The following is a 66,204-nucleotide window of genomic DNA, read 5'->3' as shown; positions in this document are numbered from 1 at the left end:
CGGTAACCTATGGCTCAGAGGGGAGGGGCTACGGTAACCTATGGCTCAGAGGGGAGGGGCTACGGTAACCTATGGCTCAGAGGGGAGGGGCTACGGTAACCTATGGCTCAGAGGGGAGGGGCTACGGTAACCTATGGCTCAGAGGGGAGGGGCTACGGTAACCTATGGCTCAGAGGGGAGGGGCTACGGTAACCTATGGCTCAGAGGGGAGGGGCTACGGTAACCTATGGCTCAGAGGGGAGGGGCTACGGTAACCTATGGCTCAGAGGGGAGGGGCTACGGTAACCTATGGCTCAGAGGGGAGGGGCTACGGTAACCTATGGGTCAGAGGGGAGGGGCTACGGTAACCTATGGCTCAGAGGGGAGGGGCTACGGTAACCTATGGCTCAGAGGGGAGGGGCTACGGTAACCTATGGGTCAGAGGGGAGGGGCTACGGTAACCTATGGGTCAGAGGGGAGGGGCTACGGTAACCTATGGGTCAGAGGGGAGGGGCTACGGTAACCTATGGGTCAGAGGGGAGGGGCTACGGTAACCTGAAAAATAAAAACCTAACAAAAGCATAACTGTATCTGCAGTAAGGTAAAACGGCAGCTCCAGAAGAAACCGCCGAAGAGGAGCACTATCTGTACCACGCCTCAATTTGTACTGAAGAAGGGAAGAGGAGGAGAGAAGACGGGAGGAGGAGTGGAAGGACCGAAGAGGAGCACTATCCGTACCACGCCTCAATTTGTACTGAAGAAGGGAAGAGGAGGAGAGAAGACGGGAGGAGGAGTGGAGGGAGGACTGGGAGGACCAAAGAAAGGAGCTGACGGACAGACGAAGGGAGATAAAGGACAGAAGTCGTCTGTTGGAGTCCAGTCTAAGGTCCAGGGGACGAGGTAGGAGCTCTGATCATGTAGAGGAAACAAAGGATCTTTGACAATTCATCTATTCCTCGCCACCGCCTCAACGCCATTGGAGGAGGAGAGTCGAGGTCCTTCGCCTCTTGACTTTCTTTTCCAGTCTGTTTTGAGGAGGAAAAGATGAATTGAGAAATATCCATCTGGGTTAATGTGCACTAACTGTCTTCTTTTGATGATGTCATCAGACATATTTGTGTTTAGTGTACTGTGAGGTTGACACTGACTTCCGACCCTTAGACTCTCTTGCCTCTTTCAATTCAAAGGGCATTATTGTCATGGGAAACATATGTTTACATTGCCAAAGCAAGTGAAATAGATAATAAACAAAGAATGAACCGTAAATATTACACTCAGCGTAGTTTCAGAGGAGTAGAGACATGTCATATTATGGCAGAACAATCCAAACTCATCTCCCGGCATGCCCAGCCCACTCATTATTTCAGCCAATCATGGCTTGCGTGAAGATTGCTGACTTTTTCTGTGGCAAAAATCAACTAGGCTCGTAGTTTTAACAGTTTTATTTGGTTTCTACATGTTTGTTTTTGAGGCACATGAAAGTTCACATAATTCAGCATTTCTGCCAAAAAACGTATTTTGATAAATAATTTATGTTCAAATGCCTCTCCTGTGAAGTAGTGATGCCAAAATAAGGCACTCGCTGGCTCCGTGCGCGCTCCCGCTGGCTCGGCTCCGTGCGCGCTCCCGCTGGCTCGGCTGTTGTATTGTGGAATCTTCGGTCAATACATTTAATTAAGACGATAAAGAAAGAGAATGTAAATACTACAGGGAATTAATCTTTTGGCTGAGATCCCGCCAATGGGATCGATATGACAACAGCCAGTGAAAGTGCAGGGCGCCAAATTTAAAACAACAGAAATCTCATAATTAAAATTCCTCAGGCATACATGTATTTCACACCATTTTAAAGATACACTTCTTGTTAATCCCACCACAGTGTCCGATTTCAAATAGGCTTTTACAGCGAAAGCACCACAAACGGTTATGTTAGGTCAGAGCCAAGTCACAGAAAAACAGCCATTTTCCCAGCCAAAGAGAGGAGTCACAAAAAGCACAAATAGAGATAAAATGAATCACTAACCTCTGATGATCTTCATCAGATGACACTCATAGGACTTCATGTTACACAATACATGTATGTTTTGTTTGATATAGTTCATATTTATATAAAAAAATCTGTTTACATTGGCGCGTTACGTTCAGTAGTTCCAAAAACATGCTGTGATTTTGCAGAGAGCCACATCAATTTACAGAAGTACTCATTATAAATGTTGATGGAAAATACAAGTGTTATGCATGGAACTTTAGATACACTTCTCCTTCTCCTGGCAGCCGCTGTGTCAGATTTCAAAAAAGCTTTACGGAAAAAGCAAACCATGCAATAATCTGAGTACGGCGCTCAGAGACCAAAACAGCCAAAAAGATATCTGCCATGTTGTGCAGTCAACAGTCAGAAATAACATTATAAATATTCACTTACCTTTGATGATCTTCATCAGAATGCACTCCCAGGAATCCCAGTTCCAAAATAAACATTTGTTTTGTTCGATAATGTCCATAATTTATGTCCAAATAGCTTATTTTGTTAGCGCGTTTGGTAAACAAATCAAAACTCACGAAGCGCGTTCACTAGTTGCAGACAAAATGTCAAAAAGTTCCTTTACAGTCCGTAGAAACACGTCAAACGATGTATAGAATCAATCTTTAGAATGTTTTTATCATAAATATTCAATAATGTCCCAACCGGAGAATTACTTTGTCTGTAGAAAAGCAATAGAACGCGAGGTCGCTCACGTGAACGAGCGCCCCGAGCGTGTGGCTCTCTGCCAGACACCTGACTCATTCCCCTGTCACTCAGCCCCCCTTCACAGTAGAAGCCTGAAACAACGTTCTAAAGACTGTTGACATCTAGTGGAAGCCTTAGGAGATGCAACATGACCGGTATCTTCAATAGGGGCTGAGTTGAAAAACGATCAACCTCAGATTTCCCACCCGGGTTGGATTTTTTCTCAAGTTTTTGCCTGCCATATGAGTTCTGTTATACTCACAGACATCATTCAAACAGTTTTAGAAACTTCAGAGGGTTTATATACAAAATATACTAATAATATGCATATATTAGCAACTGGGACTGAGTAGCAGGCAGTTTACTCTGGGCACCTTATTCATCCAAGCTACTCAATACTGCCCCAGCCATAAGAAGTTAATGGGACGTTCCTCAGCTATGGAAATCATATATCTGGTTAATTCTTGGATTCTTTTTTTAATGCTCGCTTTATGTGATTAGTAAATGCACAGAAGTTGGGGATTGATTGAGATTTTCTTATTTGGGAGTATTTCTCACAGTAGAGGAGGCAGTGCATCTCTGTCTCTACCTCCCCTGTAGTGCAGTGACCAGATAGACACTCCTCTTTGGGCGGCCATGTTTTTTCGCGTCTCCCTTTTATAGCCAATTGGTGGTCGCTGAGGCTGTGTTTGGTCAGGATCTGTCTCTGTTTTGTATCTCTAGAGATATTTTGCCCGTTTCTTTTCTCTTTTTAAGCCAAATAGCAATCTAGTTAATTCTGTGTTTCATTTTCCCAATTTGCCAAATAGGTTTTCATTTCCATAACAATCTGGTTGATTTCCTTGTGTGTTTGGGTAATAGTGTTGTTTAGTGTTTTTAACAACAGCTGGCAGGGGACGGCGGGATTCTCGTACTCTTTTCTCTCAATTCAATTTGCTTTATTGGCATGATGTAATAACAATGTACATATTGCCAAAACATACTTTGGAGATTTAAAAAAATATTTTTTTGTAAATTAATCAAAATTGTCAATGGGACAATCATTCACAACAATAATCTCTGTTCCCAGGAAAAATAAGAAAGGAAAGAAGAACTGAGAAGACAGATGGGAAGACGGGCAGATGAGAGGAAGGAGAAGACCGATGGAGATGGGAAGACAGGCAGATGGGAGGAAGGAGAAGACAGGCAGATGAGAGGAAGGAGAAGACCAATGGAGATGGGAAGACAGGCAGATGAGAGGAAGGAGAAGACCAATGGAGATAGGAAGACAGGCAGATGAGAGGAAGGAGAAGACCGATGGAGATGGGAAGACAGGCAGATGAGAGGAAGGAGAAGACCGATGGAGATTGGAAGACGGGCAGATGAGAGGAAGGAGAAGACAGGCAGATGGGAGGAAGGAGAAGACAGGCAGATGAGAGGAAGGAGAAGACCGATGGAGGTGTATGATCTGTTCTGTTGCTTTCAGATACGTGTGATTTTGTATTTTTTGGACATTCTAATAAAAACTGTTGATTTAATGAAGTCAATTAAGAGCAAATTCTTAAAACCAGACATCACAAAATATATATAAGACACAGATAAACATAAAGATGTACAAGACGGATACATACAGCACCAGTCAAAAGTTTGGACACTTTTCATTGAAGGGTCTTTATTTTTACTATTTTCTAAATCTAGAATAATAGTGAAGACATCAAAACTATGAAATAACACATATGGAATCATGTAGTAACCAAAAACGTGTTAACAAATCTAAATATATTTGAGATTTTAGATTCTTCAAAGTAGCCAAGCTGATGACAGCTTGGCATGCTCTCAACCAGCTTCACCTGGAATGCTTTTATTTATATGCATTTTATTGCATGACATAAGTATTTGATCACCTACCAACCAGTAAGAATTCCGGCTCTCACAGACCTGTTCGTTTTTCTTTAAGAAGCCCTCCTGTTCTCCACTCACTACCTGTATTAACTGCACCTGTTTGAACCTGTATAAAAGACACCTGTCCACACACTCAATCAAACAGACTCAATGGCCAAGACCAGAGAGCTGTGTAAGGTCATTAGGGATAAAATTGTAGACCTGCACAAGGCTGGGATGGGCTACAGGACAATAGGCAAGCAGCTTGGTGAGAAGGCAACAACTGTAGGCGCAATTATTAGAAAATGAAGAAGTTCAAGATGACGGTCAATCACCCTCTGTCTTGGGGCTCCATGCAAGATCTCACCTCATGGGGCATCAATGATCATGAGGAAGGTGAGAGATCAGCCCAGAACTACACGGCAGGACCTGGTCAATGACCTGAAGAGAGCTGGGACCACAGTCTCAAAGAAAACCATTAGTAACACACTACGCCGTCATGGATTAAAATCCTGCAGCGCACGCAAGGTCCCCCTGCTCAAGTCCAGGCCCGTCTGAAGTTTGCTAATGACCATCTGGATGATCCAGAGGAATGGGAGAAGGTCATGTGGTCTGATGAGACAAATAGAGCTTTTGGTCTCAACTCCACTTGCCGTGTTTGGAGGAAGAATGATGAGGACAACCCCAAGAACACCATCCCAACCGTGAAGCATGGAGGTGGAAACATCATTCTTTGGGGATGCTTTTCTGCAAAGGGGACAGGACGACTGCACCGTATTGAGGGGAGGATGGATGGGGCCATGTATCGTGAGATCTTCCCTCAGTAAGAGCATTGAAGATGGGTCGTGGCTGGGTCTTCCAGCATGACAATGACCCGAAACACACAGCCAGGGCAACTAAGGAGTGGCCCCGTAAGAAGCATCTCAAGGTCCTGGAGTGGCCTAGCCAGTCTCCAGACCTGAACCCAATAGAAAATCTTTGGAGGGAGCTGAAAGTCCGTATTGCCCAGCGACAGCCCCGAAACCTGAAGGATCTGGAGAAGGTCTATATGGAGGAGTGGGCCAAAATCCCTGCTGCAGTGTGTGCAAACCTGGTCAAGAACTACAGGAAAAGTATGATCTCTGTAATTGCAAACACAGGTTTCTGTACCAAATATTAAGTTCTGCTTTTCTGATGGATCAAATACTTATGTCATGCAATAAAATGCAAATGAATTACTTAAAAATCATACAATGATTTTCTGGATTCCGTCTCTCACAGATTCCGTCTCTCACAGTTGAAGTGGACCTATGATAAAAATGACAGCCCCATGCTTTGTAAGTAGGAAAACCTGCAAAATCGTCAGTGTATCAAATACTTGTTCTCCCCAGTGTATATACACGTATATTATTCCCGACATCCCAGTTGTCTTGAACTCACTGAAGTCAAGTTTTCTCAGTTCCGAGTTGTTTTGAGCGTGGCACAAATCATGCTTCATTGACAGCATGGCCAATGTTGAACGTTTATCATTTTAAACATGGAAAAGAGACCCTTAATCCCAGATTTGGGACCACACAGCCACTCCACTGAGTTGCTTTGCAATGCTTGCAGTTAGCCACTGACACTGATTCCTTCCAAACCACTTTCCAACTTGTTGTGTAATGTTTGCACCGATACATTTTATCTCTTCTTTTGACAAAGATTAAAAAGGATTCGCCAGTATATTGTCAACTTGATGCATGATCACGGCTAGCTAAGATTTTGAAAGTAAGATGTTGACATGATCAGTCCAATCAAAGCTACTGTAGATATAACGTGATTTGACGTCATTTTATCTGTGGCCAATGACCTTGAGACTTTTCGGATGGGCGCTTTTATTGTAACTCTATGGCAGGACCCAAGGGGATAGAATTGGCTAGCTCTACCCTTAGACTTGTCGGTGACGTAGTGTCCCCATGAGTGACAGAACACTGAGCCAATAACGACGCAACGCTCTGTATTTGCTGCTGGCTTGCCCCACCACCACAGAAAGCACTGAGCTAGGCTGAAACACCTGCATTTTAGAGCCGCCTTACTCAAGAAAACAAAAAAAGAGACCATGTTTGTTTCCAGCTTTATTAACTCAATGATATATATTTGTCTACATTTTTTGCAAACTGATATGTGACACGTATTAATGCCAAAATAACATGCAAAACAGGCAAGCCCCACCTGCCCTGACTGACGGGTCGCCATTTGCTCTTTACATATTAGTGTTCATAGAATATTAGTGTAACATTTGGTAGTTGTCCGTCATTGTAAATAAGAATTTGTTATTAATCTATGTGCCTGGTGAAGCATTTTGGGAAGGTTTGTGTTATGGGTTTCGTTTGATGCTGTCTGTCGGTAAATGTGAATTACTGCAACACCAGTGTAACCCGGATGTATTGCAATGTGCTGTTACAAGACTGGTTACTCGCATCAGCGACTCTGTCTCGTCAGTTTAGTCCCTATGCCGACAGGAGACGCTCTGATCACTCCTGATATGTAGTTATTAAGAATATGCAACATTGATTCATAACATGTAGTTATCAAGAATATACATCATGGATTCCCAACATCTGAATAACATGTTATCATTAGTCCCCTGACGCCGAAGACGTCGATTAAGACAACCCTCCTCACCTCTCTGATTCAGAGGGGTTGGGGTTACATTTCGGAGGACACATTTCAGTTGTACAACTGTCTAGGTATCCCCCTTTCCCATTGGAATAACAGTGGCCCTAGACTCTGATTGAATGTCAGCTTTACCCAGGGGTGAAAGTAATGTATGTTCCGGTAGGGCGAACCTATTACAATTAATACAACATGCCCCCAAAAAACTACAGTCTATTACACCATTATGGAACAGTACTGCGTGTCAGCCGCAAGAACAATTAGAGGAATTGACTGGAAACCGGGTGGAATGTTCTCCAAACTGCGTTGTCGTTTGAGGAGTAAACTGACGTTTTGTCATGGCGGAGATGAGTGGCCGAGACCGAGGACAACAGTGGATAGATACATCAATTCAGACTACAAGTGTACTGCTCCTAATGACAATCACAGGACATCATTTCAATCTATACGGAGGTGTTTTGTAACACATGTATCTTTCCATTCATCAAATTGCGGATGCACAGTGCACTGTTGGGGTTTGGATGCTGAAATGAATTTGTAAGTGGATGAATGTGCGCGGGTAGCCCACAGGAGCGCCTTTAAGTGATTGTTTGACAACCGGATGAAAACACCATAACTGGTTGTGTTTATGCCACGTTTAAAAAAAGGCATAAACTAAGCTTTCCCTAAATTGAATTAAATTGGCAAAATTATATAGCCTAATTAGCTTCTCCTGTCTATACATAAATGAATAAAATCATTCAAAATAGGCTACTACACCGGAAAGCATGATTTGGCAAGAGGATCATTAGTTTATTTTATTAACGGGTGGATTGTTTTAAATCGCCTACAGTCGGAAGGGCCCGCAATGTGGGCAGCGGCTGCTGCAATACCAATAGATGACTGTTGCGTTGCGACTGTCAGCAATATTTAAAGATTACAATCCGGAAAAACTGTTTTGGAAGCACATGGATATTGCTGTAAAACATATTAGTCAGAAGACTCCAATCTGTATTTTAGCTTTCAAAATTCTTAACTTAAGGCTACTGTTCGTTCGATATCTTCCTGGCACCAGCAGAGAACATCGGCCATGTCCCCCCCCGGTGTGTGCATATTCAGTCTTTATCATTGGATCAGTGCCACTTTTGTTTGTATTTGGACAATAATGTCCCCCTCCATCGTATTTGTGCCTCCCGTTTTCGTAGGCCAATTATATGGATCAGACATCGGGTTTTGTTGATCTGTTCGTCAGTGTCAGCAGAGTAGGCTACTCTGTCATGGTCACAGTAAGAATGCGTGCGTGCTCTTGGCTGGCCGCTACCGATAAGAAATGCCATCTACTTTCACCCCCGGCTTTCCCTTAACATCCCATCACGTATAAAACAAACCTGTTACATTATAGAATCTATGAACATAGAAACGAATCCCATTCTGTTTAAGTATTCACCTTATGATGCCCGTGTCAACGAGGACAATCCAATTTGTGACCTTTTCCTTCTTGTGAATGGGCAAACAATCCTGTTTGATCAGGAACTGGGTCAAGTGGGAAGGGAATCATAAGGTGAATAGAATACACGAACATACTGTACAGAAACTGTCCCAGGCGGGTAGACCGTAACCGGTATGTACCAATACACGCGCATGTACTTTTCTTAGTCCCCCGTTTCTCAAATAAGTTCAAATTTGAGAAACGTTTAGTCACCACACCTTATTAGATCTTCAACATTGCAGAACCAATTTTATTTTTTGGTAAACTTTATTTTCTAAAATTACAAATTGTAAACTTAAAAGACAAATGTCATCGACAAAATTATTGGCACCTCAGAGCTAGTACTTGGTTGCACAGCCTATTGACCAAGATAACCGAAAACACTTCTTGAAGCAAAAAATATATATTCTTGACACACCTTTTCAACTGTCAATTTGGGGACTCTTAGCTGGGCACTCCGGAACCTCTGTTTAGGGGTCATTGTCCTGCTGGAAGACCCACAACCTTTAATGGAGACCCAGTTTTTGGATACTGGGTTGAACATTGGACTCCAGAAACCCAGAATCTGCTGATTTCATGTCTTGCACGTGTTCCAAGACCACTAGTACCAGAAGCAGCAAAGCAACCCAACAGCATTATCAAACCTCCACCATCTATGATTGTATGGAGGGTGTTATTTTATCTGAATGCTTTGTTTTGGTTGTTGGTGACCACCAGGAAGACCCCGCTGCTGAAGGAGACACCAGAAAGCCTGATTTGGACCCCCCCCCCCAACAAGACAAAATAATCAATAAGCAGATTATCAGGGCATTTTGGAGTGCAATGTCTCTCTGTTGAAGGTTGTGGGTCTTCTAGTAGGACAACAACCCTAAAAACACATAGAACCACCCTGGAATAGTTCAAGACGAAAACGCTGGACTGTTCTGGAGAGGCCAGTGAAGAGTCCAGAATTACATCCCTTACCTTGGGGGGAGAGCTCCAAACAGCAGTTGGTGGAGGGCATTGAATAACTAGATCCGCTAATTTTCCGAAGGTCAAATCGGCAGTAGAATAGTGCAGCAAGCTCATTGATGGAAGAAGAAACATTTGTCTTGAACAAAAAGCAAAAACAAGTACTAGCAACAAAATAAACATATGTGTTCTGCAATGTTGACGATCCAATAACCAAAAGGTGTGGAGACCAATTTCAAACGTTAACTTAAGAGAAGAAAAAGGGAATTATTTAAGAGAAGTGGCAAGGATGCCAATCTATTTGGCTGCAATTGTACATCTAGAATATGGAAAGATACATATTCCTCACACCAACACACTGTAACAGGAAGGTATGTGGGGTTCAGTGTGGCTTGAGGACTGCAAGGTGAACCAGGTCCCCCGTGATACAAGTCAGCATCCGACGTCCATCTATGTCTGAGGACGTCGGGAGCTGAGGGGGGGAAACCAGCCTGAACTTAACCCTAAATCTTACACATTTTGAGTTAAATGCCTAAACTCAATCTTTTAAAAAAACTTTGCATTTTGACGTTTGAGAAACATGGATCAACGTCTAATTCTGACGTGAGACTGAGCTGGTAGGAGGCGTTTGGCTCTGTGAAAGAGGAGCAGCCCAGCCTCCCGCTGGGGTCCAACCTCCTCACCCCTCCATAACGCTCTGCTGCACAGGACCTCTGGAGGGGGTGAGAGGGAAAAGAGAAGGAGAGGAGAGTTTGGTTGAGTCAGTGTGTCTGGTTGATAGCAGCAGTCTTTGTGTCAGTTAAACAATGTGAGCCATCCATTCATTCACTGTGTTTTTTGGGGGGGAAATTCACATCAGCGTCACATGCCTGTCCACTGGTCACAATGAGAGGCTCTTAGTTATCTGACGTAATGACACGACACTTCACTGCCCTCTGCCCTCTTGTGGCTGTGTTCCAGACAGACTCCTGACTTCTCCAGGGACAGGTTCTAATTCTCTACCCTTCTAGAAGTGTATACTTGTTCTTTCCTCAGGCATATGGAGGAACCTCCCTCCAGTAGGACCTTCTTAAAAATCGTTTACATCTTTTCCTGATTCCGTTTTAGTATTTTCTACATTTAGTTTTTCCAGGTTTCCACAGGTCTTTTCAGGTTTTCACTCTCAAAAGCACTATTTTTTTTAAAATAGAAAAACAACAAAACTGGATGTTGTAAGTCCACAACAATGATTAAAGCACATCAGGAGACCACTGTGAGGTCTTGGAAACCTCTGTGTTTCTGGGTGTAGTTAGTGTGCATGCACCAGCACGTTGTTTGGTTAGCAATGTTTCTGTGGTGCTCATCTGATTGCAGAGTTTTGTGAGGGATTTTTTCCCACCAGTTTTCAAAACAAAATGGCCACTGGATTAATGAAAATAATCCTATCAGCATTCTGCCAGATAGTCATAGGCTACTTTGTAGTTAACATTTCATTTAGTTTTATTTGGGGAAAGCCTTTCCATCTACCAGAAGACTTATCATCGCCGCTAGCAGCTAAGTGGACATTCCTGCGTCTCTTCAGGAAGTTGCAGGAATATAATTAACTTAGTAGACAATACATACAATTACTAAATTCAATGCAGTTAGTTGATTCCCTACTAAGTACAACAGTTTTTTAAAAATATTGTTGAATTCCGTTTTAAATGTCTGGATTCCGTGGTTCTGTCCTCGTTCTATTTTATAGGACCCTCCTTCTTGCACAAATCCAATGCTTTTAGAGTGGGTGTGAACAGTCATGCACTTCTGGAGAAGGAGAGAGAATCAGAACTCAAGCTTTGTCAAGATCATCTGGGTAGTTATTGTGTGTCTGAGTATCAGTCTGTTGTTGTTGTGTCTGAATGGAAGCCCACCGGTCTGAGTATCTTTTAGGCTTTTAGATGGACAGCACCATGCAATGTCATGCAGCCACGAGGTCAACTCTCCCATGCAGTCAAGTCAGTCAGTCAGCCAACCAATCAGCCACGAGGTCAACTCTCCCATGCAGTCAAGTCAGTCAGTCAGTCAGCCAACCAATCAGCCACGAGGTCAACTCTCCCATGCAGTCAAGTCAGTCATTCAGTCAGCCAACCAATCAGCCACGAGGTCAACTCTCCCATGCAGTCAAGTCAGTCAGTCAGTCAGCCAACCAATCAGCCACCAGGTTCAACTCTCCCATGCAGTCAAGTCAGTCAGCCAACCAATCAGCCATCAGGTTCAACTCAGCCATGCAGTCAAGTCAGTCAGTCAGCCAACCAATCAGCCACCAGGTTCAACTCTCCCATGCAGTCAAGTCAGTCAGTCAGCCAACCAATCAGCCATGAGGTCAACTCTGCCATATAGTCAAGTCAGTCAGTCAACTCTCCCATTCAGATGCAGATGGCCCAGTACCAGCAGTAGTTCAGTAAGAGAGTGTTAGGTGAGACAGTTAGCTAGTGTAAACGTGGTTACCTGCATATTCACTCTGCAATTAGAGAGTAGTTGAAGGTTCTGCTGTAGGATGAAAAACAACAGGGTTAACAACAGATAGGGATATACCTTTACAGTCCCAGCTGCTATACATTTACAGTCCCAGCTGCTATACCTTTACAGTCTCAGCTGCTATACCTTTACAGTCCCAGCTGCTATACCTTTACAGTCCCAGCTGCTATACCTTTACAGTCCCAGCTGCTATACCTTTACAGTCCCAGCTGCTATACCTTTACATCCCCGGCTGCTATACCTTTACAGTCCCAGCTGCTATACCTTTACAGGCCCAGCTGCTATACCTTTACAGTCCCAGCTGCTATACCTTTACAGTCCCAGCTGCTATACCTTTACAGTCCCAGCTGCTATACTTTTACAGTCCCAGCTGCTATACCTTTACAGTCCCAGCTGCTATACCTTTACAGTCCCGGCTGCTATACCTTTACAGTCCCGGCTGCTATACCTTTACAGTCCCGGCTGCTATACCTTTACAGTCCCGGCTGCTATACCTTTACAGTCCCGGCTGCTATACCTTTACAGTCCCGGCTGCTATACCTTTACAGTCCCAGCTGCTATACCTTTACAGTCCCAGCTGCTATACCTTTACAGTCCCAGCTGCTATACCTTTACAGTCCCAGCTGCTATACCTTTACAGCCCCGGCTGCTATACCTTTACAGTCCCAGCTGCTATACCTTTACAGGCCCAGCTGCTATACCTTTACAGTCCCAGCTGCTATACCTTTACAGTCCCAGCTGCTATACCTTTACAGTCCCAGCTGCTATACTTTTACAGTCCCAGCTGCTATACCTTTACAGTCCCAGCTGCTATACCTTTACAGTCCCAGCTGCTATACCTTTACAGTCCCGGCTGCTATACCTTTACAGTCCCGGCTGCTATACCTTTACAGTCCCGGCTGCTATACCTTTACAGTCCCGGCTGCTATACCTTTACAGTCCCGGCTGCTATACCTTTACAGCCCCAGCTGCTATACCTTTACAGACCCAGCTGCTATACCTTTACAGTCCCGGCTGCTATACCTTTACAGACCCAGCTGCTATACCTTTACAGTCCCAGCTGCCATACCTTTACAGTCCCAGCTGCTATACCTTTACAGCCACGGCTGCTATACCTTTACAGTCCCAGCTGCTATACCTTTACAGTCCCAGCTGCTATACCTTTACAGTCCCAGCTGCTATACCTTTACAGTCCCAGCTGCTATACCTTTACAGTCCCAGCTGCTATACCTTTACAGTCCCAGCTGCTATACCTTTACAGTCCCAGCTGCCATACCTTTACAGTCCCAGCTGCCCAGTTATCTGGACTTCAGCTATCGGATAGGATTAAAATACAAAGAAATATAACATGCAGAACGGGAGTCCCCATTCAAGTCAATGATACATGTTCTGTCCATTCTATTTCTATGCATTTAATCCTATCCGATAGGCGAAATCAAAAGAGATAACTGGGCCCTGGAAGCAGACAGACAGAGACACCCAGGTTTTCACTGATAAAGTCTGACTTAGTTGTTGGAGCTAATTTCATCGTTTGATCAAGTCTTAAAATCTGATAGAATTCATCAAAAAATGACTCTGATAAAGTTGTTTATTTTGAAAACGGTTTGGTGGGAGAACGAATCGATACACTAACATATTAATTTCCATTCTAAATTAAAGGTGCAATGCGTAGCATGTTAGTAACATGTAGCAACGTAGCATGTTAGTAGCATGTAGCAACGTAGCATGTTAGTAGCATGTAGCAACGTAATTTCAGAAAATATCCACCACGCATCTGCAGTAATAGTGGAATGATGGAGTTCAAATGATAAAATGGCCGACCGTGATTATTAGCCTTAATTAGTTGAGTGTCAACCTATGTGATTTGCTATGTTATTGTTACCTATGGAGATGTTGAAAATGGTGTTTTACTGGAGTAAAAGTCAGCTACCGTCGACCATTCATCTGGCTGTTGAAAACTACAACCGATTCTATTTGGATTGTTCAGGTTCACCATCAGCAATAGTTTTGGTAGTTTTGCTTTAAACAAGCAGCGTTGTATGTTTTTTTCCATTTTTAAATAGAGGGTAAAGTTCATTTCATAACGAGGACAGAAATCCCTTTTGCGGTGCGCACTGCATGGCCGAAACAGAGAAGACCACTCCATAAAAACATTTAAACTGTAAAAAAAATATATATATATTTTTGAGATGGGGGTGAAATCAAAAGTTATACTAGATATTAATTGGCTGTCATAGCGAATTCTTCAGCTCATTCTGTGAGCTCCTAGGCGTTTCCACTTCACAAATAACAGCACTTACAGTTGACCGGGGCAGGGCGGAAATTTGACTGGCCTGCGTAGTCTCACACACACACACACACACCCTCCTCCCCTAAGCATCACTCCTAAAACAAGTCCAACTATAGAGCTCTGACTCCCCCCTGTCCTCTCCAACTGCCCCCACATCACCCCCCTTCCAGTCCTCCCTCACTCATCCACATACCACAAGCCCAATTTGAATCTGAGCGGGCGGGAAGGAGAGAGCAGCTGAAGGGTTTTTAGGGCAGGCGACCGTTAGACAGGAGCCCCTCCTCAGGGCCCCAGAACAGGAAATGCATATCTGAGCCAGATTTGCTACCATCTCCCCGTCCTAACAAAACTAACCTCTCACTACATAGTCCTCTGTCCTGCTCCCTAGCCTAACCTCTCACTACATAGTCCTCTGTCCTGCTCCCCAGCCTAACCTCTCACTACATAGTCCTCTGTCCTGCTCCCCATCCTAACAAAACTAACCTCTCACTACATAGTCCTCTGTCCTGCTCTCCATCCTAACAAAACTAACCTCTCACTACATAGTCCTCTGTCCTCCTCCCCGTCCTAACCCCTCATTGCCCTATATAAATACTAGTGTAAATATAGTGAGTAAAACACTGTAACAGATATCTGTCTCTGTCCTGCTCCCCAGCCTAACCCCTCATTGCCATATATAAATACTAGTGTAAATATAGTGAGTAAAACACTGCAACAGACGGTATCTGTATGAATAAATGTTAGTGTTCTCTTCACCGGTCGTCTCTCCCTATGACATCATCAAAGGCGTGGGACAGACGTTTCAGCTTCCTGAGACCGCTGGACACACTCTCCAGGTCCCGGCCAAACTTCCTGTCAATCATACACAGGAACCAATCAGAGAGCAGGACACACCAGTCAATCACACGCACTCCATTCTGGGCATGGTCAATTCGGTATACATTGTTTGAGAGTGTGGATGTGTGTGTAGGGATGTACAGTACTCATTCAGGGGGTTCTCTTCATTTTTTACTATTGTCAACATTGTAGAATAATAGTGGAGACATCAAAACTATGAAATAACACATATGGAATCATGTAGTAACCAAAAAAAGTGTTAAACAAATCAAAATATAAGATTCTGCAAAGTAGCCACCCTTTGCCTTGATGACAGCTTTGCTCACTCTTGGCATTCTCTCAACCAGATTCATGAGGTAGTCACCTGGAATGCATTTCAATTAACAGGTGTGCCTTGTTAAGTTAATTTGTGGAATTTCTTTCCTTCTTTAATGCGTTTGAGCCCATTAGTTGTGTTGTGACAAGGTAGGACTGGAATACAGAAGAGGGTATACAGCCCTATTTGGTAAAAGACCAAGTCCATATTATGACAAGAACAGCTGAAATAAACAGAGAAAGAGTCCATCATTAGTCTCAAAAAACCATCCAGCTCCATGATGAAACTGGCTCTCATGAGGACCACTACAGGAAGGCCCAGAGTTACCTCTGCTGTGATGAAACTGGCTCTCATGAGGACCGCCACAGGAAGACCCAGAGTTACCTCTGCTGTGATGAAACTGGCTCTCAGGAGGACCACTACAGGAAGGCCCAGAGTTACCTCTGCTGTGATGAAACTGGCTCTCAGGAGGACCACTACAGGAAGGCCCAGAGTTACCTCTGCTGTGATGAAACTGGCTCTCAGGAGGACCACTACAGGAAGGCCCAGAGTTACCTCTGCTGTGATGAAACTGGCTCTCATGAGGACCACTACAGGAAGGCCCAGAGTTACCTCTGCTGTGATGAAACTGGCTCTCATGAGGACCACTACAGGAAGGCCCAGAGTTACCTCTGCTGTGATGAAACTGGCTCTCATGAGGACCACTACAGGAAGGGAAGGCCCAGAGTTACCTCTGCTGTGATGAAACTGGCTCTCATGAGGACCACTACAGGAAGGCCCAGAGTTACCTCTGCTGTGATGAAACTGGCTCTCATGAGGACCACTACAGGAAGGCCCAGAGTTACCTCTGCTGTGATGAAACTGGCTCTCATGAGGACCACTACAGGAAGGCCCAGAGTTACCTCTGCTGTGATGAAACTGGCTCTCATGAGGACCACTACAGGAAGGCCCAGAGTTACCTCTGCTGTGATGAAACTGGCTCTCATGAGGACCACTACAGGAAGGCCCAGAGTTACCTCTGCTGTGATGAAACTGGCTCTCAGGAGGACCACTACAGGAAGGCCCAGAGTTACCTCTGCTGTGATGAAACTGGCTCTCATGAGGACCACTACAGGAAGGCCCAGAGTTACCTCTGCTGTGATGAAACTGGCTCTCATGAGGACCACTACAGGAAGGCCCAGAGTTACCTCTGCTGTGATGAAACTGGCTCTCAGGAGGACCACTACAGGAAGGCCCAGAGTTACCTCTGCTGTGATGAAACTGGCTCTCATGAGGACCACTACAGGAAGGCCCAGAGTTACCTCTGCTGTGATGAAACTGGCTCTCAGGAGGACCACTACAGGAAGGCCCAGAGTTACCTCTGCTGTGATGAAACTGGCTCTCATGAGGACCACTACAGGAAGGCCCAGAGTTACCTCTGCTGTGATGAAACTGGCTCTCATGAGGACCACTACAGGAAGGCCCAGAGTTACCTCTGCTGTGATGAAACTGGCTCTCAGGAGGACCACTACAGGAAGGCCCAGAGTTACCTCTGCTGTGATGAAACTGGCTCTCATGAGGACCACTACAGGAAGGCCCAGAGTTACCTCTGCTGTGATGAAACTGGCTCTCATGAGGACCACTACAGGAAGGCCCAGAGTTACCTCTGCTGTGATGAAACTGGCTCTCAGGAGGACCACTACAGGAAGGCCCAGAGTTACCTCTGCTGTGATGAAACTGGCTCTCAGGAGGACCACTACAGGAAGGCCCAGAGTTACCTCTGCTGTGATGAAACTGGCTCTCATGAGGACCACTACAGGAAGGCCCAGAGTTACCTCTGCTGTGATGAAACTGGCTCTCATGAGGACCACTACAGGAAGGCCCAGAGTTACCTCTGCTGTGATGAAACTGGCTCTCATGAGGACCACTACAGGAAGGCCCAGAGTTACCTCTGCTGTGATGAAACTGGCTCTCAGGAGGACCACTACAGGAAGGCCCAGAGTTACCTCTGCTGTGATGAAACTGGCTCTCATGAGGACCGCTACAGGAAGGCCCAGAGTTACCTCTGCTGTGATGAAACTGGCTCTCATGAGGACCACTACAGGAAGGCCCAGAGTTACCTCTGCTGTGATGAAACTGGCTCTCAGGAGGACCACTACAGGAAGGCCCAGAGTTACCTCTGCTGTGATGAAACTGGCTCTCAGGAGGACCACTACAGGAAGGCCCAGAGTTACCTCTGCTGTGATGAAACTGGCTCTCAGGAGGACCACTACAGGAAGGCCCAGAGTTACCTCTGCTGTGATGAAACTGGCTCTCATGAGGACCACTACAGGAAGGCCCAGAGTTACCTCTGCTGTGATGAAACTGGCTCTCATGAGGACCACTACAGGAAGGCCCAGAGTTACCTCTGCTGTGATGAAACTGGCTCTCATGAGGACCACTACAGGAAGGCCCAGAGTTACCTCTGCTGTGATGAAACTGGCTCTCATGAGGACCACTACAGGAAGGCCCAGAGTTACCTCTGCTGTGATGAAACTGGCTCTCATGAGGACCACTACAGGAAGGCCCAGAGTTACCTCTGCTGTGATGAAACTGGCTCTCAGGAGGACCACTACAGGAAGGCCCAGAGTTACCTCTGCTGTGATGAAACTGGCTCTCATGAGGACCACTACAGGAAGGCCCAGAGTTACCTCTGCTGTGATGAAACTGGCTCTCATGAGGACCACTACAGGAAGGCCCAGAGTTACCTCTGCTGTGATGAAACTGGCTCTCAGGAGGACCACTACAGGAAGGCCCAGAGTTACCTCTGCTGTGATGAAACTGGCTCTCATGAGGACCACTACAGGAAGGCCCAGAGTTACCTCTGCTGTGATGAAACTGGCTCTCAGGAGGACCACTACAGGAAGGCCCAGAGTTACCTCTGCTGTGATGAAACTGGCTCTCATGAGGACCACTACAGGAAGGCCCAGAGTTACCTCTGCTGTGATGAAACTGGCTCTCATGAGGACCACTACAGGAAGGCCCAGAGTTACCTCTGCTGTGATGAAACTGGCTCTCAGGAGGACCACTACAGGAAGGCCCAGAGTTACCTCTGCTGTGATGAAACTGGCTCTCATGAGGACCACTACAGGAAGGCCCAGAGTTACCTCTGCTGTGATGAAACTGGCTCTCATGAGGACCACTACAGGAAGGCCCAGAGTTACCTCTGCTGTGATGAAACTGGCTCTCAGGAGGACCACTACAGGAAGGCCCAGAGTTACCTCTGCTGTGATGAAACTGGCTCTCAGGAGGACCACTACAGGAAGGCCCAGAGTTACCTCTGCTGTGATGAAACTGGCTCTCATGAGGACCACTACAGGAAGGCCCAGAGTTACCTCTGCTGTGATGAAACTGGCTCTCATGAGGACCACTACAGGAAGGCCCAGAGTTACCTCTGCTGTGATGAAACTGGCTCTCATGAGGACCACTACAGGAAGGCCCAGAGTTACCTCTGCTGTGATGAAACTGGCTCTCAGGAGGACCACTACAGGAAGGCCCAGAGTTACCTCTGCTGTGATGAAACTGGCTCTCATGAGGACCACTACAGGAAGGCCCAGAGTTACCTCTGCTGTGATGAAACTGGCTCTCATGAGGACCACTACAGGAAGGCCCAGAGTTACCTCTGCTGTGATGAAACTGGCTCTCATGAGGACCACTACAGGAAGGCCCAGAGTTACCTCTGCTGTGATGAAACTGGCTCTCATGAGGACCACTACAGGAAGGCCCAGAGTTACCTCTGCTGTGATGAAACTGGCTCTCATGAGGACCACTACAGGAAGGCCCAGAGTTACCTCTGCTGTGATGAAACTGGCTCTCAGGAGGACCACTACAGGAAGGCCCAGAGTTACCTCTGCTGTGATGAAACTGGCTCTCATGAGGACCACTACAGGAAGGCCCAGAGTTACCTCTGCTGTGATGAAACTGGCTCTCATGAGGACCACTACAGGAAGGCCCAGAGTTACCTCTGCTGTGATGAAACTGGCTCTCAGGAGGACCACTACAGGAAGGCCCAGAGTTACCTCTGCTGTGATGAAACTGGCTCTCATGAGGACCACTACAGGAAGGCCCAGAGTTACCTCTGCTGTGATGAAACTGGCTCTCAGGAGGACCGCTACAGGAAGGCCCAGAGTTACCTCTGCTGTGATGAAACTGGCTCTCATGAGGACCGCTACAGGAAGGCCCAGAGTTACCTCTGCTGTGATGAAACTGGCTCTCATGAGGACCACTACAGGAAGGCCCAGAGTTACCTCTGCTGTGATGAAACTGGCTCTCAGGAGGACCACTACAGGAAGGCCCAGAGTTACCTCTGCTGTGATGAAACTGGCTCTCAGGAGGACCACTACAGGAAGGCCCAGAGTTACCTCTGCTGTGATGAAACTGGCTCTCAGGAGGACCGCTACAGGAAGGCCCAGAGTTACCTCTGCTGTGATGAAACTGGCTCTCATGAGGACCGCTACAGGAAGGCCCAGAGTTACCTCTGCTGTGATGAAACTGGCTCTCATGAGGACCGCTACAGGAAGGCCCAGAGTTACCTCTGCTGTGATGAAACTGGCTCTCATGAGGACCACTACAGGAAGGCCCAGAGTTACCTCTGCTGTGATGAAACTGGCTCTCAGGAGGACCACTACAGGAAGGCCCAGAGTTACCTCTGCTGTGATGAAACTGGCTCTCAGGAGGACCACTACAGGAAGGCCCAGAGTTACCTCTGCTGTGATGAAACTGTCTCTCAGGAGGACCACTACAGGAAGGCCCAGAGTTACCTCTGCTGTGATGAAACTGGCTCTCAGGAGGACCACTACAGGAAGGCCCAGAGTTACCTCTGCTGTGATGAAACTGGCTTTCAGGAGGACCACTACAGGAAGGCCCAGAGTTACCTCTGCTGTGATGAAACTGGCTCTCAGGAGGACCACTACAGGAAGGCCCAGAGTTACCTCTGCTGTGATGAAACTGGCTCTCATGAGGACCACTACAGGAAAGAAAGACCCAGAGTTACCTCTGCAGGATAAGTTCATTAGAGTTAACTGGCTCTCATGTGGACCGCCACAGGAAGGGAAGGCCCAGAGTTACCTCTGCTGCAGAGGATAAGTTCATTAGAGATACCAGCCTCAGATTGCAGCCCAAATAAATGTAACAGACACATCTCAACTAGAGGTCGACCGTATATGATTTTTTCAACGCCGATACCGATTAATCGGACGATTTAAAAATAAAAAATGTATTTGTAATAATGACAATTACAACAATACTGAATGAACACTTATTTTAACTTAATATAATACATCAATAATATCAATTTAGCCTCAAATAAATAATGAAACATGTTCAATTTGGTTTAAATAATGCAAAAACAAAGTGTTGGAGAAGAAGGTAAAAGTGCAATATGTGCCATGTAAGAAAGCTAACGTTTAAGTTCCTTGCTCAGAACATGAGAACATATGAAAGCTGGTGGTTCCTTTTAACATGATTCTTCAATTTTCCCAGCCAGATAAGAAGTTTTAGGTTGTAGTTATAATAGGAATTATAGGACTATTTCCCTCTATACCATTTGTATTTCATTAACCTTTGACTATTGGATGTTATTATAGGCACTTTAGTATTGCCAGTGTAACAGTATAGCTTCCGTCCCTCTCCTCGCCGCTACCTGGGCTTGAACCAGCAACACAACGACAACAGCCACCCTCGAAGCAGCGTTACCCATCGCTCCACAAAAGCCGCGGGGAACAACCACTCCAAATCTCAGAGCGAGTGACGTTTGAAAAGCTATTAGCGCGCACCCCGCTAACTAGCTAGCCATTTCACATCGGTTACACCAGCCTAATCTCGGGAGTTGATAGGCTTGAAGTCAAAAATAGCTGCTGGCAAATGCACGAAAGTGCTGTTTGAATGAATGTATAACGAGCCTGCTGCTGCCTACCACCGCTCAGTCAGACTGCTCTATCAAATCATAGACTTAGTTATAACATAATAACACACAGAAATACGAGCCTTAGGTCATTAATATGGTCGAATCTGGAAACTATCATCTCGAAAACAAGACGTTTATTATTTCAGTGAAATACGGAACCGTTCTGTATTTTATCTAATGGATGGCATCCATCAGTCTAAATATTCCTGTTACATTGCACAACCTTCAATGTTATGTCATAATTACGTACAATTCTGGCAAATTAGGCTGCCCAAACTGTTGCATATACCCTGACTCTGCGTGCAATGAACACAAGAGAAGTAACACAATTTCACCTGGTTAATATTTCCTGCTAACCTGGATTTCTTTTAGCTAAATATGCAGGTTTAAAAATATCTCCTTCTGTGTATTGATTTTAAGAAAGGTATTGATGTTTATGGTTAGGTACACATTGGAGCAACGATACGCACCGCATCGATTATATGCAACGCAGGACACGCTTGATAAACTAGTAATATCATCAACCATGCGTAGTTAAATAGTGATTATGATTGATTGTTTTTTATAAGATAAGTTTAATGCTAGCTAGCAACTTACCTTGGCTTCTTACTGCATTCGCGTAACAGGCAGTCTCCTCGTGGAGTGCAATGAGAGGCAGGTGGTTAGAGCGTTGGACTAGTTAACTGTAAGGTTGCAAGATTGAATCCCTGAGCTGACAAGGTACAAATCTGTCGTTCTGCCCCTGGACGAGGCAGTTAACCCACCGTTCCTAGGCCGTCATTGAAAATAAGAATGTGTTCTTTAACTGACTTGTCTAGTTAAATAAAGATTAAATAAAGGTGTAAAAGAAAAAACGCTGTCCAAAAATACAGATTTCCGATTGTTATGAAAACTTTAAATCGGCCCTAATTAATCGGCAATTCCGATTAATCGGTCGACCTCTAATCTCAACATAAACTGTTTGGAAGGGGAGACTGTAAATCACACCTTCATGGTCGAATTGCTGCAAAAAAAACACTACTAAAGGACATCAATAAGAAGAAGAGATTTGCTTGGGCCAAGAAAACACAAACAATGGACATTAGACTGGTGGAAATCTGTCCTTTCAAATTGGAGATATTTGGTTCTAACCACCGTGTCTTTGTGAGATGTGGTGTGGGTAAATGGATGATCTCTGCATGTGTATTTGTGATGGTGCTTTGCTGGTGATACTGGCAGTGATTTATTTAGAATTCAAGGCACACTTAACCAGCATGGCTACTAACACAGCATTCTGCAGAGATACACCATCCTATCTGGTTTGGGCTTAGTGGGACTATACAGTCAGACCTGGTGACTGATACGTTTTTCAACAGGACAATGATCCAACACACCTCCAGGCTGTGTAAGGGCTATTTGACCAAGAAGGAGAGTGATGGAGTGCTGCATCAGATAACCTGGCCTCCACAATCACCTGGCCTTAACCCAATTGAGATGGTTTGGGATGAGTTGGACCGCAGAGTGAAGGAAAAGCAGCCAATAAGTGCTCAGTATATGTGGGAACTCCTTAAATACTGTTGGAAAAGCATTCCTCATTAAACTGGTTGAGAGAATGCCAAGCGTGTGCAAAGCTGTCATCAAGGCAAAGGATGGCTACTTTGAAGAATCTAAAACATATTTTGATTTGTTTAACACGTTTTTTGGTTACTACATGATTCCATATGTGTTATTTCATAGTTTTGATGTCTTCACTATTATTCTACAATGTAGAACATAGTAAAAATAAAGAAAAAACCCTGGAATGACTAGGTGTGTCCAAACTTTTGACTGGTACTGCATGTTTGTACATGTGTGGGTGTGTGTATGTATACATGTGTGGGTGTGTGTGTATGTATACATGTATGGGGGTGTGTCCTCACCGTCTGAGGCTCTGAGTGTTAGGAGATGCGAAGGGGCTTCGTAGTGCAGCCATCCGAACCAGCTGCCTCCTCCCTCCCACGTTCTTCACCCCTGTCACCTCAGGACTTCGCCCTGGGGTTCTCCTCCCCCTGCGGCCTGAGGCAGGGGTGCGTTTGGGCGCGGTGGCTCTGGGGGTTGTTGTAGGTATGAGTGTGGTGGAACGGACGGGGGTGCGCCTGGGTGTACGGGAGGTGACCCCCTCGTTGTTCTCTCCCCCCTCACACACCTGGCCAGGTGTCGCCACCAAACACTCCTCCTGATCCTGTACCACTGCTCTGTTCCTCTGAAGCTTCTGAGAAAGAGAGATCACAAGCAGATTTTTTATTTTTTATACAAAAAGATAAAATTTGGAGTTGGATAAACTTGGATTTTTTTATTGGGTAACCCCAAACAGTTTCAGCTGGACTTTCACAGATTCAAAGATTCTCTCTCTTGGTGAAGACCAATGCCCCCTCTAAGCTGCGCGTGGGTGTGCAGTAGCCTTGCAGCTCCCAGGGACAGATTAAATATCAGCCCAAAGAGAGAAGCACAGATTGAACTTCATTCAACTTTCTAAAGTTTTCCCTGTTACGGTGGTAATTGTGATCGAATCAACGAAAAATGTCTACTTTCAATGCAACATACCAAAACAAACTATGCAAGAGATTTTGTTGTAGGCAGAACTCATCGGAGTAGGATTCTATTGCATACTCTACACAGACCGGTGCAGCATAACCAATCAGAGCTGTAGTAGGCCTATATGCAAATAGACCATTGCCATATATGGATCTGTGCCATTCACTTTGAACTGGACTGTGTTTACAACATGAGCGGCCGTGAGTAGATGCGATTGGTTTGAGATTAAAGCATCCCACCACAAATCCCTCACCTACAGAGAGATGAACCTAGAGAAGGAGTCCCCTCAGCCAGCTGGTCCTGGGGCTCTGTTCACAAACACAAAACTGACCCCACAGAGCCCCAGGACAGAAACACAATTAGACCCAAACACATTATGAGAAAGTAAAACTATTTGACACGCTGGAAAGAAATCAACCAAAAACAACAAAGCAAATTGGAATGCTATTTGGCCCTAAACGATCTTGCTACCTTACAGTTAACTAGTCCAACGCAATAACGACCTGCCCCTTGTTGTACTCTGCCCCTTGTGGCTTACTCCACAGTAAGCCAAGGTAAGTCGGTAGCTAGCATTAAACGTATCTTATAAAATCAATCAATCATAATCACTAGTTAACTACACGTGGTTGATGATATTACCAGATATTATCTAGCGTGTCCTGCGTATCTAAGTCTCAATCAATCATAATCACTAGTTAACTACACGTGGTTGATGATATTACCAGATATTATCTAGCGTGTCCTGCGTATCTAAGTATCTGCCTGAGCGGTGGTAGGCAGAAGCAGGCGTATAAACATTCATTCAAACAGCACTTTCGTGCGTTTTGCCAGCAGCTCTTCGTTGTGCGTCAAGCATTGCGCTGTTTATGACTTCAAGCCCATCAACTCCCGAGATTAGGCTGGTGTAACCGATGTGAAATGGCTGGCTAGTTAGCGCACGCTAATAGCGTTTCAAACGTCACTCGCTCTGAGACTTGGAGTAGTTGTTCCCCTTGCTCTGCATGGGTAACGCTGCTTCGAGGGTGGCTGTTGTCGTTGTGTTCCTGGTTCAAGCCCAGGGAGGAGCGAGGAGAGGGATGGAAGCTATACTGTTACACTGGCAATACTAAAGTGCCTATAAGAACATCCAATAGTCAAAGGTTAATGAAATATAAATGGTATAGAGAGAAATAGTCCTATAATTCCTATTATAACTACAACCTAAAACTTCTTACCTGGGAATATTGAAGACTCATGTTGAAAGGAACCACCAGCTTTCATATGTTCTCATGTTCTGAGCAAGGAACTTAAACGTTAGCTTTCTTACATGGCACATATTGCACTTTTACTTTCTTCTCCAACACTTTGTTTTTGCATTATTTAAACTAAATTGAACATGTTTCATTATTTATTTGAGGCTAAATTGATTTTATTGATGTATTATATTAAGTTAAAATAAGTGTTCATTCAGTATTGTTGTAATTGTCATTATTACAAATAAAACATTTGTATTTTTTTTATTTTAAATCGTCCGATTAATCGGCATCGGCTTTTTTGGTCCTCCAATAATCGATATTGGCATTGAAAAATCATAATCGGTAGACGTATGTTATCGTATATGTGTGTGTGCGTATGCTTGTCTGTACCTGTGTGTGTCTCTTCACAGTCCCCGCTGTTCCATAAGGTGTATTTTTATCTGTTTTTAAATCTGATCCCACTGCTGCATCAGTTACCTGATGTGGAATAGAGTTCCATGTAGTCATGACTCTATGTAGCACTGTGGAATAGAGTTCCATGTAGTCATGGCTCTATGTAGTACTGTGGAATAGAGTTCCATGTAGTCATGGCTCTATGTAGTACTGTGGAATAGAGTTCCATGTAGTCATGGCTCTATGTAGTACTGTGGAATAGAGTTCCATGTAGTCATGGCTCTATGTAGTACTGTGGAATAGAGTTCCATTTAGTCATGGCTCTATGTAGTACTGTGGAATAGAGTTCCATGTAGTCATGTCTCTATGTAGTACTGTGGAATAGAGTTCCATGTAGTCATGGCTCTATGTAATACTGTGGAATAGAGTTCCATGTAGTCATGGCTCTATGTAGTACTGTGGAATAGAGTTCCATGTAGTCATGGCTCTATGTAGTACTGTGGAATAGAGTTCCATGTAGTCATGGCTCTATGTAGTACTGTGGAATAGAGTTCCATGTAGTCATGGCTCTATGTAGTACTGTGGAATAGAGTTCCATGTAGTCATGGCTCTATGTAGTACTGTGGAATAGAGTTCCATGTAGTCATGGCTCTATGTAGTACTGTGGATTAGAGTTCCATGTAGTCATGGCTCTATGTAGTACTGTGGAATAGAGTTCCATGTAGTCATGACTCTATGTAGTACTGTGGAATAGAGTTCCATGTAGTCATGGCTCTATGTAGTACTGTGGAATAGAGTTCCATGTAGTCATGGCTCTATGTAGTACTGTGGAATAGAGTTCCATGTAGTCATGGCTCTATGTAGTACTGTGGAATAGAGTTCCATGTAGTCATGGCTCTATGTAGTACTGTGGATTAGAGTTCCATGTAGTCATGGCTCTATGTAGTACTGTGGATTAGAGTTCCATGTAGTCATGGCTCTATGTAGTACTGTGGAATAGAGTTCCATGTAGTCATGGCTCTATGTAGTACTGTGGAATAGAGTTCCATGTAGTCATGGCTCTATGTAGTACTGTGGAATAGAGTTCTATGTAGTCATGGCTCTATGTAGTACTGTGGAATAGAGTTCCATGTAGTCATGGCTCTATGTAGTACTGTGGAATAGAGTTCCATGTAGTCATGTCTCTATGTAGTAATGTGGAATAGAGTTCCATGTGGTCATGACTCTATGTAGTACTGTGGAATAGAGTTCCATGTAGTCATGGCTCTATGTAGTACTGTGGAATAGAGTTCCATGTAGTCATGGCTCTATGTAGTACTGTGGAATAGAGTTCCATGTAGTCATGGCTCTATGTAGTACTGTGGAATAGAGTTCCATGTAGTCATGGCTCTATGTAGTACTGTGGAATAGAGTTCCATGTAGTCATGGCTCTATGTAGTACTGTGGAATAGAGTTCCATGTAGTCATGGCTCTATGTAGTACTGTGGAATAGAGTTCCATGTAGTCATGTCTCTATGTAGTAATGTGGAATAGAGTTCCATGTGGTCATGACTCTATGTAGTACTGTGGAATAGAGTTCCATGTAGTCATGGCTCTATGTAGTACTGTGGAATAGAGTTCCATGTAGTCATGGCTCTATGTAGTACTGTGGAATAGAGTTCCATGTAGTCATGGCTCTATGTAGTACTGTGGAATAGAGTTCCATGTAGTCATGGCTCTATGTAGTACTGTGGAATAGAGTTCCATGTAGTCATGGCTCTATGTAGTACTGTGGAATAGAGTTCCATGTAGTCATGGCTCTATGTAGTACTGTGGAATAGAGTTCCATGTAGTCATGGCTCTATGTAGTACTGTGGAATAGAGTTCCATGTAGTCATGGCTCTATGTGGTACTGTGGAATAGAGTTCCATGTAGTCATGGCTCTATGTAGTACTGTGGAATAGAGTTCCATGTAGTCATGGCTCTATGTAGTACTGTGGAATAGAGTCCCATGTAGTCATGGCTCTATGTAGTACTGTGGAATAGAGTTCCATGTAGTCATGGCTCTATGTAGTACTGTGGAATAGAGTTCCATGTAGTCATGTCTCTATGTAGTACTGTGCGCCTCCCATAGTCTGTTCTGGACTTGGGGACTGTGAAGAGATGTCTTGTGGGGTATGCATGGGTGTCCGAGCTGTGTGCCAGTAGTTCAAACAGACAGCTCGGTGCATTCAACATGTCAATACCTCTCATAAATAAATATAGTGATGAAGTCAAACACATCCACTTTGAGCCAGGAGAGATTGATATGCATATTATTAATATTAGCTCTCTGTGTACATCCAAGGGCCAGCCTTGCTGCCCTGTTCTGAGCCAATTGCAATTTTCCTAAGCCCTTTGTGGCACCCAACCACACGACTGAACAGTAGTCCAGGTGCGACACAACTAGGGCCTGTAGGACCTGCCTTGTTGATAGTGCTGTTAAGAAGGTAGAAACTAGGGCCTGTAGGACCTGCCTTGTTGATAGTGCTGTTAAGAAGGTAGAAACTAAGGCCTGTAGGACCTGCCTTGTTGATAGTGCTGTTAAGAAGGTAGAAACTAGGGCCTGTAGGACCTGCCTTGTTGATAGTGTTGTTAAGAAGGTAGAAACTAGGGCCTGTAGGACCTGCCTTGTTGATAGTGTTGTTAAGAAGGCAGAGCATCGCTTTATTATGGACAGACTTCTCCCAATCTTAGCTACCACTGTATCAATGTTTTGACCATGATAGTTTACAATCTAGTGTTACTCCAGCAGTTTAGTCATCTTAACTTGCTCAATTTCCACATTATTTATTGCAAGAATTAGTTGAGGTTTAGTGAATGATTTGTTCCAAATACAATGTTTTTAGTTTAAGAAATATTTAGGACTAACTTATTCCTTGCCACCCATTCTGAAACTAACTGTAGCTCTTTGTTGAGTGTTGCAGTCATTTCAGTCACTGTAGTAGCTGACGTGTATAGTGTTGAGTCATCCGCATACACAGACACACTGGCTTTACTCAAAGCCATTGGCATGTCGTTAGTGAAAATTTAAAAATGTAAGGGGCCTAGACAGCTGCCCTGGGGAATTCCTGATTCTACCTGGATTATGTTGGGGAGGCTCCCATTATAGAACACCCTCTGTGTAACTCTTTATCCACAATATAGCAGGGGGTGTAAAGCCAGAACACATACGTTTTTCCAGCAGCAGACTTTGATCAATAATGTCAAAAGCTGCACTGAAGTCTAACAAGACAGCCCCCACAATTTTTATTTATTCATCAATTTCTCTCTGCCAATCATCAGTCATTTGTGTAAGTGCTGTGCTTGTTGAGCATCCTTCCCTATAAGCGTGCTGAAAGTCTGTTGTCAATTTGTTTACTGTGAAATAGCATTGTATCTGGTCAAACACTATTTTTTTCCAGAAGTTTACTAAAAGTTGGTAACAGGCTGATTGAGCCAGTAAAGGGGGCTTTACTATTCTTGGGTAGCGGAATGACTTTAGCTTCCCTCCAGGCCTGAGGGCACACAGTTTCTAGTAGATGTGGCAAATAGGAGTGGCAGTATCGTTTGCTATTATCCTCAGTAATTTTCCATCTAGATTGTCAGACCCTGGTGGCTTGTCATTGTTGATAGACAGCAATCATTTTTTCACCTCATTCTTGTCTTTCATAATGTGTAGTGTCAGTGTTTGTTGCTGGCACGTCACTAGCTGTTCTACAGTATGTATATAATGGAGGTTTGGATCATCTTGTTTTATAAGTATACTGACAAGTGACTAAATGATTCCAGCTGCATCGGAAACCAATAGAGGTGTTGACTCCAACTTCTGGATCAATTCATTGTGATATTAATGACATGTATTTGGCTTCAGTCTTACTGCCAAAACAAATGATGCAGGGAGTTGGTGTATCAGTTGAACTAATGTGCTGTCCAGTAAACATAAAAACAGTAGATTAGACCGATTCAAATTCTAAAAAATAAAAAAAAGAATATAGCAAATAAGTAGACATGGCATGTATTCAAGACGGGTAGACCTTCTGATGCCAAGTCGGAGGACAGGGCAGAGGAAGGGGTTCCTCGTACCCCTTTTACATTGCCCCGATTCGATCCTTTATCTTCTGCTTCGGGTCGTTCAGATGGAACTGCTAGGCTGAAGGTGAGGCTGGCTCGGTTAGAAATGGAGCAAAAAGATAAAGAGAGACAGATGAATTTTGAACTTGAAATTAGGAAAATAGAAGCTGACAAGGAGGTGAGGATCCGACAACTGGAGCTAGACGCTCGCTCCAGTGCGACTCCACAAGCTGCTCATCATCAAACCCACTTCGATGTGAGTAAAAACATAGCTTTAGTCCCTCCATTCCGAGAGTCGGAAGTTGATTCTTATTTCTCAGGCGGTTGCGGATGGGTTATTAGCAATTGCGGTGCAGGTTAAGGACAAAGCAGAGGTACCACTACGGTCAGTGTCTCCTACCTGGTACACTCCCCCGATGTGGCTGCGTGCGCTGCGTGTGAGCTGGCAGACAGCGTTGGTCTTCTGATTGGCCTGCAGACTTTCCCAGGTGGGGTCAGGGGTCAACTCAGGGTCTGGCAGGGAGTTGGTCTGGAGGAACAATGCACCACTTTTTTATTGGCCATTATCGGACAGGACGATAGGATCATTATCTTAGCAGCACGACACACACACTATAAAACATTAAGAACACCTGCTCTTTCCATGACATACTGACCAGGTGAAGGCCACGATCCCTTATTGATGTCACTTGTTAAATATACTTCAAAAATCTGTGTAGATTAAGGGGAGGAGACAGCAAAGGGCAAAGGAGGATTTTTTTAAGCCTTGAGAAATGGATTGTGTTCGTGTGCCATTCAGAGGGTAAATGGGCAAAAGACTTCAGTGCCTTTGAACGGGGTAATGGTAGAAGGTGCCAGGCGCACCGGTTTGTGTCAAGAACTGCAACGCTGCTGGGTTTTTCACACAACAGTTTTTTGTGTGTACCAAGAATGATTCACCACCCAAAAGATATCCAGCCAACTTGACACAACTGTGGGGAAGCATTGGAGTCAACATGGACCAGCATCCCTGTGGAACGCTTTAGAGTCCATGCCCCGACAAACCGAAGCTGTTCTCAGAGCAACTCAATATTAGGAAGGTGTTCTTATAATGTTTTGTAAACTCAGTGTACACACAGACTCTGGACAGAGAGGGGTTAGTTGCTTTGCTTAAGGTCCCAATGGCAGGAGATGTTATCTAGGATGAGGTCTTTCTATGTATCCCAAATTACTCTGGTCAAAAGTAGTGAACTAAACAGGGAGCCATTGGGGACGTGTGCAGCTTGATTCAGCCTCTTACCTGTACAGAGCGCAGCGGAAGCCTCTTCTTCAGAGACATGCGGAGGGAGTTGAGAGAGGAGGAGGAGCGTAGCTTCCTGAAGTGGTCAGGGCGGGGTGCCTCAGGGGAGCTGGACTCGCCCCCGTCTGACTCCTCCAGAACGCTGTGAGCCCTCCACACCGCCACGCCACTCATCACCGACGACGACATGCTGAAGCTGGCCAATCAGGGAGGAAAGAGGAAGAGATCAGGGCTGTGTTCAGAAGTACACACACACACACACAATGTAGAGCGTTCAGATAGAAATGTAGAACAAGCAACTCGCCTCAAAATGTAAAAGATAAGCGCATAATAAAACTGGTGACCGTCTGTGGGATGAAATTCTGCACAACAGATGGCCGAGGTCATTTAAACATGTCTGGGGGGAAAACGGTGGTTTTGGAGTGAACTAGAAAGCACTGCAAAACAAAGTCCTACTTACAAGAAGCTGGAATTATCCAGCAGAAGATTATGACGCTGCCTGGTCTGTGATCCTAAAAGGGAATGCTTGAGTGTCTCGGATGGTATTTTAGAGTCTCAAATGGTATGAACGCGCACAACCTGTAGAAGTTTGTTGGTCCCGAGTCAGTAGTTTGTTCTAGGCACATACCATGACCCCGGAAACCTCTTGCACAATTGTGCACCGGGGCCTCCCACGCTTTCTATTCTGGTTAGAGCCAGTTTGCGCTGTTCTGTGAAGGGAGTAGTACACAGCATTGTACCAGATCGTCAATTTCTTGGCAATTTCTCGCATGGAAAAGCCTTCAATTCTCAGAACAAGAATAGACTGACGAGTTTCAGAAGAAAGTTCTTTGTTTCTGGTCATTTTGAGCCTGTAGTCAAACCCACAAATGCTGATGCTCCAGATACTCAACTAGTCTAAAGAAGGCCAGTTTTATTGCTTCTTTAACCAGAACAACAGTTTTCATTTGTGCTAACATAATTTCAAAAGTTTCTTTCAAAAACATGGACATTTCTAAGTGACCCCTAACTTTTGAATGGTAGTGTATATGTTTATTTTATGGCACACGAGACACCTGTCTGATTTGCGCCTGTCTCTGGACAAATCCATTGAGGAGGCTGCAGTGATGACAATAAAATGGGGACTGTGGCTCAGATACACAAGGCACATCTCTCTCCAGAATGTGTCCTCTCCTGCAATTTCATGGGTATTCGTATTGTTTCATATAACTTTTGTGTGCATGGGGTGGCAGGTAGCCTAGTGGTTAGAGCGTTGGGCCAGTAACCGAAAGGTGGCTGGATCAAATCCCCAAGTTGACAAGATAAAAATCTGTCGTTCTGCCCCTGAACAAGGCAGTTTTCCCACTGTTCCCTGGTAGGCTGTTATTTGTTTTTAACTGACTTTAATTTCTGTTAATGCGTTCAATATATTAGTTATTTAACATTGTCAGATTGGAAATGTGTTTTGCAGAACTCATAACCTACACTTCTGAGAAACAAGCTTGTTTATTTCACTCCATTTATGAGTTGTCAATTTGTTGGTCGTCTTTGAAATGCTCCTGTCAATGTTGAGTAAGGACGCATATAGAAGTAAGACTAGGCTGCCTGGCCTGCGCGCAAATGTAGGCCTATAAAATGTGTCCATTTGGGGATGTCTGATAGTTTTTCTGATCATCTTAACACACCACCACTAAAGAGCTGTGAGTCTTCCTGGGTCAGTCTCTAAGAGCTGTGAGTCTTCCTGGGTCGGTCTCTAAGAGCTGTGAGTCTTTCTGGGTCAGTTTCTAAGAGCTGTGAGTCTTTCTGGGTCAGTCTCTAAGAGCTGTGAGTCTTCCTGGGTCAGTCTCTAAGAGCTGTGAGTCTTCCTGGGTCAGTCTCTAAGAGCTGTGAGTCTTCCTGGGTCAGTCTCTAAGAGCTGTGAGTCTTCCTGGGTCAGTCTCTAAGAGCTGTGAGTCTTCCTGGGTCAGTCTCTAAGAGCTGTGAGTCTTCCTGGGTCAGTCTCTAAGAGCTGTGAGTCTTCCTGGGTCAGTCTCTAAGAGCTGTAAGAGGGGATGTCTGATAGTTTTTCTGATTGTCTTAACTCACCACCACTAATGAGCTGTGGAGTTTCTCAAAATCATGTTTTTCTTCACCTGAAACAGCGAGTAAACAAAGTGTTTTTAGGATCAATTGAGAAGTTCATCAAAGTATTTGAACAATATTTCCAGCTCTCTCCCTTTCGATAACCACTCAGCATGAAAGGAACAAATGTAATGTTCTGGTCCAGTGGAAACATCGTAGAATACCTGATTACTTCTTATCCCTTTTGCACAAATAGCCTACAGCTGTGTCTGTCCCAAGCTCACTGGCTTGGGAACTCTGAGGGCCCAGAATATTATACAATGTTGCAAGTTTGTTGCATACAGGCCATGCATAGCCAATGTGATTTATAGGATATTTATTTATTTTCATCAGGGTATTATCTACCTGCGGGCTGCAATGTTATGCATTGGCTTTATGTCGGCCATTTTTACATAGTTGGAAATGGCAATGAAAGTTACTTTTAGATTTGAATAATTGTAATTTAGATTGTATGTGGTTAATCTACAGTCTATGATTGATATAAAAATACTATTATAAATTAAAATGAAACTGTTCCACGAAAATGTGCATATGAAAATCGTAACTGGCAGGTAGATTGGTGGAAATGGTAAGATAAATTGTCACTCCAAATAGAAAAGGTTTCCGACCCTTGGTGTAGCCTGTTACCAACTACATCAGGAACACAAAGCCAGAATCTGCAAAGGCCAGCTGCTGCAGCAGGAGGGTCAGGAACAGGTTCCGGCTATCTTGATCTCTGGCTCCCTCTTGAGTCATTTGTGTGTGTTAATTATTTAATCAAACAGCGTGCTTAAAGTGTCAGACAATTACAGTACATATAGCCTAGTTGATTGTATTATAGACACACCCCGTGTTTAACATGGAAAAAAATACCAGTTTTAAAATGGACCAATTGATTGAAATTGGTTGTAAACACTACTACTCTTGGTCGATCAAGACCCACCGCCAGGTTATGCCCCCCAACTTACTTCTAAAACCACAGTGCACCCTGCTAAACTCAATTACTACTCGTGAACTTTGCAGGTGTTTCTGATTAATAAACAATGCCATGCTGGTGGGTGGTACCATTGAAATAAAACCCAGCCCTGAAAATGAAAATTTGGCAAAAAAATTTATTTCCAAATCCACTTTGTTCCAGCTGAAAGAGGGCGAGCAGAGTTTACATTTGTTGCACAATGTTGTCAGTCAACATGTAGTTGTTCAAGTTAAAGTATGATATATTTGGACTTGAAGTGTTAACCGAACTGCCCGCGTCTTGCCAATGAGGGGATTCGATTAATTTCGCCCGGGTGTCCATGTAGGCGGGTTTTGCACCAGGTAAACATTGATTACATTAGATAGCTGGCACACTCCTGGGTACGAGCCAGGTGCCCGGTTCAAAGCCCACAGTGATGTCGGCTCGAAACAAAGTGATGTAGGAGCATGTGGAGTAATGAGTAGGATTCTGTGTTTTCCACATGCAAATGTGATTGTTTTTCAGCACACTCTGCATCCCCAAATGAAAACGAGTAAAAATAATAATAATAAAAATGATATATGTATTTTTCTGGACGTTGCACCATGCTGCCTTGTTGACAAAATGACTGAGAGGCGCAGATTACTGTTCCATTTCAGTGAGTGGCTTTTCCCTCCACGCTTTCGCCCGATGACGTAACGAGCCCGCGGCTCAGCGTAATCGAATCATCCCACTGACGTATCGTCTCTGGTGTGGGTGTTTAAACCAGGAACATTTTGAAAAAGGAATGTATAAAGACTACAAAGTTGCCTGCCATAATGTCAGATCGTGACATGTGAATTCAAATACATTTGTACCTGACCAAATTACTGTCCCGCAAAAATGAACGCATTGCAAGAAATGTGTGAACCAGGAAAAGGCTCTCCTCACTATCCATTGTTCCTGCAGTGAGGGATTACAAGCTCCAGATAATGTTTTTATAACGTTGTGCCGATAATCGTTGTATGGAGCTAAAAAAAAAACAACAGTAGTAGCAGTATGCAACTCAGGGAGCCAAATAAACGGCTCTTTCACCGACGCAATTCGGTTACCGAAAATAGTCAAAAAAAAAGAGCCGTTCGCTCCGGTATCTGCTGGAGCCTTACCTTATTTAAGCGTTTTGTCTCTGAAAAGGAGTCAACTCAAGTTTGCATTGTTTACATTTCGTCATGCCGTTCACAGCCGCCCGGTTATGCTGCTTTTTTTGGGCTTGCCCCAACAATATATTACAGTGCCCAGTTAACTGACGTTATAATATATTACAGTACCCAGTTAACTGACGTTACAATATATATTACAGTACCCAGTTAACTAACGTTACAATATATTATAATATATATATGATGTAATATATTGTATAATATATTACAGTACCCAGTTAACTAACGTTACAATATATTATAATATATATATGATGTAATATATTGTATAATATATTACAGTACCCAGTTAACTAACATTACCTACTGTAGTAATTTCACATGCTAGTTAACATTCCAATAACCATATCAACAAAATGTAGCTATCTTAAGTTAACTAGCTAGATACTTTGTTCTACTTTTGAATTCGCTAACCTTGCTATTAACTGACTTGCCTAGTTAAATAAAGGTTAAATAAATTATTTTAATAATGATACTAGCAGCTTCGGATTAGCTAGTTAGCAAGCAGACAAAGTTAACATTATTAGCTAGCTGACGTAAAACTCTCTGAATGCCTGCTTTTTTTTTTTATAGCTAAATCGTCCTTTGAACGAGGTGAATAGGTTATCTTTTTCTGTAAAACTCATTTATGATACACAACGAAGTACTTTATATTCGATAATATCTACCTTGTAAAGTTGTTTGTTCCCTCTCTGTGTGTCTCCTGGAGAAACGTCTAACTGTAGTAGTCAACGGGAAGTCTTTCTGTGTTTGAATTTGGCGGTGGACCCGCTCCCCAACTACAGACCCTCAGTGCTATCTGATTGGTCGACGCTGTCCCGAGTGGTCCCAAACTTCCCCGAATTAATTACAATTTCGGTTCCTAGCTCCTTGCTTTAGTTCCTACTCTACTGATATCTGCTGTATTTAAAAATATATATTAAAAAAAACTGGCGGATAATGTGACTTTATAACAGTGATGGCTGGCTCGGACGGAATCTCTACCATTCTGCTTTTTTTCTTCTATCCAGTCCTTTTATGGCTGTGAATAACTTTTGGGATACAAGTTCAGACTTGTGGATTTGGAATCCAAAACCCTGTTCTTTCGCACATGTGCACTGATTCCGTGTGCGCTCCAGCGGACACAGACAATAGGATAGTTGTAGTAGGCCCGGCCTGTGCTGAAAAAAATATACTAACGGAGACAATTATTCAGTTTGACTAAGTATCCACAGTCTGTATTCATTGTATCTATGAATGAAATGTACTGATAATAGGGTGACAGTGTAAGAACTATAATTTTCGCCAGTGTTTCCCTATGGATACTATTTAGGGGACCACAGGCAGAAACGTTTAAAAGTCTCCTTGCACATATTTAGGAGTGGCGTAAAGAAAAGAGCAGATCTTACCAGGAATAGCAATAATACTAGTGATGGGAATTCAAGGCTTTCTGAACCCTTAAGCTTTCACCAAATTGTTCCCGAAAAACAGTTATCTTTTAACATACCATTTTAACACAGGGTACATTCGGGACATCTGCTGGTCAGGGATAAATATCAGCATGTTTGATGTTTATATAGACCCCCCCCCCCCCATGTGTGAGTTGGTAAAATCCACCCATTTTGCCTCCAGGTTCACTATTTTTTCAAAATCCGTGGTATTATTACGCTGAAGACAAAATATTGTCATAGGCTACACTAAATAAAATGACGTATTTGAACAACAATGGGAAGATATTGTGGTGTTTTTAGTGTTTTTTCAATCATTGGCATCGCCATGATTCAATATTGTGCCGATCGATGCCAGTTTCTTTTGGCATCCTCTGACCAACAGAGCTACGGTTCAGGTGCTATAAACCGAAACACATCTAACTAAATTGTTAATTAAGGTGTCCAGTAGAGGTCGGTGTTTGAAAGCAACTTTGCATCGAAGGAAGCCAAAAGCACAACAGCGAAATCAGTGGTATCTCTCATTTTGCAACACGAAAAAACGCGTGATAAAAGCTTCGACGTCATTAAACACGTCATAATTTTACTTTAATACGATGATCGGTACCTTATGTCAAACCAGTAGTGCTTTGAAAAGTGCGTTGGAGCTCCAGTATCAATCGTCCCATCACTAACTACAACTTTATGAGAGGTTTTACACCTGAAGGTTCTATGCATTTGATTGACTGTTTGGTATCATTGTTTTTTTAAATCACCATGCTACCTAAAGATGGGGGTATGGTTGAGTGTAATAACTAAGTTGGCAGTGGAGTGAAGTACTTAAGTAAAAATATTTGAAAGTACTACTTAAGTCGTTTTTTTGGGGGGGGGGGGTGTATCTGTACTTAGTTAACTTCTTATAAAAAAAATTACAACTTTTACTTCACTACATTCCTACAGAAAATGTTGTACTTTTTACTCCATACATTTTCCCTGACAACCAAAAGTAATCGTTACATTTTGAATGCTTAGCAGGACAGAAAAATGGTCTAATTCACACACTAATCAAAAGAACATCCCTGGTCAAGCCTACTGCCTCTGTTCTGGCTGATACACTAAACACAGGCTTCATTTGTAAATTATGTCTGAGTGTTGGAGCATGCCCCATGGCTATCTGTAAATTATGTCTGAGTGTTGGAGCATGCCCCATGGCTATCTGTAAATTATGTCTGAGTGTTGGAGCATGCCCCATGGCTATCTGTAAATTATGTCTGAGTGTTGGAGCATGCCCCATGGCTATCTGTAAATTATGTCTGAGTGTTGGAGCATGCCCCATGGCTATCTGTAAATACAAATAAAATAAAAACAAGTAAATGATGCCGTCTGGTTTGCTTAATATCAGGAATTTGAAAATATGTATTATTTTACTTTCGATAGTTAAATATATTTAGAACCAAATACTTTTGGACTTTTACTGAAGTAGTATTTTACTGGGTGACTTTTACCTCGAGCCTGCCTTCCACTCTGTCCCTCTTGGACTCTGTACACGCCTGCCTGACTATTCTGCCTGCCCTGACCTCGAGCCTGCCTTCCACTCTGTTCCCTCTTGGACTTTGAACTGGTTTTGACCTTTTGCATGTCCACGACCATTCTCTTGCCTATTCCCTTTGGATTTATTAAACATCTTAAACTCCAACCATCTGCCTCCTGTGACTGCATCTGGGTCTCGCCTTGTGCCTTGATAGTACGACCTGGCCATGACAGACCCAGCAGACTTGAACCAGCTCCGCCATACTGTCTCCCTGCAGGGAGCCACCATGAGGAGCTGCTACAGGGCCTTTTAAAAGGGCTCAGTTCTTTGACGGAACGCCACGACCATGGGTTAAAGGCTATTATGGAGTAAATCAGGGAGTTAGCTCAGACTGTCTGCCACCTCTGAAAAACCCCAATCACCCAGTAATATTTTTCCCTCTCTGTGGTGAGTTGGTACAGCCTATTTCCCCCTTTCTGTGGTTAGTTGGTACAGCCTATCTGTGGTGAGTTGGTACAGCCTATTTCCCCCTATCTGTGGAGAGTTGGTACAGCCTATTTCCCCCTATTTGTGGTGAGTTGGTACAGCCTATTTCCCCCTTTCTGTGGTTAGTTGGTACAGCCTATCTGTGGTGAGTTGGTACAGCCTATTTCCCCCTATCTGTGGAGAGTTGGTACAGCCTATTTCCCCCTATTTGTGGTGAGTTGGTACAGCCTATTTCCCCCTTTCTGTGGTTAGTTGGTACAGCCTATCTGTGGTGAGTTGGTACAGCCTATTTCCCCCTATCTGTGGAGAGTTGGTACAGCCTATTTCCCCCTATTTGTGGTGAGTTGGTACAGCCTATTTCCCCCTCTCTGTGGTGAGTTGGTACAGCCTATTTCCCCCTATCTGTGGTGAGTTGGTACAGCCTATTTCCCCCTATCTGTGGTGAGTTGGTACAGCCTATCCCGACTCCCCCGACTCCCCGGGAACCCCGCTTACCTCCTCCGGAGCGATATTCGGGGAATCCTGAATTTTCCAGGGTTTTTCCGGATTTTCCGGGGTTTTCTTTCGGGAATTTTCCGGGGTTTTCTTTCTCAGTGCTCGCTTAATTTTGAGCTACAGCCATCTTCGTGTCCTTCAGACCGATCGAAGATGGCGTATATTATTACGCTAATGTTGGAAAGGGCCCTCTCCTGGGCTATGGCAGTTTGGGAACAACAATCTGCCATTTGCTGTCATTTTGAGGAATTCATGGCAGAGGTTGAGAAAAGTTTTTAGAAAAGCCCGATATGGCGCGTTCACCTCCTATGGAATCCGGACGTTTCTGAAGGCAGCTCTTCCGAGAGGAGTCGAAGCCACCCGAGCTCTCTCGTGAATCTACGACGGGTGAGTTGGATACTCCTGAGCTTATGCAGTTGGACTAGGTTATCAGTTTGGGAGTGCTCATGGAGGATGAATAATAACTGTTGCCTGTACTGTGGAGGGGCATTACATTTTACCTGCCCTATTAGGAAACCCTTGTCTCTAGTGGGTACCAGTACTATGGTGAGTCAGACTGGGAGTTCCCTAATTCTCATCATGTGGGGAGAGCAATCTAAGTTTCTCCGAGTGCTCATTGACTCTGGGGCTTGCTAATGGAAATCTTACGGATGCTTCGTCCGTTTGCATCTCCTGCCGGTGCAGGGTTTTTCTTTGTGGAGAAGAAGGACAAGACCCTGCGTCCATGCATTGACTACCGGGGACTTAATGACATTACTGTCAATAATCGTTACCCCTACCTCTCCTCTCCCCGGCGTTTGAAGCTCTCCAGGGGGCTACCATGTTTTCCAAGTTGGACCTTCGGAATGCCTACCACCTGGTTCGGATACGCGAGGGGGATGAGTGGAAGACAGCCTTCAACACAGCCAGTGGACATTATGAGTACCAGGTCATGCCATTTGGACTCACCATTGTTTTCCAGGCTTTGGTCAATGATTTGCTTCGGGACATGCTAAACCGGTTTGTGTTTGTGTACCTTGACAACATCCTGTTTTTTCTCCCGATCTGCCCAAGATCATGTTCTTCATGTCAGGCAGGTCGTTCATCGCCTCCTGGAGAACCAATTGTTTGTGAAAGCCGAGAAGTGTTCCACTGCTCTACCATCACCTTTCTGGGATATGTCATTACTGAGGGCAATGTTCAGATGGATCCTGGAAAGGTGAAAGCAGTGGTGGATTGGCCTCAACCAACGTCCAGGGTACATTTGCAACGGTGTCTTGGTTATGCAAACTTCTACCGCCGTTTCATTTGGGACTACAGCACCCTGGCGGCCCACCTCTCGAACACTCACCTCTCCCAAGGTACCGTTCAAATGTTGTCCAGCTGTCAACAAGCCTTGGTGAACCTGAAGCATCAGTTCACAACAGCACCCATCCTCATCCATCCAGACCCCTCGTGTCAATTTGTGGTGAAAGTGGATGCTTCGGGTGTTGGAGTTGGGGCCATCCTGTCCCAGCGATCTGCCCAGGACCAGAAGCTTCATCCCTGGCCTTCCTGTCCCAGCGTCTCAATCTTGCTGAGAGGAACTACGATGTTGGCAACCGAGAACTCCTGGCGGTGAAGATGGTGTTGGAAGAATGGAGGCACTGGCTGGAAGGAGCAGAACAGCCATTTCTGGTCTGGACCGACCATAAAAACCTGGAATATCTCCGTACAGCCAAGTGCCTCAACTCCAGGCAGGCCCGGTGGGCCCTCCTGTTCACCAGATTCAACTCCACCATTTCCTACCACCCAGGGTAAAAAAATGTGAAGCCTGCCGCCCTCTCCTTTCTATACAGTTCCTCTGCCAAACCCTCGACCTCACACACCATTCTCCCTACCTCATGCCTTGCTGCCACTGTGGATTGGGGTATTGAGAATCTGGTCCGCGAGGCGCAACGCTCCCAGCCTGGACCTGAAGGGGGCCGGGCTAACTGGCTGTTTGTCCCTAATCCAGTCCGGTCCCGGGTCCTGGAATGGGCTCATTCCTCCAGGCTGACCTGCCTTCCAGGGTCCCGTCGTACACTAGCCTTCCTTCGACAATGTTTCTGGTGGCCCACAATGGTCCCTGACGTCTCTGCCTTCGTCACCGCACGCACTGTGTGCCCAAAACAAGACTCCACGGCAGGCTCCTTTTGGAGCCACTACCGGTTCCTCCTCGTCTCTAGTCTCATATCCCTGGACTTACAGTAGGCCTACAGTATGTGATCTATATGATTACAGTATGTGTTCTAGAAGATTACAGTAAGACTACAGTATGTGTTCTATATGATTACAGTAGGCCTACAGTATTTGTTGTATATGATTACAGTAGGAAATACAGTATGTGTTCTATATAATTACAGTAGGACTACAGTATGTGTTTTATATGATTACAGTAGGAAATACAATAGGACTACAGTACGTGTTGTATATGATTACAGTAGGAAATACAATAGGACTACAGTACGTGTTGTATATGATTACAGTAGGAAATACAATAGGACTACAGTATGTGTTTTCTATGATTACAGTAGGAAATACAATAGGACTACAGTATGTGTTTTCTATGATTACAGTAGGAAATACAATAGGACTACAGTATGTGTTTTCTATGATTACAGTAGGAAATACAATAGGACTACAGTATGTGTTTTCTATGATTACAGTAGGAAATACAATAGGACTACAGTATGTGTTTTCTATGATTACAGTAGGCCTACGGTATGTGTTCTATATGATTACAGTAGGCCTACGGTATGTGTTCTATATGATTACAGTAGGCCTACGGTATGTGTTCTATATGATTACAGTAGGCCTACGGTATGTGTTTTCTATGATTACAGTAGGCCTACAGTATGTGTTCTATATGATTACAGTAGGCCTACAGTATGTGTTCTATATGATTACAGTAGGCCTACAGTATGTGTTCTATATGATTACAGTAGGCCTACAGTATGTGTTCTATATGATTACAGTAGGCCTACAGTATGTGTTTTATATGATTACAATAGGCCTACAGTATGTGTTTTATATGATTACAGTAGGCCTACAGTATGTGTTTTCTATGATTACAGTAGGCCTACAGTATGTGTTTTATATGATTACAGTAGGAAATACAATAGGACTACAGTATGTGTTTTATATGATTACAGTAGACCTACAGTATGTGTTTTCTATGATTACAGTAGGCCTACGGTATTTTATTTTATTTTTTTACCCTTTATTTAACCAGGTAGGCCAGTTGAGAACAAGTTCTCATTTACAACTGTGACCTGGCCACAATAAAGCAAAGCAGTGTGAACAGACAACAACACAGAGTTACACATGGGATTACACATGGGATAAACAAACATACAGTCAATAACACAATAAATAAAAAATTATGTACAGTGTGCGCAAATGAGGTAAGATAAGGGATGTAAGGCAATAAATAGGCCGTAGTGGCGAAATAATTACAATTTAGCAATTAAACACTGGAGTGATAGATATGCAGAAGATGAATGTGCAAGTAGAGATACTGGGGTGGCAAAGGAGCAACATAAATAAATAACAGTATGGGGATGAGGTAGTTGGATGGGCTATTTACAGATGGGCTATTTACAGATGCAGTGATCTGTGAGCTGCTCTGACAGCTGATGCTTAAAGTTAGTGAGGGAGATATGAGTCTCCAGCTAAAGTGATTTTTGCAATTCGTTCCAGTCATTGGCAGCAGAGAACTGGAAGGAAAGGTGACCAAAGGAGGTGTTGGCTTTGGGGGTGACCAGTGAAATATACCTGCTGGAGCACGTGCTACAGGTGGGTGTTGCTATGGTGACCAGTGAGCTGAGATAAGGCGGAGCTTTACCTAGCAAAGACTTATAGATGATCTGGAGCCAGTATGTTTGGTGACGAATATGGACACAGTGGTGGGTAGTATATGGGGCTTTGGTGACAAAACGGATGACACTGTGATAGACTGCATTCAATTTGCTGAGTAGAATGTTGGAGGCTATTTTATAAATGACATCGCCGAAGTCAAGGATCGGTATGATAGTCTATTTTACGAGGGTATGTTTGGCAGCATGAGTGAAGGATGCTTTGTTGCTTAATGTGAGTCTGAAAGGAGAGTTTACAGTCTAACCAGACACCTAGGTATTTGTAGTTGTCCACATATTCTAAGTCAGAACCGTCCAGAGTAGTGATGCTAGACGGGCGAGCAGGTGCGGGCAGTGATTGATTTAAAATTTTACTTGCGTTTAAGAGCAGTTGGAGGCCACGGAAGTAGAGTTGTATGTCATTAAAGCTCGTCTGGAGGTTAGTTAACACAGTGTCCAAAGAAGGGCCAGAAGTATACAGACTGGTGTCGTCTGCGTAGAGGTGGATTAGAGAATCACCAGCAGCAAGAGCGACATCATTGATGGACAGAGAAAAGAGTCGGCCCGAGAATTGAACCCTGTGGCACCCCCATAGAGACTGCCAGAGGTCCGGACAACAGGCCCTCCGATTTGTGTTTTATATGATTACAGTAGGACTACGGTATGTGTTCTAAATGATTACGGTAGGACTACGGTATGTGTTCTAAATTATTACAGTAGGACTACGGTATGTGTTCTAAATAATTACAGTAGGACTACGGTATGTGTTCTATATGAACCCTAACCCTAACATAACCCTAACCTAATGTGTTTTATATATAACCCTAACATAACCCTAACCTAATGTGTTTTATATATAACCCTAACATAACCCTAACCTAATGTGTTTTATATATAACCCTAACATAACCCTAACCTAATTGGCTGACGTTTTCCATTCTCCCAACCAATTGTGCAATTTTGATAATTTTTTTGCATTTTGTGTAACTTATTTTTGAACTTATTGTGTACATAATGTTGCTGCCACCGTCTCTATTGACAGAAAATAACTTCTGGACATCAGAACAGCGATTACTCACCGCGGACTGGAAGAAACGTTTTATATTAACTAGTCCAACGAGAAGGATGTCCTGATTTCACTGGAACAGGCCCAGATCCATGCCTTCTGCGTGAAGAAAAGACGCCGGAAAAGGGGGCGTAGATCGGGGATCCTTCTGAGAAGCCGGAGGCGAGCGAGTAAACTGCAATTGCCTTCCATTCTCCTCGCTAACGTGCAATCGTTAGAAAGTAAAATTGATGACCTACTATTAAGATTATCCTACCAACGGGACATTAAAAACTGTAACATTATATGTTTCACTGAGATGTGGTTGAAGGAAGAAACAGAAAATATAGAGCTGGCGGGATTTTCCATGCACTGGCAGAACAGAGATGCTACCTCTGGTAAGACGAGGCGTGGGGGTGGGGGTCTATTAGTCAATAACAGCTGGTGCGCAATGTCTAATATTAACGAAGTCTGGAGGTATTGCTCGCCTGAGGTAGAGTACCTTATGATAAGCTGTAGACCACACTATCTACCAAGAGAGTTCTCATCTATATTATTCGTATCCGTCTATTTAACACCACAAACCGATGCTGGCACTAAGACCGCTCTCAACCAACTCTAAAAGGCCATAAGCAAAGAAGAAAATGCTCACACAGAAGTGGCGCTCCTAGTGGCCGGGGACTGCAGGCAATGCAGGCAAAGTTAAATCATTTTTACCAAATTTTTACCTGCATGTCACATGTGCAACCAGGGGGAAAAAATCTCTAGACCACTTTTACTCCACACACAGAGATGCATACAAAGCTCTCCCTCACCCTCCATTTGGAAGATCTGACCATAATTCTATCCTCTTGATTCCTGCTTACTAGCAAAAACTAAATAGGAAGAACCAGTGACTCGCTCAATACAGAAGTGGTCAAATTACATGGATGCTACGCTACAGGACTGTTTTGCTAGCACAGACTGGAATATGTTCCGGGATTCATCCAATGGCATTGAGAAGTATACCACCTCAGTCATCAGTTTCATCAATAAGTGCATCGATGACATCATCCCCACTGACTGTACGTATATTTCCCAACCAGAAGCCATGGATTACAGGCAACATCGGCATCGAGCTAAAGGCTAGAGCTGCCGCTTTCAAGGAGCGGGAGACCAATCCGGACACTTATAAGAAATCCAAATCCATGTCTTCAGACTAACCATCAAAGAGGCAAAGCGTCAAGCAAAGCGTCAATACATAAGATTGAATCCTACTACACCGGCTCTGACGCTCGTCGGAAGTGGCAGGGCTTGAAAACTATTACGGACTACAAAAGGAAACCAGATGCGAGCTGCCCAATGACGCGAGCCTAACAGATGAGCTAAATGCCTTTTATGCTCGCTTCGAGGCAAGCAACACTGATAACGGTCTCTGTAGCCGATGTGAACAAAACCTTTAAACAGGTCAACATTCAAAAAGCCGCTGGGCCAGACGGATTACCAGGACATGTACTCAAGGCATGTACGGGCCAACTGTCAAGTGTCTTCACTGACATTTTAAACCTTTCCCTGCCCGAGAATACCTACATGTTTCAAGCAGACCACCATAATCCCCGTGCCCAGGGAAGCGAAGGTAACCTGCTTAAATGATTACCGCCCCGTGGCACTCACGTCGTTAGCCATGAAGTGGCTCACATCAACAGCATCCTCCTGGACACCCTAGACCCACTCAAATTTGCATACCACATCCACAGATGATGCAATCTCTATTGCACTCCACACTGCCCTTTCCCACCTGGACAAACGGAACACCTATGTGAGAATGCTGTTCATTGACTACAGCTTAGCGTTCAACACCATAGTACCCTCAAAGCTCATCACTAAGCTAAGGACTCTGGGACTAAACACCTCCCTCTGCAACTGGATCCTGGACTTCCTGACGGCCGCCCCCATGTGGTAAGAGTAGACAACAACACGTCTGCCACGCTGATCCTTAACACTGGGGCCCCTCAAGAGTGTGTACTTAGTTCCCTCCTGTATTCCCTGTTTAACCACAACTGCGTAGCCAAACACGACTCCAACACCATCCTTAAGTTTGCTGACAACACAACAGTGGTAGGCCTGATCACCAACAACGATGAGACAGCCTATAGGGAAGAGGTCAGAGAACTGGCAGTGTGGAGCCAGGACAATAACCTCTCCCTCAATGTGAGCAAGACAAAGGAGCTGATCGTGGACTACAGGAAAAGGTGGGCTGAAAGGCCCCCATTAACATAGACTGGGCTGTAGTGGAGCAGGTCGAGAGTTTCAAGTTCCTTGGTGTCCACATCACCAACAAACTATCATAGTCCAAACATACCAAGACAGTCGTGAAGATGGCACGACAAAACCTTTTCCCCCTCAGGAGACCGGAAAGATTTGGCATGGTCTCCCAGATTCTACAGCTGCACCACCGAGAGTATCCTGACCGGTTGCATCACTACCTGGTATGGCAACTGCTCGGGCATCTGACCGTAAGGTAGTGCGAATGGCCCAGTACATCACTGGGGCCAAGCTTCCTGCCATCCAGGACCTATATAATAGGCGGTGTCAGAGGAAGCCCATACAATTGTCAAAGACTCCAGTCACCCAAGTTATAGGCTGTTTCTCTGCTACCACATGGCAAGCGGTACCGGAGCGCCAAATTCTAGGACTAAAAGGCTCCTCAACAGCCTCTACCCCCAAGCCATTAGAATGCTGAACAATTCATAATTGAGAAAAATGGCCACCGGACAATTTACATTTACATCTAAAGTCTTCGAAAGCCAAGATAACAAACAGATCACTGACCATTGAATCCCACCGTACCTTCTCCGCCGTGCAATCCGGTTTCCGAGCTGGTCACGGGTGCACCTCTGCCACGCTCAAGGTATTAAACGATATCATAACCGCCATCGATAAAAGACAGTACTGTGCAGCCTTCCACATCGACCTGGCCAGGGCTTTCGACTCTGTCAATCACCGTATTCTATTCGACAGACTCAACAGCCTTGGTTTCTAAATTGCTACATTTTAATTACCTCGCTACTATGGCCGATTTATTGCCTTACCTCCTCACGCCATTTGAACACACTGTATATAGACTTTTTTTCTATTGTGTTATTGACTGTAAGTATTGTTTATTCCATGTGTGTGTTATTATTTGTGTCGCACTGCTTTGCTTTATCTTGGCCAGGTCGAAGTTGTAAATAACCTACCTGGTTAAATAAAGGTGAAATAAACAGAACACATTTTTTTTAAAACTTTGTTGAAACTCCTTTGGCAGCGATTACAGCCTCAAGTCTTCCTGGTTAAAACACTACCACACCTGTATTTGGGGAGTTTCTCCCATTCTTCTCTGCAGATCCTCTCAAGCTCTGTCAGGTTGGATGGGGAGTGTCGCTGTACAGCTATTTTCAGGTTTCTCCAGAAATGTTTGATCGGGTTCAAGTCCGGAATCTGGCTGGGCCACTCAAGGACATTCAGAGACTTGTCCCAAAGCCACTCCTGTGTTGTCTTGACTGTGTGCTTAAGGTCGTTGTCCTGTTGGAAGGTGAACCTTCACCCCAGTCTGAGTTCCTGAGTGCTCTGGAGCAGGTTTTCTACAAGGATCTCTCTGTACTTTGCTCCGTTCATCTTTCCCTCGATCCTGACTAGTCTCCCTTCCTCTGAAAAACATCCACACAGCATGATGCTGCCACCACCATGCTTCACCGAAGGGATGGTGCCAGGTTTCCTCCAGACGTGACGCTTGGCATTCAGGCGAAAGAGTTCAATCTTAGTTTCACCAGACCAGACAATCTTGTTTCTCATGGTCTAAGAGTCCTTTAGGTGCCTTTTGGCAAATTCCAAGTGAGCTGTCATGTGCGTTTTACTGAGGAGTGGCTTCTATCAGGCCACTCCACCATAAAGGCCTGATTGGTGGAGTGTTGCAGAGACGGTTGTCCTTCTGGAAGGTTCTCCCATCTCCACAGAGGAACTCTGCAGCTCTGTCAGAGTGACCATTGGGTTCTTGGTCAGCTCCCTAAACAAGGCGATCTCCCCAGATTGCTCAGTTTGGCTGGGCGGCCAGCTCTAGGAAGAGTCTTGGGGGTTCCAAACTTCTTCCATTTAAGAATGATGGAGACCACTGTGTTCTTGGGGACCTTCAATGCTGCAGAAATGTTTTGGTACCCTTCCCCAGATCGGTGCCTCGACACAATCCAGTCTTGGAGCTCTACGGACAATTCTTTCGACCTCATGGCTAGGTTTTTGCTCTGACATGCACTGTCAACTGCTAGACCTTAAATAGACAGGTGTGTGCCTTTCCAAATAATTTCAGATGGGCTAGACAATCAATTTATTTACCACAGGTGGACTCCAAACATGTTGAAGAAATATCTCAAGGATGATCAATGGAAACAGGATGTGCCTGAGCTAAATTTTGTGTCTCACAGCAAAGATTTGTTTGTTATAAATGTGAAGAAAAATACAATTCCACTTTGTCTTTATGGGGTATTGTGTGTAGATTGATGAGGAAAAAATTATAAATTTTCATCCATTTTATAATAAGGCTGTAATGTAACAAAATGTGGAAAAGGGGAAGGGGTCTGAATACTTTCCGAATGCTGTACAATACAATCACAGATTACAAAAGGGAAAGTCAGCAACGTTGCGGACACCAACGGCTTCCAGTTAAATCAAATGTATTTACATCAGCTGATATCTCAAAGTGCTGTACAGAAACCAGCCTAAAACCCCAAACAGCAAGCAAATGCAGGTGTAGAAGCACGGTGGCTAGGAAAAACTCCCTAGAAAGGCAGGAACCGAGGACAAAACCTAGAGGATCCAGGCTCTGAGGGGTGGCCAGTCCTCTTCACACTGTGATTATAACAGAACATGGCCAGTATGTTCAAACGTTCATTGATAACCAGCAGGGTCAAATAATAATAATCACAGTGGTTGAAGAGGGTGCAACAGGTCAGCACCTCCTTCCACAGAGACAAACTGATATTGTTCTGACAGATAAACCAAGCCAGGATAAACCAGGCCAGGATAAACTAAACCAGGCCAGGATAAACTAAACCAGGCCAGAATTTGTCCGTTGAAACCCAAATTGGTCTACATCTCTCCAAAATAATGTGGTGATCGATGGTATCAAAAGCAGCACTAAGGTCTAGGAGCATGAGGACAGATGCAGAGCCTCGGTCTGACACCATTAAAAGGTAATTTACCACCTTTACGAGTGCAGTCTCAGTGCTATGATGGGGTCTAAAACCAGACTGAAGCGTTTCGTATACATTCTTTGTCTTCAGGAAGGCAGTGAGTTGCTGCTTTTTCATTTTTTTTGAGAGGAATGGGAGATTCGATATAGGCCGATAGTTTTTTATATTTTCTGGGTCAAGGTTTGGCTTTTTCAAGAGAGGCTTTATTACTGCCACTTTTAGTGAGTTTGGTACACATCCGGTGGATAGAGAGCCGTTTATTATGTTCAACATAGGAGGGCCAAGCACAGGAAGCAGCTCTTTCAGTAGTTTAGTTGGAATAGGGTCCAGTATGCAGCTTGAAGGTTTAGAGGCCATGATTATTTTCATCATTGTGTCAAGAGATATAGTACTAAAACACTTGAGTGTCTCTCTTGATCCTAGGTCCTGGCAGAGTTGTGCAGACTCAGGACAACTGAGCTTTGAAGGAATACGCAGATTTAAAGAGGAGTCCGTAATTTGCTTTCTAATAATCATGATCTTTTCCTCAAAGAAGTTCATGAATTTATTACAGCTGAAGTGAAAGCCATCCTCTCTTGTTGAATGCTGCTTTTTAGTTAGCTTTGCGACAGTATCAAAAATACATTTGTACTGTTCTTATTCTCCTCAATTAAGTTGTAAAAATAGGATGATTGAGCAGCAGAGAGGGCTCTTACTTTCCAAGCTAGTCGGAAGACTTCCAGTTTGGCTCAATTTCCGTTCCAATTTTCTTGAAAATTGTATCAGGGCTCAGGTATTTTCTGTAACCAGGGAGCTAGTTTCTTATGACAAATGTTTTTTGTTTTTAGCTGTGCTACTGCATCTAGGGTATTACGCAAGGTTACATTTAGTTCCTCAGTTAGGTGGATAATCGATTTTTGTCCTCTGACGTCCTTGGGTAGGCAGAGGGAGTCTGGAAGGACATCAAGGAATCTTTGTGTTGTCTGTGAATTTATAGCAAAACTTTTGATGTTCCTTGGTTGGGGTCTGAGCAGATTATTTGTTGCGATTGCAAATGTAATAAAATGGTGGTCCGACAGTCCAGGATTATGAGGAAAAACATTAAGATCCACAACATTTATTCCATGGGACAAAACTAGGTCCAGAGACATGTTGGACAAAACCCACTGAGTCGATGATGGCTCCGAAAGCCTTTCGGAGTGGGTCTGTGGACTTTTCCATGTGAATATTAAAGTCACCAAAAATTAGAATATTATCTGCTATGACTACAAGGTCCGATAGGAATTCAGGGAACTCAGTGAGGAACTCTGTATATGGCCCAGGAGGCCTGTAAACAGTAGCTATAAAAAGTGATTGAGTAGTCTGCATAGATTTGATGACTAGAAGCTCAAAAGATGAAAATGCAGTCATTTTTTCCCCTACATTTCAATCGTAAATGTTAGCAACACTTCCGCCTTTGCGGGATGCACGGGGGATATGGTCACTAGTGTAACCAGAAGGAGAGGCCTCATTTAACACAGTGAATTCATCAGGCTTAAGCCATGTTTCAGTCAGGCCAATCACATCAAGATTATGATCAGTGACTAGTTCATTGACTATAACTGCCTTGGAAGTGATGGATCTAACATTAAGTAGTCCTATTTTGAGATGTGAGATATCACAATCTCTTTCAATAATGACAGGAATGGAGGAGGTCTTTATTCCAGTGAGATTGCTAAGGCAAACACCGCCATGTTTAGTTTTGCCCAACCTAGATCGAGGCACAGACACAGTCTCATTGGGGATAGCTGAGCTCACTACACTGACTGTGCTAGTGGCAGACTCCACTAAGCTGGCAGGCTGGCTAACAGCCTGTCCTGCACCCTATCTCATTGTGGAGCTAGAGCCCTGTCTATGTTGGTAGATAAGATCAGAGCACCGCTCCAGCTAGGATGGAGTCCCAGAAAGAGGGCCAATTATCTACAAATTCAATCTTTTGGGAGGGGCAGAAAACAGTTTTCAACCAGCGATTGAGTTGTGAGACTCTGCCGTCGAGCTCATCACTCCCCCTAACTGGGAGGGGGCCAGAGACAATTACTCGATGCCGACACATCTTTCTAGCTGATTTACACGCAGAAGCTATGTTGCGCTTGGTGACCTCTGACTGTTTCATCCTAACATCGTTGGTGCCGACGTGGATAACAATATCTCTATACTCTCTACACTCGCCAGTTTTAGCTTTAGCCAGCACCATCTTCAGATTAGCCTTAACGTCGGTAGCCCTGCCCCCCTGGTAAACAGTGTATGATCGCTGGATGATTCGTTTTAAGTCTAATACTGCGGGTAATGGAGTGTGCTGGGATTTATACTACTATTTGTACTTACTAGTGGCACAGATGCTGTTTCATCTTTTCCTACACTTAAACGATTGTGTCTGAAGCTGGGCTTGCAGCACGGCTATCCTCACCGTAAGGTGATCGTTCTCCTGTGTATTATGATTATGAGGCAATTAGATTAGCATCATCAATCATCAATTAGCATCATGTTAATATTTATATGAATATTTAGATTAGCATCATGTTAATATTTATATGAATATTTAGATTAGCATCATCAATCATCAATTAGCATCATGTTAATATTTATATGAATATTTAGATTATTTATATTAATATATATCATTACTACTTATCTGTGTATAGAACCATGTCCAAATAAAGCAACAAAAAATAACCAAAAAAGTTGTTATAAAAATAAAAAATATATAAAACGATATAAAAAATGTAAAGTTGGCAGCTAGCAAAGTAACGTTAGCAACAGCACTTAGCAACAGTCACAAGTTGTGACTGGAAAGGACGTCAATTACACAATTGTCCAGGCATCTTCACAAGCATCTTCTTCGCCCGCTTTGAGGATAACACAGTGCCACCAACCCAGACTGTGGGCTCTCCTTCTCCGTGGCCGACGTGAGTAAGACATTTAAGAGGGTTAACCCTCGCAAGGCTGCCGGCCCAGACTTCATCCCTAGCCGCGTCCTCAGAGCATGCGCAGACCAGTTGGCTGGAGTGTTTAATCTCATATTCAATCTCTCCCTATCCCAGTCTGTTTTCCCCACTTGCTTCAAGATGTCCACCATTGTAGCTGTACCCAAGAAAGCTAACGTAACTGAACTAAATGACTATCGCCCCGTAGCACTCACTTCTGTCATCATGAAGTGCTTTGAGAGGCTAGTTAAGGATCATATCACCTCCACCCTACCTGACACCCTGGACCCACTTCAGTTTGCTTACCGCCCCAATAGGTCCATAGACGACGCAATCGCCATCGCACTGCACACTGCCCTATCCCATCTGGACAAGAGGAATACCTATGTAATTATGCTGTTCATTGACGACAGCTCAGCCTTCAAAACCATAGTACCCTCTAAGCTCATCATTAAGCTCAGAGTCCTGGATCGGAACCCCGCCCTGTGCGACTGGGTCCTGGACTTACTGACATGCCGCCACCAGGCGGTGAAGGTAGATAACAACATCTCTGCTACGCTGATCCTCAACACAGGGGCCCCACAAGGGTGCATGCTCAGCCCCTTCCTGTACTCCTTGTTCACCCATGACTGTGGAGAAGGTGGAAAGGTTCCTAACAAAGTTTCTCAGCGTACACATCACTGACAATCTGAAATGGTCCACCCACACAGACAGCGTGGTGAAGAAGAACAGCGCCTCTTCTACCTCAGGAGGCTGAAGAAATTAAGCTTGACCCCTAAGACCCTCACAAACCTTTACAGATCTACAATTGAGAGCATCCTGTCGGGCTGTATCACCGCCTGGTACGGCAACTGCACCGCCTGCAACTGCCAAAAACAGCTTCTATCTCAAGGCCATCAGACTGGTAAATAGTCACCATTAGCCGGGGTCCGCCCAGTACCCTGCTCTGAACTTTGGTCACTAGCCGTAAAAACCTGGTTATTCAACCCTGCACCTTAGAGACTGCTGCCCTATGTACATAGACATGGAACACTGGTCACTTTAGTAATGTTTACATACAGTTTTTTTCACATTTCATACGTATTTACTGTATTCAAGTTAAGTTCATCCTATTCAACCATTGCTGTACATATACTATTCTAATCATGTATTCTTCAGATACACTATATATTATATCCACCACAGGAGGTTGGTGGCACCTTAATTGGGAAGGACGGGCTCGTGGTAATGACTGGAGTGGAATCAGTGGAATGGTAGCAAATCCATCAAACACATGGTTTCCATGGTTTCCAGGTGTTTGATGCCATTCCATTTGCTCCGTTCCAGACTTTATTATGAGTCGTCCTCCCCTCAGCAGCCTCCTGTGCTATCCACATGCTATCCTTAACATACAGTGGGGCAAAAAAGTATTTTGCAAATAAATTCATAAAAAATCCTACAATGTGATTTTCTGGATTTTTTTCCCTCATTTTGTCTGTCATAGTTGAAGTGTACCTATGATGAAAATGACAGGCCTCTCTCATCTTTTTAAGTGGGAGAACTTGCACAATTGGTGGCTGACTAAATACTTTTTTGCCCCACTGTAGATGTATAAATGTTGTGTATTGTTAGAAGGGATGTAAAGATATTTAGATGTATAGATTTTGTGTATTGTTACATGGGATGTATAGATATTTAGATGTATAGATGTTGTGTATTGTTAGATGGGATGTATAGCTGTTGTGTATTGTTAGATGGGGATATATAGATGTTGTGTATTGTTAGTTGGGATGTATAGATGTTGTGTATTGTTACATAGGATGTATAGATGTTGTGTATTGTCAGATGGGATGTATAGATGTTGTGTATTTTTAGTTGAGATGTATAGATGTTGTGTATTGTTACATGGGATGTATAGATATTTAGATGTATAGATGTTGTGTATTGTTAGATGGGATGTATAAATGTTGTGATTTGTTAGACGGGATAAATATGTTGTTTATTGTTAGATGGGATGTAAAAATTAATAGATGTGGAGTATTTTCAGATGGGATGAATAGATATAGAGATGTTGTGTATTATTTGTTGGGATATATAGATGTATAGGTGTGTATTGTTAGATGGGATGTATAAATGTTGTGTATTGTTAGTAGGGATATATAGATGTTGTGTATTGTTAGATGGGATATATAGATGTTGTGTATTGTTAGTAGGGATATATAGGTGTTGTGTGTTGTTATATGGGATGTATAGATGGTGTGTATTGTTAGATGGGATATAGATGTATAGATGGTGTGTATTGTTAGATGGGATATATAGATGTATAGATAGTGTGTATTGTTAGATGGGATATATAGATGTATAGATGGTGTGTATTGTTAGATGGGATATATAGATGTATAGATATTGTGTATTGTTAGATGGGATATATAGATGTATAGATATTGTGTGTTGTTAGATGGGATATATAGATGTATAGATATTGTGTGTTGTTAGATGAGATGTATAGATATTGTGTATTGTTAGATGGGATGTATAAATGATGTGTATTGTTACTGATAAAGGAATTAATTCCTATATGTTTATTACCCAATTGAATTAATACACTCAGCCCCAATCTAAGGATTTGTAAGATACTTATTTGCATAAAATGGGCTGAGACCAGTCTCATAATCAAGCAATAGCGTTTATATATTGTTGGGATATTGGTGGGATATTGTTTTGTGTGTGTGCATGTTGCACCACGGCTTTCACAGTTCGATGTTTGTTCATTGTTTTTGAAGTTTCTCTTTAAATAAAGATGTGGAACTCAACTCACGCTGCACTTTGGTCCGTCCTGTATGACGATCGCAACAGAATATCCCACCACAAAGGACCAAGCAGCGTGCCAGGGAGGAAAAAGTGAGTTGGAGGAGGAGATCCTGGGAGGATGCGAGACCGTTCTTTGGAGGAGATCCTGGGAGGATGCGAGACCGTTCTTTGGAGGGAGTCGCCAAGGAATCAGGAAGGACAGCGACGACGGCCACAGAAACCCCAAGATCTTTTTGGCTGAGCAGAGGAGACCGTCTGGCAATCGATGGAGGAGTGAGGAATACCGGAGAGAGGTGTTAGCGAGGAGTATGCTGCAGCGCAAGCGTGCTGAAGAGCGTGTCATCAGTCCGGTGCCACCTGTACCGTGCTCCACGCACCAGGCCTCCAGTGTGTGGGTACAGTTCGGAGTCTCCTGCGACGGTTCACAGTCCAGAGCTTCCAGTAACGGTCAACGGTCCGGAACCTTCCTCTGCGCCGGTGCCCAGTCCAGGCACGGCGTCCAACCCAGCTCTATGGTCGGAGCCTTCCTCTGCGCCGGTGCCCAGTCCAGGCACGGCGTCCAACCCAGCTCTATGGTCGGAGCCTTCCTCTGCGCCGGTGCCCAGTCCAGGCACGGCGTCCAACCCAGCTCTATGGTCGGAGCCTTCCTCTGCGCCGGTGCCCAGTCCAGGCACGGCGTCCAACCCAGCTCTATGGTCGGAGCCTTCCTCTGCGCCGGTGCCCAGTCCAGGCACGGCGTCCAACCCAGCTCTATGGTCAGAGCCTTCCTCTTGGTCTATTTTGGTATGGTTCCCAATTAGAGGCAGCTGATTATCGTTGTAATAATCGGGGATCATACTTAAGTTGTTCATTGTTCCCGCCTGCTTTGTGGGATATTGTTTTGTGTGTGTGCATGTTGCACCACGGCTTTCACATTTCGATATTTGTTCATTGTTTTTGAAGTTTCTCTTTAAATAAAGATGTGGAACTCAACTCACAATGCACCTTGGTCCGTCCTGTATGACGATCGTGACAGTTAGTTGGCATAAATAGATGTTGTGTATTGTTAGATGGGATGTATAGAAGTTGTATATTGTTAGATGGGATACATGGAGCTCTTGATGTTGTGTATTGTTATTTGGGATATATAAATGTTGTGTATTGTTATTTCGGGATGTATAGATGGTGTGTATTGTTAGATGGGATGTATAGATGTTGTGTATTGTTAGTTGGGATGTATAGATGTTGTGTATTGTTAGTTGGGATGTATAGATGTTGTGTATTGTTAGTTGGGATGTATAGATGTTGTGTATTGTTAGTTGGTATGTATAGATGTTGTGTATTGTTAGATGGGATATATATCCATCTATATATCTTTCCATCCCATCTAACAATACACAACATCTATACATTTATATATCCCATCTAACAATACACCACATCTATACATCCCAACTAACAATACACAACATCTATACATCCCAACTAACAATACACAACATCTATACATCCCATCTAACAATACACACCATCTATACATCCCATCTAACAATACACACCATCTATACATCCCATCTAACAATACACAACATCTATACATCCCATCTAACAATACACAACATCTATACATCCCAACTAACAATACACAACATCTATACATCCCATCTAACAATACACACCATCTATACATCCCATCTAACAATACACACCATCTATACATCCCATCTAACAATACACAACATCTATACATCCCATCTAACAATACACAACATCTATACATCCCAACTAACAATACACAACATCTATACATTTATATATCCCATCTAACAATACACCACATCTATACATACCAACTAACAATACACAACATCTATACATCCCAACTAACAATACACAACATCTATACATCCCAACTAACAATACACAACATCTATACATCCCAACTAACAATACACAACATCTATACATTTATATATCCCATCTAACAATACACCACATCTATACATCCCATCTAACAATACAAAACATCACATATACATACTTCGGACTTCGAAATTGCTCTTCGTATTTTTTAATTCCATTCTTTTGCTTTTAGATTTGTGTGCATTATTGTGAATTGTTAGATACTACTGAACTTTTGGAGCTATTAACACATGCCTTTCACTACACATGCAATAACATAACATAACATCTGCTGAATGTGTACATGACCAATAAAATGTGATTTTTGGAGACACACACAGAAAGCTAAGTGCTCTTAGTCTGTGTTTGCATGTGTGTGTGTGTGTGTGTACGTGTTTCCCACCAGCTCTCCTTTGTCTCGGTGGCCAGGATATGAAAGGAGAGGAGGATGGAGTGAGGAGGAGGAGAGGGATGGAGAGAGGAGAAGAGGGATGGAGAGAGGAGAAGAGGGATGGAGAGAGGAGGAGGAGAGGGATGGAGAGAGGAGGAGGAGAGGGATGGAGAGAGGAGGAGGAGAGGGATGGAGAGAGGAGGAGGAGAGGGATGGAGAGAGGAGGAGAAGAGGGATGGCGAGAGGAGGAGGAGAGGGATGGCGAGAGGAGGAGGAGAGGGATGGAGAGAGGAGGAGGAGAGGGATGGAGAGAGGAGGAGGAGAGGGATGGAGAGAGGAGGAGAGGGATGGAGAGAGGAGGAGAGGGATGGAGAGAGGAGGAGGAGAGGGATGGAGAGAGGAGGAGAGGGATGGAGAGAGGAGAGGGATGGAGGAGGAGAGGGATGGAGGAGGAGGAGAGGGATGAAAGGAGAGGAGGATGGAGTGAGAAGGAGGAGAGGGATGGAGAGAGGAGAAGAGGGATGGAGAGAGGAGGAGAGGGATGGAGAGAGGAGAGGGATGGAGGAGGAGAGGGATGGAGGATGAGGAGAGGGATGAAAGGAGAGAAGGATGGAGTGAGAAGGAGGAGAGGGATGGAGGAGGAGAGGGATGGAGAGGAATGGAGGAGGAGGAGAGGGATGAAAGGAGAGGAGGATGGAGCGAGGAGGAGGAGAGGGATGGAGAGAGGAGAAGAGGGATGGAGAGAGAAGAGGGATGGAGAGGAGGAGAGGGATGGAGAGAGGAGAGGGATGGAGGAGGAGAGGGATGGAGGAGGAGGAGGAGGAGGAGAGGGATGAAAGGAGAGGAGGATGGAGTGAGAAGGAGGAGAGGGATGGAGAGAGGAGAGGGATGGAGAGGGATGGAGGAGGAGGAGAGGGATGAAAGGAGAGGAGGATGGAGTGAGAAGGAGGAGAGGAAGGAGAGGAGGACAGGGATGGAGGAGGAGGAGGAGAGGGATGGAGGAGGAGGAGGAGGAGAGGGATGGAGAGAGGAGGAGGATGAGAGGGATGGAGAGAGGAGGAGGAGGAGAGGGATGGAGAGAGGGATGGAGGAGGAGGAGAGGGATGGAGAGAGGAGAAGGAGAGGGATGGAGGAGGAGAGGGATGGAGGAGGAGGAGAGAGATGGAGAGAGGAGGAGAGGGATGAAAGGAGAGAAGGATGGAGTGAGAAGGAGGAGAGGGATGGAGGAGGAGAGGGATGAGAGGAATGGAGGAGGAGGAGAGGGATGAAAGGAGAGGAGGATGGAGCGAGGAGGAGGAGAGGGATGGAGAGAGGAGAAGAGGGATGGAGAGAGGAGAAGAGGGATGGAGAGGAGGAGAGGGATGAAGAGAGGAGAGGGATGGAGGAGGAGAGGGATGGAGGAGGAGGAGAGGGATGAAAGGAGAGGAGGATGGAGTGAGAAGGAGGAGAGGATGGAGAGAGGAGGAGGACAGGGATGGAGGAGGAGGAGGAGAGGGATGGAGAGAGGAGGAGGATGAGAGGGATGGAGAGAGGAGGAGGAGGAGAGGGATGGAGAGAGGGATGGAGGAGGAGGAGAGGGATGGAGGAGGAGGAGAGGGATGGAGAGAGGAGGAGGATGAGAGGGATGGAGCGAGGAGGAGGAGGAGAGGGATGGAGAGAGGGATGGAGGAGGAGGAGAGGGATGGAGAGAGGAGAAGGAGAGGGATGGAGGAGGAGAGGGATGGAGGAGGAGGAGAGAGATGGAGAGAGGAGGAGAGGGATGGAAGAGGAAAGAGATGAATGGAGAAGGAGATAAGGAGAGAGGGAAAGGGTGAGAGAGAGGGAAAGGGTGAGAGAGAGGGAAGGGTGAGAGAGGGCTTAAGGAGAGGACAAAAGGATGAGAGGGTGTGTGTGTGTGTGCGTGTGTGAGAGACGTGAAATCTCCTGATTTATGTTGTTAGTTCTGCTGGCTTCCGGCTGCAGTATTCTGGACAAGGGAGTTCTTGTGGGGTACACACTACACTAGGTATACACCATACACTACACTAGGTATACACCATAAACTACACTAGGTATACACCATAAACTACACTAGGTATACACTATACACTACACTATGTAAACACTACACACTACACCCGGTATACACCATAAACTACACTAGGTGTACATTATACACTACACTATGTATACACTACACACTACTCTAGGTATACACTACACACTACACCCAGTATACACCATAAACTACTCTAGATATACACTACACACTACAGTAGGTAAACACTACACACTACACCAGGTATACACTACACACTACACTAGGTATACGTTATACACTACAGAACTATACACTACACACTATACACAACACTAGCTATACACTATACCCTACAGCACTGCACACTACAGCACTGTACACTACACACTACACTAGGTATACACTATACACTGTACACTACACTAGGTATACACCATACACTACAGCACTGTACACTACACACTATACACTACACTAGGTATACACTATACACTACACACTACACTAGGTATACACTACCCAATATACACTACACTAGGTATACACTACCCTATATACACTACACTAGGTATACACTGCATAATGTACACTACACACTATACACTAGGTATACACCACACACTACACTAGGTATACACTATACACTACACTAGGTATACACTATACACTACACTATGTAAACACTACACACTACACCCGGTATACACCATAAACTACACTAGGTGTACATTATACAGTACACTATGTATACACTACACACTACTCTAGGTATACACTACACACTACACCCAGTATACACCATAAACTACTCTAGATATACACTACACACTACAGTAGGTATACACTACACACTACTCTAGGTATACACTACACACTACACCCAGTATACACCATAAACTACTCTAGATATACACTACACACTACAGTAGGTAAACACTACACACTACACCAGGTATACACTACACACTACACTAGGTATACGTTATACACTACAGAACTATACACTACACACTATACACTACACACTATACACACTAGCTATACACTATACCCTACAGCACTGCACACTACAGCACTGTACACTACACACTACACTAGGTATACACTATACACTGTACACTACACTAGGTATACACCATACACTACAGCACTGTACACTACACACTATACACTACACTAGGTATACACTATACACTACACACTACACTAGGTATACACTACCCAATATACACTACACTAGGTATACACTACCCTATATACACTACACTAGGTATACACTGCATAATGTACACTACACACTATACACTACACTAGGTATACACCACACACTACACTAGGTATACACTATACACTACACACTATACACCACACTAGGTATACACTACACACTACTCTAGGTATACACTACACTAGGTGTACACCACACACTACACTAGGTATACACTATACACTACACACTATACACCACACTAGGTATACACTACACACTACTCTAGGTATACACTACACACTACACTAGGTATACACTATACGCTGCAGAACTATACACTATACACTATACACCACACTAGGTATACACTATACACAGCAGTACTATACACGACAGCACTGTACACTACACACTACACTATGTATACATTATACACTACAGAACTATACACTGTACACTACACACTACACACTACACCATGTATACACTATACAATACAGAACAATACACTACACACTACACTAGGTATGCACAACAGCACAGTACACTACACACTGTCCACAACACACGACACCAGGTATACACTATACACTACAGCACTAGACACTACACACGATAGCAATATACACAAAACAATAAACACTACATACTACACACTATACACTATTGTACTACACCACTACATCACAACACCACTATACCACTACACCACTATACCACTACACAACTATACCACTAAACCACTACACCACTATACCACTACACCACTACATCACTACACAACTACACCACTATACCACTACACCACTATACCACTACACTACTACACCACTACGCCACTATACCACTACACCACTATACCACTATACCACTACACCACTATACCACTACACCACTACATCACAACACCACTATACCACTACACCACTATACCACTACACCACTATACCACTACACCACTACACCACTATACCAATACCACTGTACCACTACACCACTACACCACTATACCACTACACCACTACACCACTATACCAATTCACCACTATACCACTACACCACTATACCACTACACCACTACACCACTATACCAATACCACTGTACCACTACACCACTACACCACTACACCACTATACCAATACCACTATACCACTATACCACTACACCACTATACCACTACACCACTACACCACTATACCACTATACCACTACACCACTACACCACTACACCACTATACCACTACACCACTACACCACTATACCACTATACCACTACACCACTATACCACTACACCACTACACCACAACACCACTATACCACTACACCACTATACCACTACATCACTACACCACTACACCACTACACCACTATACCACTACACAACTATACCACTATACCACTACACCACTACACCACTATACCACTACACCACTACACCACTACACCACTATACCACTACACCACTACACCACTACACCACTATACCACTACACAACTATACCACTATACCACTACACCACTATACCACTATACCACTATACCACTATACCACTACACCACTACACCACTATACCACTACACCACTACACCACTATACCACTACACCACTATACCACTATACCACTACACCACTACTATACCACTACACCAATACACCACTATACAACAATACCACTATACCACTACACCACTACACCACTATACCACTATACCACTACACCACTACACCACTATACCACTACACCACTATACCACTATACCACTACACCACTATACCACTACACCACTACATCACAACACCACTATACCACTACACCACTATACCACTACAACACTATACCACTACACCAATACACCACTACACTACTACACCACTATACCACTACACCACTACACCACTATACCACTATACCACTACACCACTACACCACTATACCACTACACCACTATACCACTACACTACTACACCACTACACCGCTACACCACTATACCACTACACCACTACACCACTATACCAATACCACTACACCACTACACCACTACACTACTACACCACTATACCACTACACCACTACACCACTATACCACTACACCACTACACCACTACACCACTATACCAATACCACTATACCACTATACCACTACACCACTATACCACTACACCACTACACCACTACACCACTATACCACTATACCACTACACCACTATACCACTACACCACTACATCACAACACCACTATACCACTACACCACTACACCACTACACCACTACACCACTATACCACTATACCACTACACCACTACACCACTACATCACAACACCACTATACCACTACACCACTACACCACTACACCACTATACCACTACACCACTACACCACTACACCACTACACCACTATACCACTATACCACTACACCACTACACCACTATACCACTACACCACTACACCCATATACCACTATACCACTACACCACTATACCACTATACCACTACACCACTACACCACTATACCACTACACCACTATACCACTACACCACTACACCACTACACCACTACACCACTATACCACTACACCACTACACCACTACACCACTACACCACTAAACCACTACACCACTACACCACTACACCACTACACCACTACACCACTACACCACTATACCACTATACCACTACACCACTACACCACTATACCACTACACCACTACACCACTACACCACTATACCACTATACCACTAAAACCACTATACCACTACACCACTACACCACTATACCACTACACCACTACACCACTATACCACTACACCACTACACCACTACACCACTATACCACTACACCACTACACCACTACACCACTATACCACTACACCACTACACCACTACACCACTACACCACTACACCACTACAACACTACACCACTATACCACTAAAACCACTATACCACTACACCACTACACCACTATACCACTACACCACTACACCACTATACCACTATACCACTATACCACTACACCACTATACCACTATACCACTACACCACTACACCACTACACCACTATACCACTATACCACTACACCACTACACCACTACACCACTACACCACTATACCACTACACCACTACACCACTACACCACTACACCACTATACAACTACACCACTACACCACTACACCACTATACCACTACACCACTATACCACTACACCACTATACCACTAAAACCACTATACCACTATACCACTATACCACTACACCACTATACCACTATACAAATACACCACTACACCACTATACCACTATACCACTACACCACTACACCACTACACCACTATACCACTACACCACTACACCACTACTATACCACTATACCACTACATCACTACACCACTACACCACTACACCACTATACCACTACACCACTACACCACTATACCACTACACCACTACACCACCACATCACTATACCACTATACCACTACACCACTATACCACTATACCACTACACCACTATACCACTATACCACTACACCACTGTACCACTACACCACTACACCACTACACCACTATACCACTATACCACTACACCACTACACCACTATACCACTATACCACTACACCACTATACCACTACACCACTACATCACAACACCACTATACCACTACACCACTACACCACTATACCAGTATACCACTACACCACTACACCACTATACCACTACACCACTATACCACTACACCACTACACCACTACACCACTACACAACTACACCACTATACCACTACACCACTATACCACTACACCACTACACCACTATACCACTTTACCACTACACCACTATACCACTATACCACTAAAACCACTATACCACTAAACCACTACACCACTACACCACTATACCACTACACCACTACACCACTACACCACTACACCACTATACCACTATACCACTATACCACTACACCACTACACCACTATACCACTACACCACTACACCACTACACCACTATACCACTACACCACTATACCACTACACCACTACACCACTATACCACTTTACCACTACACCACTATACCACTATACCACTAAAACCACTATACCACTAAACCACTACACCACTACACCACTATACCACTATACCACTACACTACTATACCACTACACCACTACGCCACTACGCCACTATACCACTACACCACTATACCACTATACCACTACACCACTATACCACTACACCACTACATCACAACACCACTATACCACTACACCACTATACCAATACACCACTATACCACTACACCACTACACCACTATACCAATACCACTATACCACTATACCACTACACCACTACACCACTATACCACTACACCACTACACCACTATACCACTATACCACTACACCACTATACCACTACACCACTACATCACAACATCACTATACCACTACACCACTATACCACTACACAACTATACCACTAAACCACTACACCACTATACCACTACACCACTACATCACTACACCACTACACCACTATACCACTACACCACTATACCACTACACTACTACACCACTACGCCACTATACCACTACACCACTATACCACTATATCACTACACCACTATACCACTACACCACTACATCACAACACCACTATACCACTACACCACTATACCACTACACCACTATACCACTACACCACTACACCACTATACCAATACCACTGTACCACTACACCACTACACCACTATACCACTACACCACTACACCACTATACCAATTCACCACTATACCACTACACCACTATACCACTGCACCACTACACCACTATACCAATACCACTGTACCACTACACCACTACACCACTACACCACTATACCAATACCACTATACCACTATACCACTACACCACTATACCACTACACCACTACACCACTATACCACTATACCACTACACCACTACACCACTACACCACTATACCACTACACCACTACACCACTATACCACTATACCACTACACCACTATACCACTACACCACTACATCACAACACCACTATACCACTACACCACTATACCACTACATCACTACACCACTACACCACTACACCACTATACCACTACACAACTATACCACTATACCACTACACCACTACACCACTACACCACTACACCACTATACCACTACACCACTACACCACTACACCACTATACCACTACACCACTACACCACTACACCACTATACCACTACACAACTATACCACTATACCACTACACCACTATACCACTATACCACTATACCACTATACCACTACACCACTACACCACTATACCACTACACCACTACACCACTATACCACTACACCACTATACCACTATACCACTACACCACTACTATACCACTACACCAATACACCACTATACAACAATACCACTATACCACTACACCACTACACCACTATACCACTATACCACTACACCACTACACCACTATACCACTACACCACTATACCACTATACCACTACACCACTATACCACTACACCACTACATCACAACACCACTATACCACTACACCACTATACCACTACAACACTATACCACTACACCAATACACCACTACACTACTACACCACTATACCACTACACCACTACACCACTATACCACTATACCACTACACCACTACACCACTAA

At 44.1% G+C, this 66,204-nt stretch overlaps 1 protein-coding gene across 3 annotated transcripts; it reads right to left on the bottom strand.

Moving 5' to 3' along the window:
- Positions 1-6,647: 6,647 nt before the first annotated feature.
- On the bottom strand, positions 6,648-36,022 carry LOC139403540 (uncharacterized). 3 transcript variants are annotated; one of them, XM_071146957.1, is made up of 8 exons: positions 35,915-36,022; positions 31,014-31,209; positions 30,135-30,263; positions 23,381-23,712; positions 15,163-15,258; positions 12,087-12,128; positions 8,757-10,333; positions 6,648-8,627 (listed from the first exon to the last, which is right to left on the bottom strand). In XM_071146957.1, exons 2-6 carry the CDS (start codon positions 31,200-31,202, stop codon positions 12,095-12,097), a joined length of 780 nt encoding a protein of 259 aa, XP_071003058.1. In that variant the 5' UTR covers positions 31,203-31,209; positions 35,915-36,022; the 3' UTR covers positions 6,648-8,627; positions 8,757-10,333; positions 12,087-12,094. The 3 variants fall into 3 exon arrangements, with proteins under 3 accessions (XP_071003058.1, XP_071003060.1, XP_071003061.1); XM_071146959.1 differs by lacking the exon at positions 6,648-8,627 and having other exon boundaries at positions 10,228-10,333; positions 12,087-12,125; positions 35,915-35,981; XM_071146960.1 differs by lacking the exons at positions 6,648-8,627; positions 30,135-30,263 and having other exon boundaries at positions 10,228-10,333; positions 35,915-35,981.
- Positions 36,023-66,204: the final 30,182 nt, after the last annotated feature.

Source organism: Oncorhynchus clarkii, unplaced genomic scaffold (genome assembly GCF_045791955.1).
Source record: "Oncorhynchus clarkii lewisi isolate Uvic-CL-2024 unplaced genomic scaffold, UVic_Ocla_1.0 unplaced_contig_2096_pilon_pilon, whole genome shotgun sequence".
In the NCBI taxonomy this organism is placed as follows: Eukaryota; Metazoa; Chordata; class Actinopteri; order Salmoniformes; family Salmonidae; genus Oncorhynchus; species Oncorhynchus clarkii.
The sequence above is the reverse complement of the archived record's forward strand: the minus strand, read 5'-3'. Positions and strand labels throughout refer to the sequence as shown.

What these genes read in the sequence shown, in the direction of transcription:
- LOC139403540 (XM_071146957.1), bottom strand. Translation starts at nt 31,202, where the DNA reads ATGTCGTCGTCGGTGATGAGTGGCGTGGCGGTGTGGAGGGCTCACAGC. An exon ending in TTCCGCTGCGCTCTGTACAG is followed by an intron (nt 30,264 to 31,013) that starts GTAAGAGGCTGA and finishes TTGTTCCTCCAG; the next exon opens with ACCAACTCCCTGCCAGACCC. An exon ending in AACACTCAGAGCCTCAGACG is followed by an intron (nt 15,259 to 23,380) that starts GTGAGGACACAC and finishes TATGATTGACAG; the next exon opens with GAAGTTTGGCCGGGACCTGG.